This window comes from Antechinus flavipes, chromosome 2 (assembly GCF_016432865.1).
Source record: "Antechinus flavipes isolate AdamAnt ecotype Samford, QLD, Australia chromosome 2, AdamAnt_v2, whole genome shotgun sequence".
Taxonomy (NCBI): domain Eukaryota; kingdom Metazoa; phylum Chordata; class Mammalia; order Dasyuromorphia; family Dasyuridae; genus Antechinus; species Antechinus flavipes.
In genome coordinates this window covers 664,733,484-664,805,572 of record NC_067399.1, presented here as the reverse complement: position 1 = coordinate 664,805,572, position 72,089 = coordinate 664,733,484, and the positions used below count along the sequence as shown (strand labels likewise).

The 72,089-nt window shown below is 36.6% G+C and overlaps 1 pseudogene; it reads left to right on the top strand.

Moving 5' to 3' along the window:
- Nucleotides 1–30,080: 30,080 nt before the first annotated feature.
- Nucleotides 30,081–62,188, top strand: LOC127547000 (dTDP-D-glucose 4,6-dehydratase-like; annotated as a pseudogene).
- The last annotated feature ends 9,901 nt before the right edge of the window (nucleotides 62,189–72,089 follow it).

The following is a 72,089-nucleotide window of genomic DNA, read 5'->3' as shown; positions in this document are numbered from 1 at the left end:
ATATGTACACATATATACATATGATACATAAGAATAAGATATATACACACATATATTTACGGATATATAAAGCATAGACATGTGTATATATACAGTATGTTAATATATTAATAAATAAGATATGTATAAATATAAAATATATACATACATATGTACATATTTGTGTACATAAGCAGATATATAAGATATATAACTGTGTGGCTATAGATACATAATATATACACATGTGTATTACATGTATGTACATACAGATACATAAGATATTATCTTATATAAGATGTATGTATGTGGACAATAATCTACCTATGAGATCACTATATGTGTATGCATATATGCATACTTACATACAGACATGTATTTATATGTATATACACACACATATATAATGCACAGAATATATAATACACAATTAAGGACCAGAACACCATACTGATATAATTTTTTTTTCAGCTATCAGCAATCAAAACTGATAAGTCTAGGGATGGAAAATGTTTCAATAGTTTATATAAAAATTGAAGTGTTATTATTATTTTATAAAAGTTTATCTATTTATCCACACAAATAGATACAAACACATCAATATGTTTTCTCTCCAGCAACCTGTAAATAATTTGGAGCTTATATTTTATATATTCTTGTATTTCTTTATTTATTTATTTTTCATTAAGAAGGTTAAAATAGGCCATAGAGAGAAGATAACCCAATCCACAAGCTCTTCTTAAATACCTGTTTGGCTCAATAAATACAAAATAAAAACTAGTAAGCCCTTGCTCTCCAAGAGCTTATTTTCTACTGGGAGGAACAATAGGTGCACATACAAATATATCCCCATATGTTCATATATAGACATATAGATGTGCATATATACAAAAATGCACCTAAATACAGATATCCATATGCATGCATAAATTTATCAATTTATGCACAATACAGTGATATAAAATATTTCGAAATTAATGCATGGTCTTTTGCAGGTAGAAAATGCTAGCCTCTGTGAGGTAGGAAAAGTCACATATGGCATCCTGTAGTGTTGGAATACACGGGAGAGCTGCTGAAATACACAGGAGCCACCTGACAGTGGCTGCTGGAGATCCGACCCAGAATGGATCTCCTCTCGTGAGAGGATGATACAAGGAGACTGAGAGGCAATTGCTGTTCTCTGACCTCTCTGGCTGAGAGGCTGTTGTGTTGTCTGACCTTTCTCCTCTTCCCTCTGCCTCCAATTTATCTCATTCCTAGTCCTAAACACCTGGGTCAGCAAAAGCTGTAACACCTGTGTCAGCAAAAGCCACCTTGCAGCTTCTTCAGATGTCATGATCCACAGATGTGGAGGCTCTTGGGGAATTGACCTGTCCCTTAACACTGTAGGAAATGGTGAGTCAGCCACTCTGTAAAGGAAAGGAGCAATTCTAGGAGATGTGGGAGAAGAAGGAGAGCTTTTAAGACCCATGGTTGGGGTCTGGGACAGCCTTGGATCTAGAATCAGGACATCAAGTTTCAAATTCCAATTATGGTATGAACTAGGTGCATGACCACAAGGAAGTGGTCCCCAAATGGACCCTCCCTTTTCTCATGTGTAAAGTGGGGTGACTTTAACACTTTCATAACCTAGTTCACTTTGTTTTTATAAGAAAAGTGTTTTGTATACTTTGAAGCATTATAGAAATGGAAACAATTTTATGTCTTGTGAGGGATGTAGAAGACCCTTACCCAAAATGACTACTCAGAGATCACTTAGTAGAAGGCAGAAAAGTTGTTTATTGAAAACTTCCGGAGGATGAGCCATCCCATCGTGAGATAAGAAAGAGAAAGTTCCTGGTAGGAGGACTAAAGAAGTAGTAAAGATACATAGCTTTTATACAAGAAATTACATCACAAGTAAGAGAGCATTGAGAAGGGGAGGGGAAAGCATCTAATTGGTTGTTGCTATTTGGGGAGATTGGAATGGAAGGTTTCTGTTTCCCAGAAATCTCCTGATTTCTAGGAAATAGAAAGTCAGGCCTTCAGACTTAATCAAGCAGATAGTGGTCCTGCTAATAGACTAAATATCGATAAATGTCAAATACTAATAAATGTCATTAGCTCAGGTTAAGTAAATATGTTTCTAGCTGGCCAAGGCTCAAGTAGATATGAGCCTGCACTTATTATGCAGGTCATAGGGGAAACACACAATAATAAAATACAGAAAAAGAATTCATACATTCCTGTAAGTTCTTCACCTTATCTCTCTATTCCCCACAGTCTTATTTGAGAGGAAGAAAAAGGGAATAAACATTTATATAATACCTACTATGTTCCAGGCACTGTGCTGAGTACTTCACAAATATCTCATTTGATCCTCACAACAACCCTTTGTTATCACAAAGATGCTTTCATTATTGCCATTTGACAGTTAAAGAAACTGAGACCGAAAGAGTACATGTAGTAATAACTTGACCAGGATCACTAGAGCTGATCACAAATATTGTAGGCTGGATTTGAACTCAGATAGCAGGAAATAGCAACCCCATTTCAGTCTCCTTGCCAAGAAAATCCTAAATGGGTTTATCAAGAGTCAGACTTGGCTGACTGAACAGATGATTGAACAACAAGCCAAAACAAAAACCAACTCAATTCTCTATCCACCTAGTCCCCATTCTTGATCTTTATAATGCAAATCCATTTTAATGTGCCTGTCAATCTGATCAGCCCCATTGTGTAACTATTTCACCAGATCATTTTTTTTTAAAATCAAGGTAAGATGTAACATATAGAAAGAAAGAAGAGAAAAAAAAAAAACCTACTTCAGAAGAGAAAAAACCTTGGGGGAAAGAAGCTTTTTGCTATAAACAGAAAGCTGTTATCCTGTTTCCAATATTTCTAAAATGCCGGACATAGAACACTGTTTGTCACAACATGTTCCAGACTCCTCTTCACCTAGGGGATTTGTCATTTCAGTGGCTTACTCTCTTTCTTCCTTTTAGTGCTTTAATGAGGAATGAGTCATCTAGTGATTTCCCTTCTTTATTTCTAACTTCAATACCTAAGGCAAAAAAAAAAAAAAAACCAAGTTATTTCTCTTTCCCTTCCTTCTCCTTCTCCTCACATACTCCCTCATCCAAAAATGTTTCCTGTCACACAGGAGAAAACTGCAGTGAAAACTGACCAGCAGTTGACCCAGAGCCTCACAGTATGCCGATTTGTGTCCTTGCCAAAAAGCTAAAGGTCTGATGGAACCCAAGGGGCCAGCTTGGAATAGTAGTCAAGTTCACAGATGATTCAGTCATTCAATAAGTTATTTGTTTTGTTTTGTTTTTTTAATCATTCACTTACTCTGTACCCACTGTGCTAAGAAATGAGGATTAAGATTAAAAACAAGACAATCAATAAACAATTATTAAGCACATACTAGGTACAAAGCTAGGGGCTGGAAGAAACAAATGAAAAAAAAAAACAATCAATATACATTTATTAAGCACCTACTAGGTATAAGGTATTGTGTTAGAAGCAAGGGAACCTAAGATTAAAATCAAGACAATCAATCTATCTATACATACACACACACACACACACACACACACACTTTATTAAGCAGCTATTAAGTACTAGCCACTATGTTAAATGGTGAGGATACAAAAAGAGGCAAAATACAGTATCTACCCTCAAAGAGCTTACATTCTGTGGAGAAGAAAACTACACATACACAGATAAATACAAAATATACACAAATTAAATGCAGAGTCATCTCAGTGGGAAAGACTTTCACAACTGGGGTGGCCAGAAAAGGCTTCTTGTAGAACAGAGTACATCACCTTAGAGTCAAGGGAAATGGGCTCCAAGAGGCCAAGGTGGAAGAAATAACATTCCAGGGAAAAGTCTTAGAGGTGGGAAATGGAATGTCCTACAAGGGGAACAGCGAATAACAGGCCAGTTTGGCTGCAATGTAGAATGTACAAAGAAGAGGAATTCAAAATAAGCCTAGAAAAGTAAAGCAGCACTACACTGGGAAGGGCTTTAGACTCCAGGCAGTACATTTGCTAGAAAGGTTTTGTTTCTATTTAATTTATATGACTAGAGAAGTGCCAGATACCACATGTAAAATATTGATTCAATATTAAGATACTAAAGCATCAATTTATATCTTGTTTTCATTATTATATCAATAAACTGATGAGGTTTCCGATTCTCTTTCATCTTGAGAGTCCTGATATTGAAAATACATAATGTTGAGAAGTTACTATGGTAACCACCATACAGCTACACATTTTCCATGGCAACCAGGCCTCGGTGGAATACTAATGAGTACCCAGGGCAACAGGAAAGTTTAAGAGGTGATGACTAAAGACCAAAGATTTCCTACAGGGTTTGTAAGAAATGCTACAAATGCTTTTCTTTGTGAAATAAATATATTCTGTAATATAAAGTATGTTAGTTAGAAAAAGTAAAATGTCCATGGGAAGTCTACTGTGAGGATCTCAAAGGCCCATGATCTGAAGATCCCCTAATTATCCACTGAGGTGCAGGATTTTCCTCACAAAATTATGGGTTTGCTCATATTCATATCAGAGAGGCAGTAACTGGACTGCTAAACATTTAAATCCAGCCTCAGACACTTTCTAGCTATGTGACTCTGTGTATAACTCCTCTGGGTTTCATGCATAAGAGAGGGAAATGGACACCATGACCTCTAAGGTTCCTCCCAGCCTTAATTCTATGAGTATAGAATATTATGAAATTTCTTCCTTAGATAATCATGTTCCTATGTAAATTAGGAATGGTTGTTTTCTTGTCTGTGTATCCTCAGGATTTAGCATACAGTAGGCACTTAACATACGACGCTGATTGACTGACAGAAAGAATAATAGAAAGGGCAAAGTAGAGACATTGGAGAGTGATTAGGAAGATACAGACTTTAGTCTCAGTTAAGTGGTCACTGGAATTCCCCTCTGAACTCGTTTCCTCATCTGAAAATATTCCATTCTCTGCTGTCTAAACAGCCAGTAGTAAATGGATGCAAGATCTGTAATATGGTAGCCTTTCTGGGCAGTGTGCTGACCTTCCCTTGGCTTTCTGGACAAAGGGCCTTAGCTCTAATTAACAGAGGAACAACGATAATTTCATCTAGCAAGTGGGAGTGTTAAGATACACCTCTGACACATGTAGACTAGGTTAGCTTTGAACAAGGTGTTTTATCTCTCAAGGTCTGAGACAACTAAAGCACTTCACAGAAATCACTGATGTGACCATGTAATCCTGGATCAGTCATTTAATGACTCAAGACTCTCTATAATTTTCTGTGACTAGAAATTGTACAGGAAAGCTGAGTTGTATTGGAGGAGAAAGTTCCTTGCCAAAAGTTCACACACAGGTCCAATTTTTCTGTTTGTGTGTTATATGTGTATATCTATATATATTTGTACATAGGCATCTGTTTGTAATATGTATGTGTGGGATGCTTCTTATAACTTGATTGGGTGTGGGGAATGGTGGGAGAGGTGTTAGAATTCTAACTTAGGTTGCCCTGACTTCAAGACTAACTCTCAGTCCACTATTCCACACCCTCAAAGTTTTAAACAAAGGTTTAAAACAGCTCCAATTTCTGTAGCAATCTACATTTTACAAAGTACTTTCCTCTCCATAATCCTGTGATATAGATAGTGTAAATGTTACTCTCCCCATTTTACAGATGAAGATACTGATGCTCAGTTCTATCTCCCATCCATTGTTTCTAAACACACACACACACACATGTTCAGACTTTATCATCTCTTTTCTGTATTAATATAACCACCTCTGAATTCTTTTCCCTTCTTCCAGTCTCTTCCTGACTTAATGAATCATTCACACAGCTCCCAAAATGATCTTTTTAAAAGCCAAACAGACTCCATTCTTCTTTTCATTGGCTCCATGTTGAGATGTCTCCACACCATCCAGCTGGAAATGCCCAATAAGCAACTAGTGATGTGAGTCTAAAGCTCAAAGTAGAAACTAGGATCAGAAATAAATAGATATATAAATAGGTAAGTAAATGATAACTAGATAGATAGAAATGGATGGATAGATGGATAGGCAGATGGATAGACAGACATAGACAGAAAGATAGACACACAGAGAGACACATAGATAGATAGATAGGCAGGCAGATAGATAGGCAGATACTTAGATAAATTAGGTAGAGGAGGTAGTTAGGTAGGTAGACGAATAGATAAGTAAAAAGATACGTAATTAGATTAGATCAACAGATAAACACAGATTGTCATAGACAGGATATATATCTGTGACTCATCTGCAGAGATACTAATTAAATCCATGGAAGCTAATGAGATTACCAAGAAACCATGGAGGCAGTCAGTTGTTCAATCAATAAGCATTTATTAAGCATCTACTATGCTCTAGGGACTATGCTGGCAAAAAACAATTTCTGCCCTTCAGGAGCTTATAGACAACATGAGCAAGACAACATGAAACAAATGTCTACAAACACAATATATACAAGACAAACTGGCAGCGGTTGATAGAGGAAATGTTCTGGCAGTGAGAAGGAATAAGGAAGGGATTTTGGTAAAAGCGGGGTTTTAGCTGAGACTTGAAGAAAACCAGAGAAGTCAAGGGGCGAAGTTAAAGAGGGACAGAATTTGAGGTAGGACACAGCCTTTGAAATGCTGAATTTTATGTACACTAACTCTGATCATAAACATTGTATCATGATACTGCTAGCCTGCCCTTTAAATTATCTTGTATCTGTTTTGATTTGATTCAACTCAAATATTACTAGTTTTGTTGAGAATGTAACATTTCCTGGTCACTAAGTTGTTTAGGTAACTCAATGTCAATATAATTAGAGTAAGGGATTTCAGTATCGATGTCCTCAAAAGTACACAAAAGATGGAAAGTCTACTCATCTTCAAACTAAAAATGAGGAGGAAATGGTATTCTTCCAACACCTGTGTTTGCAGTGTCAAGGTTGGATTTAGGACTTTTTATCATAAATTCTAATAATATTTATCTTTTTCCATTTCTCTTCCCAACTCCAACTCTATAGTTATACTTTAAAGAAAAAAAATGTAAAGGCCCCAAAGTAAATTAGATCTATGTTTTCTCAGGAGTTAGCAAACATTAATATGTCAATGCCCAAGTAAATACAAAGTTCCATTTCCTCTGATAACATGAGGTAAAATTTGAATCTAGAGCCTTAGTAGCTTTCTGTGTTTTTCTGAGTTGGGAATGAATTTCTGTTTTCTTGCTGCAGTTTATTTTCTCACTTGACAAACTGTGAAATTTCTAACTTTTGTCCCTTTCTTGAGTGCAATTAACACATATGGAACCTTTTAAAATGACTTCTTAAGCTTTTCCCTCCTTTTTCATCTGAAAGATCTGAAGGCACTACAGGGTTCCCAGAAACTTCAGAGGATTTAAAACAATGGTTTTTCATTTTTTAAAATCATGTGAGCCTAAAGGTTTAAAAAAGGAATTGAGCACATTCTTCCAATATTTACTTCTTATAAATAAAATACATAAATATATGAAATATCAATTATTTTGCACATCTGTGGTGTCATACTCAAATAGGGATCATTAAACCGTACTTAAGGATATATGAGGTAGCATGTTGATTCTGAAAGCCACATTTTTTATACAAATAGCTTTTAATTTTTTAAAAAAATACATACAAAGATAGTTTTCAACATCCATCTTTGACAAAACTTGTGTTCCAAATTTTTCTCTCTCTCTCCCCCCTCTTTTCTCCAGAAAATAAGTAATCCAATATAGGTTAAACACATTCTACACACATTTCAACATTAAGCATGCTGCACAAGAAAAATTAACTCAAAAGGGCAAAAAAGTGAGAAAGAAAAAAATTAAGTAAACAAACAATGACATCAAAGGTGAGATACTGTGTTGCAATCCAAATTCAGTTTCTATAGTCCTCCTTCTGAATACAGATGGCGCTTTCCATCCCAAATCTATTGGAATTGCCTTGAATCACTTCATTGTTGAAAAGAGCCATGTCCATCACAGTTGATCATCCCATGATCTTGTGCTGCTGTGTACAATGTTCACTTGGCTCCACTCATTTCAGTTAGCATCAGTCCACATAAATTTTTCCAGGCTTTTCTGAAATCAGTCTGCTCATCATTTCTTATGGAACAATAATATTGAAAACCACGTATTAGCATAATCGATGTTTTAATGTATTTTTATGTATTTTGTTAAATGTTTCCCAGGTTTCTTGTCTGACATATTTGATGGGCATTGTAATGCTTAACACAAAATAGACATTTTTGAAAAAAGGAATGAATACAGATACAGATGAAATGATATTTGATTGCAGAATCCAGAGGAAATCATCTGTGTTTATTGAGTGTATGAGTGACATTGTCAGATATCAGCTTTAGGAAAATATCTCTTATAATTTAGTGGAAAGTGACTTAGAGAGAAGCAGAGACACCAATCAAGACTATGACAATAATAGGGTGACTGTTACAAGAATAATCCAAGCATTACAATACTGATGAAAGTTGGAATTAGATTCAGTAATGAGGAAACCAAATTATTACTCTTTGTAGATGACGTGATGGTATACTTAGAGAACCCTAGAGAATCAACTAAAAAGCTATTAGAAATAATCCACAACTTTAGCTAAGTTGCAGGACAAAATAAATCCACATAAATCATCAGCATTTTTATACATCACTAACAAAATCCAATAGCAAGAGATACAAAGAGAAATTCCATTTAAAATAAAACCATTGATAGTATAAAATATTTGGGAATCTATCTGCCAAGGGAAAGCCAGGAACTATAACTAAAACCCTTCCCACCTAAAGTCAGATTAAACAATTGGAAAAATATCAAATGCTCTTAGAGAGGTCGAGCGAATATAATAAAGATGACAATACTCTCTAGACTAATCTATTTATTCAGTGCTATCCCAAGCAACCTCCAAAGAAAAAATAAAAATTCATCTGGAAGAATAAAAGGTCAAGAATTTCAAGGAAACTAATGAAAAAAAAAATCAAATGAAGGTGGTCTAGCTGTACCTAATCTAAAACTGTATTATAAAGCAGCCATTTGGTACTGACTCAAAAATAGACTAGTTGATCAATGGAATAGGTTAAGTTCACAGGACAAAACAGTCAATAACTAGCAATCTAGTGTTTGACAAACCCAAATACCCCAGCTTTTGGGACAAGAATTCACTATTTGACAAAAATTGCAGGAAAAATTAGAAACTAGTATGGCAGAAATAGGCATTGACTCACACCTAACACCCTATACCAAGATAAGATCAAAATGGGTTCATGATCTAAGCATAAAGAATGACATTATAAATAAATTAGATGAACATAGGATAGTTTGCCTCTCAGACCTGTGGCTGAAGAAGGAATTTGTGACCAAAGAAGAACTAGAGATTATTATTGATCACAAAATAGATAATTTTGATTATATTAAATTAAAAAGGTTTTGTACAAACAAAACTAATGCAGACAAGATTAGAAGGAAAGCAATAAACTGGGAAAACATTTTTATATTCAAAGGTTCTGATAAAGGCCTCATTTCCAAAATATATAGAGAATTGATTCAAATTTATAAGACATCAAGCCATTCTCCAATTGAAAAATGGTCAAAGGATATGAACAGACAATTTTCAGATGAAGAAATTGAAACTATTTCTAGTCATATGAAAAAGTGCTTCAAATCACTATTGATTAGAGAAATGCAAATTAAGACAACTCTGAGATACCAATGCACACCTCTCAGATTGGCCAAGATGACAAGAAAAGATGACAAATGTTGGAAGGGATGTGGGAAAACTGGGACACTTGATGCATTGTTGGTGGAATTATGAATGGATCCACCCATTCTGGAGAACAGTTTGTAACTATGCCCCCAAAGTTATCAAACTGTGTATATCCTTTGACCCAACAGTGTTTCTACTGGACTTACATCCCAAAGAGATTTTAAAGGAGGGAAAGGGACTCATGTGCAAAAATGTTTGTGGCAGGCCTTTTTGTAGTGGCAAGGAATTTGAAACTGAGTGGATGCCATCAGTTGAGAATGACTGAATGAATTATGGTATATGAATGTTATGGAATATTATTATTTTGTAAGAAACGACCAACAGGATGATTTCAGAAAGGTCTGGAGAGACTTATATGAAGTGAAGCTAAGTGAAATGAGAAGAACCAGGAGATCATTATACATGACAACAAGAAGACTAAATGATGATCAATTCTGATGGATGTGGCTCTCTTCAACAATGAATTGATTCAGATCAGTTCCAATTGTTCAGTAATGAAGAGAGCCATCTACACCTAGAGAGAGGACTGTGGGAACTGAGTGTGAACCACAACATAGCATTTCCACTCTTTCTGTTATTGTTTGCTTGCATTTTTGTTTACCTTCTCAGGTTTTGTTTTGTTTTGTTTTCTTTCTAGATCCAATTTTTCTTGTGCAGCAAGATAACTGTATGGATATGTATACATATATTGTATTTAACATATATTGGAATACCTGCCATCTAGGGAAGGGAGTAGGGATAAAAAGGGGGAAATTTGGAACAGAAGGTTTTGCAATGTTGAAAAATTACCCATGCATATGTTTTGCAAATAAAAAGCTATTAAAAATACCAATGAAGGTCTAAATAAGGATAATCACCAAGTGGAGAAAAGAGTTTTGAAATGAGAGGTGCTGCAAAGATAGAAACAGCAAGGTGTGGGTGCTGTTTGGACACTGGTGGAAGGGGGATCAAGGGCAGCACCAAAGTCACAAACTCGGTTGACTGAAAGGATGACAATAGAACAATCATCTTGAAAGCAAGAGAGAACCTTCCAAGAGAAAAAGATGGGCTGATGTGATGAGATGTACAATCTGCTGCAACTTATACAATCTCCTTATTCTATATAATTCACTTTTCTATTCATTTCTATTCAATTCACAATTCTATCCACTTAGAATAAAAAGAAAGGAAGAAGGAATTTTTATTTAACCACACTCAAAACAGAACTTACGCTCTGAAGATAATCTCCTAAATTGAGGACAGGAGTGGTGATGCTGAGAGAGCTCTGGGAGGGTAGATTTTTCCAATCTATGTACATACTCCTTTTCCTGAGTTCAAATTCAGCCTCAGACACTTACTAGCTGTGTGATCCTGGGCAAGTCACTTCACCTTGTATGCCATAGTTTCCTCATCTGGAAAATTAGTTAGATAAGAAAAACCCTCAAGTAGGATCAGAAAGAAACAGACATGATGAAAAATAACTGAAATGGAAAAGAGGGATTATCCACATTTCTGTATAGATATTTCAGGACATTAGGCAAATCATGCTGTCCCATAATTCACAACCATATAGTGTCACTGGTAGAGTGTTAATTTCAGTATTAAAGAGATAGGCTTTTATACAACAAGCAATTTGGAATCACTGAGAGTGCCCAGAGATTTCTCAAAAGTAATCTAGCTAAGAGCTAGCCATCTATTATCAGAGGAGCAGCCCTGCTAGGTACAGAGAGCATGCTCACCAAAAAGCTTGTCATCAAATGATTGGAGGGAGGGGGGCACAGTCATCCATAGAACAGATCAAAACTAGTCACTGGGAGTAGCTGAAAGGTCCTCACATTTTTTTTTTCTGAAGACGTGCTTCAGAAATGGTTTGTGAAAATAATTCATCGCTTTTAAGAGCCTTAAAACATTTTAAATTGTTTGCTGGGGCTAGATTCTTCTTGAAAAAAATATTTTCCCATCAAGCTATGCATGGCCTCTTTCCTAAGATTAGATAATGGAAGGAGCAATATGCTTTATGGATGAATTAAAATTATGTGATGCCTTCAGTGCTCATTAAATATCAAGGGTAAAAAAAATCAATAAGAAAAAGGCATCCCACTAAGATGGCTAGAGAAAAAAAGAAAGAAAGAAAGAAAGAAAGAAAGAAAGAGAAGAAAGAAAGAAAGAAAGAAAGAAAGAAAGAAAGAAAGAAAGAAAGAAAGAAAGAAAGAAAGAAAGAAAGAAAGAAAGAAAGAAAGAAAGAAAGAAATAAAGAAAGAAAGAAAAAAAAAGAACTTCATCTAACAAAGTGACCTGGGAAAGAACTGATTCCACCTAATTGTGCTTCAATTTAGAAAAAAGAATCTTTGACTTTAAAACCAATAAGGAATCACCATGGCATAAAATATTCAAAGCTAAACAACACTGAAGGGTGTCTTGTATACACACTCAGTAAATACACATCAAAAACATTGAACCTATGGTCTAACTGCTTTTATAAATATTGAAAATACCTACTTTAAGAAAAAAAAGGATTTTGTTTGCTTGTTTATTTCTTTTGCTGAGGTAATTGGGGTCAAGTGACTCGCCCCAGATCACACAGCTAGGGAATATTAAGTGTCTGAGGTTAGATTTGAACTCAGGTCCTCCTGACTTCAGATATGATGCTCTATCCACTGCGCCACCTAGCTGCCCTTTTTTTTAAAAAAACATATGCTGGGCACTACTAAGCCCTCATAATTGGCTGCCCTAAAAGCTTGCAAGGCCCACTTTTAAGGCCCATCAACTTAAAATCATAGCTTGTAAATCTCAATTATGTCCAGAGAAAGACTGTGGATTCACTGGGCAGCTTTGTTGCCAATTATTGACCTTCAGGTCAGAGATTTGGAGGAGAGGACTGAAGAGGGTGCCTGTACTTATGTGGAGTTCCAGGGTAAGGTGTGGTCACAAGCCTTAGGTAGTATACAGAGAGAGAAATCAGCCCCAAAATAAACAGCAGTAGCAGCAGTCTAGAAGTTCAGAGCCTAGAAGCAGAACAAAGTTTTATCTCTAGCCTCTAATCTTCTGAAAAACAACCAGGACAGGACATCCAGGTCAGAGAAGAGCATGAAATCTGAATCAATAGAACTTCCTTTTCAGATGGATGATAAAAGCTGAGTTCAGGAGGAATCTACTATTCCTCAGACTCAGACCCAGGTCAGGAACTTGCAAAGTTCAAATTAAGGATGAAGGAGAGGGAAAGGAGGAAGAGAATGGAAAACAATCAAACTTTGCTTCACATCCATTCACTTTAGGAGAACAGAACACTTTCAGATACTAAGCCTGAGCTGTCTCTAAGATGTTGGAATAACAATATTCAGTATATCAAAAAAGGAGTCACAGAATCATTCCAGACTCTCCTTCCAGCAGAGTCCAGTCCTAACATCAAGTTCAAAGTCAGGAAGTGGCCTGAAAGGAGGGGAAGAATCCCACTACAAAAAGTTATTGTGATGACAGCGATGTTTAAGACATAAATCCAGAAGAGAATACTTCAAGATGTGAAAAACTTCAAAGAAAAATTCAACATGGGCACAGGTTCAACTAGAATTCCTAAAAGAGATGAAGTAAGAGTTTTTAAGTGAAATGAGAGTGGGGGAGGAGGGGGGAGAATGGAAAAGTAAAGAAAAAAAATTGGGAATGGAATTAACAACTTGGCACAAGAAGCACCAAATCTTGTCTAAACAAAGAATTCCCTGAAAGTTTGAGTAGATCATCTACAAGTCAATGATTCCAAGAGACAAGAAGAAATATTAAAAACAAAGTTAGAAAGATTACAAAAATAGAAGGAAATGTAAAGTGTTTCTTTGTTTGTTTGTTTTTGATAAAACAATTGGGGTTATGTGACTTGCCCAGAGTCACACAGCTAGGAAGTATTAAGTATCTGAAAAAAAAATTAAATTCAGGTCCTCCTGACTACAGGACCAGTGCTCTATCCACTGTACCACCTAGCTGTCACTGTAATGTGTTTCATAGCAAATAACTGATGTAGAAAACAGAGAACAAAGTATAAGAATTTTCCTCTTATTATTCCAAAACTTTCTTCCACACCTGAAATTATTCAGTATGTATTATGATTTTTTGTGTTTTGTGTTCCTCCATTAGAATGTAAGCTTCTTAAGGAGCTCCTCTTCTTTCTTTCTCTTTCCCTCCCTCCTTTTCTTCCTTCCTTTCTTTTCTCCCTCCTTAGCTCCCTCCTTTCCTCCTTCCTTCCCTTCTTCCTTCCTTCCTTCCTCTTTCCTTCTCTCCTCTCATCTTCCTTCCTTCCTTCTTTCTTTTCTTCCTTTCTTCCTTCCTCCCTCCCTCCTTCCTTCCCTTCTTTCTTTCTTCCCTTCCTTTTCTTCTTGTATTTGCATCCCTAGCACTTATCACAATGATTGACATATGTTATTATTGTTGAGTTATTTTTCACTTGTATCCAACTCTACATTATCTCATTTGTGATTTTCTTGACAAAGATACTGGAATAGTTTGCCATTCCCTTCTACAGATGAGAAAACTGAGGCAAATAAAGTTGTCACTTTCTCAGGATCACAGTTTGTGTCTGAAGCCTAACTTGAATTTGGGTTTTCTGAGTCCAGATCCAACACTTCAACCACTGAACTACCCAAAGGCCTCCTATCTGGGATGTGTTGACTGGTTGAGAGAAGTTAAGCTGACTTGTCCAAAGTCCCATATAACCAACAAGAATTGGAAACCAGGTTCAAACTTGGATCTTTCTGACATTATATCCAATATTCTATCCATCCCACTACCCAGCTACCTCATAAAATTTCATAGCAAAGTTTTCAAAGGTTAAAAAAGGTTAATAACAAGTCTTTTGATTTTGATCATCAAAAACTGTAAGGTCAAATACAATGAAGACTCCCTAATTCCTGAGCTCCAGAGCTTAACCTGGTGACATTTTGGAGACGATTTTAATCAAGAAAGATAGGGAAAGCAAATCAATTATGGAAATCTGGGTAAAGCACTTTGGCCTGCTGTTTTTAATGGCTGTATGACCAGGGGCTGAGCTATTGTTTCCTTGGCCCAGAAATGGCAACGTTGGACTAAGAGATCCCTGAGGTCCCTTTGCCAGCACCTTAACACTGTAATCATAGATGGTATTTCTCACCTATTATTTAAATGAAAAAGATTTCTAAAAATATAAGGAAAGAACTAAAAGTATGAGTAATTTAGCAACAGTCTAAGGATACCAACTGTGAAAATGGGCCATATTTATTTACATGTGGGAATTGGGAAAATGTTATTTCCATTATAAAACAAGGCTGCCCTCTACTGGTAAATTGTCCCAATTTCTCCATCCGGGTTTTTTTTTTTTCCCCCCCAGTAAAATACTGAGCAGATAACTGGAAAAGGTCTTTGAGATTATTGATTCCAACTCCCTCATTTGACAGATAGGGAAACTGAGACCCAGAGCTGTCCAAGGTCACACAGGTGATAAGTGAGAAATATGGACTTTGAACCCAGGCTATCTAATTTGAAAGCTTATGCTCTTCCTTTAATACCTCACTTTTGTTGTCATTATTTAGTTGCATAGTGTACAGTAGCACACTTTTTTTTTTTAAATTTTAATCCTGTAACTCAGACTAGAAAAACTAGATAGAGAAACTGAGACCCAGAGAGATTAAGTTGTCCAAGGTCACACAAGAGATAAGTGGGAAATATGGAATTTGAACCCAGGCTATCTAATTCGAGAGCTTACGCTCTTCCCTTAATACCTCACTTTTGCTGTCATTATTTTAGTTGCATAGTTCACAATAGTTCACAATTTTTTTTAATTTCAAGACTGTATCTCAGACTAGAAAAACTAAGGGTACTACATTCAAGAAAGATATCCCTGTGGTTCGACAATGTTATAACTCATCTAAAACTCAAAAGGATCACTGGATTCTAAATGGAAATTTCATCAGATCCAATGAGTCATGAGTCAAGCCATCATGGTTCCTCAAGATTTATATTTCTGTGTTAAAAGGTAAAAGAATGAATAGAGAGCACTCACTTGTTACTATCAGAAACACGGAATGAAAATTTTACCCTCTCCAAAAGGGAAAAAAAATTAAATACTGAAAAAATAAAAAAAATATATCATTTGTTACTCATAGCTACAAAGAAGTAATTTATTGAACTCATATTTGAACACTTTTTGATGTGTTAAGTACATTTTGGAAGTGTAGAAAAAGCAACTACACTAAAGGACTGGGCTACCAAATTGCATGGAAGAAAGAAAATTTCAATTATTATGTCCAAAAAAGGCATGGTTAATTTTTTTTCTTTCTTTTTTTTATTATAGTTTTTTTTTATTTACAAGATATATGCATAGGTAATTTTTTAGCATTGACAGTTGCAAATCCTTTTGTTCCAACTTTTTCCCTCCTTCCCCCAGATGGCAGGTTGACCAATACATATTAAATATGTTAAGGTAAAGGTTAAATGCAATATATGTATACATGTCCAAACAGTTATTTTGCTGTATAAAAAGAAACGGACTTTGAAATAGTGTACAATTAATCTATGAAGGAAATCAAAAATGCAGACAGACAAAAATAGAGGGATTGGGAGTTCTATGTAGTGGTTCATAGTCATCTCCCAGAGTTCTTTTGCGGTGTAGCTGGTTCAGTTCATTACTGCTCTATTGGAACTGATTTGGTTCATCTCATTGCTGAAGAGAGCCACATCCATCAGAATTGATCATCATATAGTATTGTTGTTGAAGTATATAATGATCTTCTGGTCCTGCTCATTTCATTCAGCATCAGTTCACATAAGTCTCTCCAGGCCTTTATGAAATCATCCTGCTGGTCATTTCTTACAGAGCAATAATACTGGTATAGTGAATTTTAGATTAGGAGTTCTCAATCTTCTTTTGGAATCCTGGACAACTTTTGTAGCCTGGAAAAACTATGTTTTTAAATAAACTATAAATTATAAGGAAAGTGTTTTTAAATGAATTAAATAAATAACAGTGTTTCAAAAGTACATTGTACAAAGAATTGCAAAATAAACCAATTATATTGAAAAACAGTTATCAAACTGTAGAGAAAAGTTCATGGATTTCAGATAAAGAATTTCTGTTTTAAAGAGAGAAGACAGAAAAACAGATAGACATATAGACAAGACTGAGGATGGCCTGTGAGACAGAGTAGCAGACTCATTTTTTAAAATCTCCATCTATAGACAAAGGAATTGAAGATCAGAGAACTGAAGCAATTAGTCCTAAATCACGGAGCTAATATAATAAGCAAAATTTGAACTCAAGCCTTCTGAATCTCAAACCAGATTTCATTCTTTCCTTCTTTCATTTACAATAAAGAAAAGCATATTTAAGCATATAAAGTTTAACTTAACTTTCTGTAACAATTAGTCCATAGTCTTATTCTCTAAAATAACCTGTGAACAAGAGATTGAGAACATACCTGGAAAGACTAGAATCACAAAGGAAGAATAAAGCAATCATTTCAATAGATTAAAAAATAAAACATTTTTTAATGTTTTCAGTGATACTCTTCGCTTGCCTCAGTTTCCTCCATATCTTCTATCCTAAAAGTCATCCTTTCTAATGAAGTTTTTTTTTTTTTGCTTTTCTTTTTAAAGAGAAGAAAAATCAAACCCAACTAACACAATGAAAAATATGATGTTACATATAATATTCTGAAGTCGCTGAAACATAGGATAGGGAGGTGTCATCTTATATTGCTCTGAGGGGTTCAAGTTGGTTTTTTATACTTCTTCAACATTCAGTTTCCCTTGTTTTGTGATGGTAATTGTTTCCATCAAAGTTATTGTCATGTATATGTTGTTTTCCTGGTTCTGCTTATTTCATTTTGCATCAGTTCAATCAGATCTTTCCAGGCTTCTCTGTGGTCATCGTATTTCCCACTTCCTCCACTATATTCATGTACCACAATTTGTTTATCTATCTCCCAGTCAATAGGTACCTAACTTTGCTCCTGTTTCTTGCTCACATAAAACAAGCTATAAGTATTTTCTTATATGTTTAGACTTTTTTTTTATCGTATATGTTTTATAGTCATTTCATTTTCAGTATCACAAATTGCTTTCTAGAATGACTGTACCAATTCACAGTTCCACCAACAATGTATTAGTGTGACTATTTTCCCAAAATCCTTCTTATAACAATTACTGGAAGAATATTTTCAAAGAATTGGAAATTGGAAAAGGAAAAGGAAAAAAAAAAGATTTGACTTGGAGATTAGAAAGAGTTAGGAAAATAAAGAGTGAATAGGTATACAAATAGAAAAAAAAAGCAGAGTTTTAAAACTAGGCTAATATTTATCAAACCCTGAAGCTTCTGAAATAATCTTTTTTATGTTTGTTTCTTTAAAAATCTAGCAATTATGCCTGCTGTAAGGACAAATCATTATTAGTCTTTTGCAAAATTCACCATGCAATTGCTACATGTGCATCATTTAAAAGACTTTAAAGGAAAAAAAAATGTCATCTATAATTTAGTCCTGTACAAACTTCACCTTTAGTTAAAGAAAAGCTAGAGGCAGGGTCAGGGTGGGGAAGGAGAAAGAGCAACAGAGAAAAGTCAGAGAGAGGGGAGAGAACGAAAGAAAACTGAGGTTGGAACAATAAACTTTAAAACTATTGGCAAGCAAAGGGGAGAAAGATGTGGGGTGATAAGGACTTTCTTGTTTGTAGGAGGTTTGCTAATTAAAAAAAAAGATAGACTGGATGGCATAGCTCATGAGACATGGACTCAAGAGAACTGAGTTCAAAATTGGCTTTCCTTTCTAGCTGTATGATCCTGGAAAAATCATTTACCCTTTCTCAGCCTCGGTTTCCTCAACTGCAAAATGGAGGTGATAACAGCAGTTCAGATAATAAATATAGAGTACTTTGCAAACCTCAAAGCATAAAATAAATCTGTGCTATTAGCATGATCAGATTTGCTTTTTGCGGGCTGCCACGCAATGAATGAATATATTCGTACTTGCTAAAGATCCAGTGATTCTAAATGATAGTGATTCTATAATTTCAAGGATCACTCACACACACATACATGCACATGCATGTGTACACACACACATAACAATAGCTAGTATTAACATAAAATAGCATAGAGGTTTTTATATATTATCTCATTTGACCCTCACTATCAATTCTGAGAGATAGGTGCTACTGCAATTCCATTTTACAGATGAAAAAAATAAACAACTGATGATGAAGTTAGGTGACTTTATTAAGTGATCTCAGCAAGTTTTGAACAGATGTACTTGATAATTCTGGCACCCTATTTGCTATTCCATCCAACTGCCATACAAATTCATATGTCTGATTTTTATCAATATATAGATTTCCTGTATCAGTTTAGATCACAGCCCCACCAGAACCTAAAAGATGTTTAAAAATTTTTATGGACAGAGAAAAAAAATCTATTCCCTTATCTTACCCTTAAGGACAATAGGATTCTGGGCTTCTCCAAATTCAAAGAAGAAACATACATTTGACCTCCGGGTCCAACTTCAGAACGTTTCTAGGTTGGTAGGTGTCTGAGCTTATACTGTTTTAGCCATATGCAGCGTATGTGACAGAGAAGCTCCTGTTCAGCCTTGCCACATTTCCAGCTGTATCACAGAACTGTTATATGATTTTGTAGACAAATATTCCCAATATATTTTTAGTCATTTAAATTTGTATATTTATATTTCCCCTCATGGAATATAAGCTCCCCGAGGTCAGGGACTATTTTATGTTTGTCTTTGTATCCCCAGAGACTTTAATATATATTGTCTGTGTGACCATGACCATGTCAATTCTAGAAGATGTATTGTAGAGAAGGTGCTGACCTTCACTGACAGAGGGAGTTTTCTCATTTAGGGATCCCTGTATCAAGAATGTCTGGGACCTATTAGGAATATAACACATGCTTCCCGATTAAGTGATTTCTAAGATAGCAACAATCCTCTTTTTTATGAATTTCCAGTGACGTCCACCAGTGGGCACCCATCTCTAGGAAAGGGAACTAGGAGGACTGATAGGATTATTTGATAAAATTGAGATGGGGTGACTTTGTGGCGGTAGCCACAGCTTTGATGAAACCTTTTGTTTAATGGATATTCTGTTTATGATATAGACCACAGACCCAACCCAAATCTGATATTCATCAATACCCCCAGACCACAATGATAATGCAAGGAGAAGATTCCAAAGTAAATGTCTTAGGCTGCTTAAGTATTAAGCATATTATAGCTTATACACACTATGTACTTTACTACATATATATTAATGTAATACACATATGTATATTACTATGTATACATACACGTTACTATATTATACACATATACATGGATAGATAGAGGTAGAGATATTATAGACTGTTCCAAAAGTCTTAAGAGTAGTTTTAAATTATAAAAAGTTATTACTGCACTAAGACTTTGGGATAACCAATTGCCCAGAATGCTCTAGGGCGAGCAGTGGGATAGATAGTTCTTGGAGTTGGACCATATATCTTAGAGAGAGGACAATGAACTGCATCTAATAATGGAGAAAAACAGACCTGAGTGACATGTGGGAAATCATTTCAATGAACCCCAGCTTTTTTTCCTGAAACAACAAGCTGTCTTCTATAAGCCAAAATTCTTCTGCTGATGCTGTATAGTGAGGACTCGGGGAATCTCACTGCCTCCATGTAAGGACGATTGCCGCTCACCTGGAAGGCAGCACCAAGAGGAATGGTGGACATAAGCAGTGGCAGGACGTCATCGCAAAGGAAATCACATGCAAAAGGCAGCATCAAAGGGATCATGAAAGAGCCAAAGACTCAGAAAAGAGAGCTGGCTGGTCACCGGCCAGAATGAGCAGCAGGTCATGTGTGATACTCCCAGCCTAGAAGATGTTCTCTGATAGGAGGGAGAGGTTGGCCAGTCATGGGCCATGAGAGATTAGATGGTCTAGATACAACCATAGGACCTGATATAATGTCAAAAGATAGAGAGGAAGTCCTTTTTCTTTTTTTCTTTAAGAAGAAAAAAATGTTCTTTGATATAAATGATTTCTTTCTGGGTAGATGGAGAGATGGGGGCATGGGGACAAACTTAGATGATTATTTTTAAAAAGATATCAATTTTTAAAAAAATGTTTTCAGTAAAACTAGAGGCAAACCCAGGATGCTGGGTGAGCACATCTGAAGATAAATGTGGACAAGAATTATTCAGGAGGAAGGAAAAATTCTCCCATTTCTGACATTTCAGATCCTCTCAAAATATTAATCTAATAAGCATTTTGGATCATTTGTTGATTCCGATGCATTATTTGGCTACATATTTCCTCATCACTACTTGAACATATAGTCTCTTTTTCTTATATCTCTTGGATAATAATCCCTTTATATCATATTTTCTGCCTAAGTATATATATATATATGTAAACAGATATATTTGGCATATATATGTATGTGTGTATACACATACACACACATATATATACACATGTGTATGTGTGTAAAGATGGTACTTCTTTCTAATCCTTTGGAATATGAATTAAATACAAGGGTACTCTGGGGATTTTCACAAGAATGAGTGATCCTTGGTTCATGGATAGGCAGCTAAATGGCCCAGTGGATAGAGCACTAGACCTGGGATCTGCCCTCAGACACTTAACAATCACTAACTGTATGCCCCTGAGCAAGCCACTTAATTCCAACTGCCTCCCACAAAAATAAAATAAATAATAAGATGGTCACTAATACCTGGATTAAACAGAGGCACGGGGAGCTTGACATAGGCCTCAGTCAGGTTAACCTATGTTCAAGTCTCACCTCCCTGACACTTCAACCTCCCCCCACACACACACACAAGTTGTGTGACCTCGGACAAGCCATGTAGCTTTTTGGTGGCCCCCCAAAACTCTTTCTTTTTCCAGAGGCAATTGGGGTTAAGTGACTTGCCCAGGGTCACATAGCCAGGAAGATGAAGTGTCTGAGGCCAGATTTGAACTCAGGTCCTCCTGACTTCAGAGCTGGTAGTCTATCCACTCTGCCACCTAGCTGCCCCCAGACAACTCTTTAAGGCTAGCAATGACAGAGAATTTGCTGGTCTTCATTAGTAGAGGCAATTTCCTTACCAAGAGTTCTCTATCTATATTAATGAAATCACAAGTCTCATTCAAAAGAACAGCAAAAATACTACCCATAAGAGAAGATGAATGATCTGTCAGAAGGAGATAACTTGTAAACAAAAATTAGAAGTTATAAAAGGGAAGATACCATATATTTACTAGGAACTAGAAACAATTTTCCTAGATGAATATAGAAGCCAGAAATGGAAGCCGTTGTGGTTTTCAAAAATGTCCTAATTTTTCTTTATTCTTAAATGTTTTTTAATAGCAGAATTTCCACTGACAAGAGATCTTCCTCTCAGAGATATGCAAAAGAGGTTTTATCCTTTATTTTACTTCATCTTTTTAAACTAAACCATGGCCTTTATGTATAATGAAAACAATCCCCACTCACACCTGTATTTGTCCTATAACTTAAAGGATCTGAGGACATGGGCCAGAAGGAGCCATGGAAATCGTGACTTTATTTTACAGAAGAGAAAAAGGGAGCTTAACAGGATGGAACCAAGGCAAATGAAACATCTTGGATTTGAACCCAGAATCTGTGACTCAAGATCTATTGACCTTTACAATGGACCATATTGTTTCTCCATTTCTCCTTGAATGACATCAGTCTCTTTCAGCCAACAAGACTGATTGCTGCTGCTTCCTCCCCTCCCACAGGTCTGCACAGAAGATAACAGCCTCCAAGGAGCAGCAATCAGCAGGACCCACACAAACAAAGCTTATCAATCTATTTATCAGGTAAAGTCTCTGAGGCAGGAATACACACCTTCAGACCCACTCCCAGTGTTTCAGGTGTCTGAATAATGGGACATAGAGGCAGTCAAGCAAGCAACAGAGTACTTACCAACCAGGAAGTCACTAGGAACAGCTTGGGCGCAACTGTCCCTCCCAAAAGGATGTAGATGCGGGGAGGGGGAGTGTGTGACCTCCAGGCAGGAATCAGTGAAATCATAGCTCTTGTGCCCATTTGCCTCCCACAAATAAAATAAAAAGCTTAAGACATGGCCCAGTGTGAAGCAGGCCTCCCAACATAACCAATCATGGATGAGCATTAACGCTTGCCAAGTTATGACGATGGAATCAGTAGCTATCCAGTGAGGGCTGACTGCAGCTGGAGGCAGTATATTCTGGAGGGAAAAACAATACTGGATTTGGCTTCACTGAGCTCAAATCCTGAATCTGCCGCCAATTTTATTTGTGTGATCTTGGGTTTAGAATTGGGGAACCCTTCTCCAAATATCATCTCTCTCAACCTCAATTCCTCACCTATAAAATGAAGGGATGGGACCAAATGGCCTCTAGAACTGGGATGTTGTGAATGCAGGCAAACTTGAATTATAATATTCTTGTATAGGAAAACAGTGGAGCAGGAGAACTTATCTGGACATCCACAGAAAGGCAATTCTAAAAAGAGAAGGTCAGGTGAGGTGAGATATACCTGGAGACCATCAGCTAGGCTGGTCAAAACGTCCTGTAGCTTCTAGCTACTGATGCCTTGCCGCTCTTGCAGCCTCCAGAAAAGTCTCTAATCTATAAACATCCCTCTTTAAATACTCATCTTTGGTCTTGTATGGAGGAGGTGCTAAAGAAGTACTTGTCAGCAGTGTCTCTTAGTGGGTCTGTATCCCAAAAAGATCAAAAAAGAGGGAAAAGAACCCATGGGGAAAAAAACGTTTGTGATGGCCCTTTTTGTAGTGGCAAGGAACTGGAAATTGAGTGGCTGCCCATCAATTGCAGAATGGCTAAATATGTTATTGTGAACTCATAAAGTTACAAAGTTTACTTTGTGAAACTCCCATACTTGTGAACTCCAATGAGTAAAGGTGTGAACACAAGCCTTTGTAAAGATTCCAACATGTTATGATATATGTTATGGAATATTATTGTTCTGTAAGAAATGGACACCAGGCTGAGTTCTGAAAAGCCTGGAAAAACTTACATAAACTGATGCTGAGTGAAGTGAGAAGAACCAAGAAAACATTGCACACAGTAACAATAAGATTATGTGATGATCAAACTGTGATAGACTTGGCTCTTCTCAACAATGAAGTGATTCAAGGTAATTGCAAGAGACTCCTGATGGAGAGAACCATCTGCAACCAGAGAGAGAACTATGGAGACTAAATGTGGATCAAAGCTTATTTATTTGTTTGTTTTCTCGTGTTTTTTTTTCTCCTTTGGCTTATTTTTCTTGTACAATATGACAAATATGTAAATATATTTAAAAGAATTACATATATTTAACTTATATCAGATTATTTGCTGTCTTGGAGAAAGGGGAGGTAAGAGAGAAAGCGGGAAAATTTGGAACACAATGTCTTGCAAAATAAATGTTGAAAACCATTTTTACATGTATTTGGAAAAATCAAATGCTACTAAAAATTAAAAAACATACTTGCAACATAAAACATATTTTGACATATTTCAGACAGTGGAGTGTTTCAATCAAGCTGTTCTGCTCCAATACACATGATGAACAGTCAGGGAAACCAGGGGATATGTAACTAGAGAAAGATGACGTTGGCTGTTGTTCCATTGTTTTCAGTCATGCCCAGCTCTTCATGTCCCCATTTGAGGTTTTCTCAGCAATGATCCTAGAGTGGTTTGTCATTTCCTCTCCAGATAATTTAACAGATGAGGAGACTGAAACAAACAGGTGAAGTGACTTGCCCAGAGTCGCATGGCTGGTAAGTGTTTGAGGTTGGATTTGAACTCAAGATAGATCTTCCTAATTCCAAGCCAAGTGCTCCAGCCACTTCAGCGCCACTTAATTACCCAAAGAAGAGATAGTTGTTTTCAAACACCTGAAGGCCTTGTCATGTGGAAGAGGGAATAGTTATTCTGTACTGCTCCCCAAATCACAGCTAACCTCCAATCTCATGAGCCTAGGAACTACTAGGAGCAAAGTGTGGAAATTGCTGTGACAGTGTTCTCAAGCTCAGGTGGAGGACTGCAACTACATGAATCAGGGCTGGCCAAGAATAGAATAAGATTCCATAAAATAAGATAAAAAGTGGTGGTTTGGACATCACTGCAGAAGAGAGCCATGTTCATGCAGAACTTGGGTGAACACTTGTTTCTTCTTCATCTTTAAATCCCAATTCCAAGAATATTATAGGCAGTTAATAGAAATTTGTCAATTAAGGGAAAAAAAGATGGAAAGGGCCCTATATGGGGAGAGGTTGCATGCAGTGTGAGCACACAACAGATACTTAACGAATGCTTATCGATTGGCCAGTGGTTATATGCACATCAAAATCAATGAGGAAGAACATTTAATGACAGCCTGGTGAACAATATTCTGAAAGAAACCAAGAAATGTTGAAAAGCAATCATCTAAATGATGTGTGGAATCAAACCTTACTGGTGATGCTGATTCACTAGAAATATTCAACCTTTGTAATTATTTCCACACCATTTGCTTTGAGTTATTCATAAAAAGAAATTGATTAAATTGACCATTTCTTCAATAGATTGTAATTAGGATCAACCCTATTATTAAAGGGCTCAATACTACTATTAAAGTGTATTATATATACTATAATAAAGCTCTTTTAAAGGTTTATGTAATTAAGTTAACTATGAAATTCTAATTCAGTCTAACATAATTAAGCTAGGCTGGCACCACACTGACAAAAAAAAAGTCTAATCCAAGATTATTTTAAGACTCTTCCAATTAGTTCATTATTGCCCATGGAATCGAGAGGCAGCATCATTCAGAGTACGAGAACGATGGACTTCCAGAAATCAACAATACCTGGGTACCAAACCTGTCCCAGTCACTGACAAGTTATGTGACCCAGGGGAAGTTATTTAACCTCTAGGTAGACATTTCCTCATCAATAAAATGAGAGGGTTGGTGATGGCCTCTGAAATCTAGCTCAAAAATCTATAATGGTATAATCTGAAGATTTTCTCTATGCTTTATTTAGTAGATATTTATTAAATAGCTATAATTTACACATCGCTGTGGAAGACACAAAAATAAATATTTGCAAGCACCTTGAGAAAAATCTATTAGGAAGATAAGACATGTGCTTGGTAATCATTAAATAGTACTTAAAAGTTTCAGTCAGTCTGTGGCCTTAATATGGCAATTCTTCAGCCACCCAGATTGCTGGGCAGCCACATCTCTTCCTCCTGCATACATCTTCTCCATGTCCTCACATAAATCCTTTGTAAAGGGACTACCCAACATGTCAGAGTGTTCCAGAGCTCTGGGCTAGACCTTGAGCTTCTTTAATATTTCTATCAGTGACTTAAGTCAAAGTGAGGTCAAAGTTAGGATTGCCTCACATTTTGAGCCAACACAAAGCTGGGAGAAATGCCAGATGATGGAGAGATCTTGACAAACTGGAATATTGAGCCAGATCTAGTAAAATGAAATTTAATAGGGTCTAAATATAAAGAATTAAATCTGTATTAAAAGAAATCAATTTTAGAAGCAGAAGATGAAGGAAGAGTGACCAAGAATCATTTCATCTGAAAAAATATCTGGGGGCCTTAATGGACTCTTAAGTTCAATACAAAAAAAAAAAAAAAAAGAACATGGTAGAGCAGCCTAGAAAACTGTTTTAATCTCAAGCTATGTTAAGAAAGGCCTATATGGGAAATGAATATAACTTGCATTTTTGTTTTTCTTCCTGGGTTATTTCTACCTTCTGAATTCAATTCTCCCTGTGCAACAAGAAAACTGTTCAGTTCTGCACACATATATTGTATCTAGGATATACTGTAACCCATTTAACATGTAAAGAACTGCTTACCATCTGGGGGAAGGGGTGGAGGGAGGGAGGGGAAAAATCACAACAGAAGTGAATGCAAGGGATAATGCTATAAAAAATTACCCTGGCATGCGTTCTATCAATAAAAAGTTATTTAAAAAAATAAATAAATAAATTTTAAAAAATAAATAAAGCTCACATGAAATAAATTTTAAAAAAAAAAGGCCTATATAACATCCCAGAATAAGAAAATGACCTACCCCTCCCCAATGTATTTTCTCTCATCACACTCCATCTAGAATATCATGCTTAATTCTAGGCACCATATTTTAGAGAAGACGCCCAGAGGAAGCCAATCAATATGACAAAAGGATTTAAGGTAGACAGGTTTGGGGGTGGAGAGCATGAGAGGTACCTTCAATTCTCTGAAGCTCTGTTCCCCTACAGACAGATTAGACTGATTCTCTGGGGTTTGAGAGATCAGTTTTGAGAGCAATGTTTAGAAGGAACAAGCAATGTCACACAGAGATTCAAATCCCACTTCTGCTGCTTACTACATTCTGTACTTTCAGACTCTATCCCTCATCTGTAAAATGAAAGGTCAGACTTAGGGCAGTGTGACTTTTAAGACATTTTCCAGTTCTGGATAAGGAGAACATCATGGATATGAATCTGACTTTAACAAAGCACTTGATGAAATATTTCATATTATTCTTGTAGAGAAGCTGGGGAGTTTGGATGAAACAACAATATAATCTGATGAATTCTAAAGTGGCCAGCTATCCAAATTATCTGTAAGTGATTTAATGTCAGTGTAGGAGGAGTTCTCCAGTTGAGTACCCTAAAGATTGTGGCCCTGGACAATTCCTCAATCTAGTCAATGATTGAATGGCATGTCATCAGATTGGCAGATGATACAAAGATGAGAAAGATAATTAGCACATTAGATAACAGAGTCAGGATCCTAAAGGATCCTGAGAGAAGAAGCGTTTGAGTTAAATCTAATAAGATGAAATTCCATTGAGACCTACGTAGACTCGCACTTGGTCACAAAACATCAATTTCACAAGTGTAAGGTGGCAGAAGTGTGGACAAATAGCAATTGTTTGGAAAAAATCTTTTTGAAAAAAGATCTTGGGGTTTAGTTGACTACAAGCTGGGTAACTTTGCAGCAATAGGAAGTGGCAACCAAAACTTATAATGTGATTTTGGAATGGGAAGGTGCCAGTCCCATTGGACTATGCCCTTGTGAGAGTTCACGTAGAGAACTGAATTCAGGTGTAGGCAATAAATTTGAAGGAGAACATTGATAAGCAGGAAGGTGATTAGAATAGAGGGTAACTAAAGGCTTTGAGCACATGTCATACGAGGAACAGTTTATGGAATGGAGCATGTTTATGCTAGAGAAAGGAAATTGCAGGGAGGACTTGGTTGTAAAGAGTTAGTAAAGAGCTCCCATGTGGAGGAAAGATTTTCTGTTTGAGCCCAGGGTCAGAAGCAGAAGCAATAAGTGAAAGTGGCAAGGAGGACAGCATGTGGGTCTGATGTCAGGAAAGCTTCCTAACGATGAGTCATCCAAGAGGCACTAGGTTCAGAGTCCTTGGAGACCTTCACAAACAGAGGTTGGACAGTTACCTGGGCACGTTAAACTGGGAATTCCCTTCAACAGATCTTAACATAGATGGACAGAGACATTCGTTCCATCCCTCAGATTCTAGGATCACGTACTAGAATGTGCAGCAGCTAGAATGGAAGCTTTCTGAGGGAAGGGACTAGGCTGTTTTTTCTTTGTACCTAACATCTCATACTACATCTTTCCCATAGTAGGCAATGATAGTTTGGTAAAGGGAATAGCATCACAATGGCACTGCGGAGACCTGGGTTTGTATTCCAGTGGTGTTTATTACCTCAGCTACCTAGAGCAAGAAATGATTTCTATGAGACTCATTTTCTGCATCCATGAAATGAGGGAATTGATTCACATCAAACATTACTGAAAAAGTCTGATATCAAAAGCAGAAGAAATAATAATGAACAGAAAACTCCAAAAGGTACTCCTCAATAACATGCAAATGGGGGAAAATCCATAGCAGCAAATAGCTGAAAGAAGCATTGATCTCCATCACTGGTTCTGCTCACTTCATTTTGCCTCAGTTTCCTCCTCTATCAGATAAGCTGGAGAAGGAAATGGTAAACTCCAAGACCTTTGCCAGGAAAACCCTAATTGGAGTCCCAAAGAATTGAACATGACTGAATAACAAAAAAAATAAAAAAGAGAAACTATAATCTCTAAGATCCTTTACGATTCTTAATTCTACGACTATTTAAAATGAAGTACCCTATCATCTCACTCACAACATCGGTTCAAATCTCATGTTACTCAGGAGACCAACAGAGACTTTTACATAGAAGGCACTCTGCTCATGGTTAAGGATGAGGAAGAGTCTGACCCTGGAAAGCTCCTCAGGGGCCACTGAGTCCAGTGGCCTCATTTTAAAGAGGGGGAAGCTCATCTCAATAATGTTCAGAGAAGTGCCCCAAAGTCACTGAGCTAGTAAGCTTCAGAAGCAGAATTTGAATCCAGGTCCTCTAAATCCAGGCTGACATTGACACAGCATTTTAGGTTGACAAAACTCTGTAAACCTTAATCAGTCAAAATAAACATTGATTTAGTATTTTGAGTAATTTTTCAGTCATGTCCAACTCTTCATGACCCAGTTGGGGTTTTCTTGGCAGAAATACGGGAATGGCTTGCCTTTTATTTCTACCCAGTATTCACATAGATAATAAGTCTGAGGGAAGAAATTAGAACTCAGATTTCTGCTGAATCCAAGTCCAAGATGGCCTAAGGGAGATGGAAATGAAGGCTGGGACAGGATAGGGATGAAATATTAACTGTGGGTGATGCCCTAGGTGAACTGTATCTAAGCTAGAATTTGTGCCTATCATAAGGAAAGCAGCAAAATAATAATAATAATAATAATAGTTACAATTATAGCAAACATTTATATGGTGCTTTAATGTACAAAGAATTTACAAAATCTATCTCATTTGATCTTCATAATTCTGGAAGTTAGTTGCTGTTATTACTACCCACTTTATAGCTGAAGAAACTGAAGTAGACAGAGGTCCAGTATCCCAGAACTGGTTGGTTGGTTGTTGTCTTTCACACTCAAAGAGAATCCAAATGACATCATTCCATAGGAATTAAGTTACAGTGCATTTGACTGTAGCTTATCAGACCAATGCAAGCTTGGAAGGCTCTACCACAGGTCAGGTACAAGTACGAACATTTGGAGTGGAGATGTCGAAATCTGCACGTCTAATGTCTTTGGTTTAGTTTGGGTTTTCTGAATGACTACAATTCTTCTACAGCCCAGCATCTTCCTGATGTGGGCTTACTAACCTGGGCCCCCCCCCCCACACACACACACACACTGGCACACTCTCACAATTCATTCCAAAATTCTTCAGAGAGACGTCGAATGTGTTCTTATATCTCCTCTTCTGACCGTCACATGAATACTCGCCTCCTGTGAGTTCTTTGTGAAATAATCTTTTAGGCAAACATACATTTGGCATTCAAACAGTGTGGCCAGTACTAATCCCATAGCTAGAAAGTGTGTGAGGCAAGATCTGAATGCAGATCTTTTTAACTCCAGACCCAGCTCCCTATCCACGGCACCACTCAGCCATTTCTAGTAATTTATCCTACAAGGTTCCCTGAAGAACAGTCCACATAATCAGAGAACAAATTACAAGTACTAAAAAAAAATAATGATGATTCTCCCCTGCTTTGTTGGGAGTTTTACAGGAAACTTACACGCCTTTAGGAATAAATAACCTTTTTAAGTTCTGGGTTTCATGTTCTTTTGTTTCTCTACCAAGCATGGACTCTTGTCTCTATAATAGTAGAACAAGAGATAAAAGCTGGTCTGACTCACCGGGTAACAGAAATACGGAACCAAAAAAGGGAACAAGAAATACAATCTATCATTTTGCTTCTTTCTCTGGTCATGAGGTAGCAGGGGAGGGTGAGAAGGAGTAGAGGAGGAAACTGTGATTTCATTGGTATATGGAACTCCCAGTAAGGAAACACTCTTTCCCATTCAGATTGCACACCTGCTTTGCAGCTCAAAATCAGAGCTGATTGGGTTACTGAGAGGTCAGCATGAGTCAGAGATGGGAACTGAAATCAGGTCTTCCAGATTTTAAGGCCCACTTTATTGATTTCATTACACAGCCTCTCCTCTCCCATTGTCGAGGACAGACACCTTAGACATCACAGTTTTATACCAATTCCCCTTAAGGACGTGCTCTGTGTCTTCTAAGAATGTCTAACCTAGACATATCGTTGGCATTAACAAAATGTCAAGAGTCAAATGTCAAATCTATTTGGTTAATAATTCTCTATTAAGGTCAAAGAAAAAACAGACTGTTCAATGAGGCACTTTTAAAAATTATACATGAGGTTATTTTTTCACATAGACTACAAAAAAGGGATGCTGGGATTAAATGAGCTGTCTTGAAGGAAGGCAAGTTGTATTTTTAAAAATCACAAGGCATGAGTAACTCTCAAGGAAATCCAATAGCCACTGTCCTGGAGGAGAAATGCTAAAATAAATATTCTCTGAATTCAACATTCAACCCAACATGCAAACACCAGGCATTTAATAAACCAAGTTTAGAATCAGCCCATCACCTGGATACACCAGATGGTTCTAGTGTAAGTTTATGTAAAATCAGGCATTTAAAGTTTCAAAGTGCTTAGAAATAGAAGAATAAATGAGCTGAAAAAAAAAAAACTGCCAGGGGCCAAAATAGTTCCCTGAGAGTACCCTTGAATTAAGACAGCCCAATAAATTAGAGGGAAGAAATGATCCCAGTGCCTATTTATGGCTACAAAACTTACCATGTCATCAAATGCACCCATTCCACAAGATAGCTTTTAAATTATTTTAGAAATGTCCTAAATAGTCACCTGATTCACTCTGTATTAATGTTCCCCTCCAATTTGATGTCAAAGCCCCCAAAGTATTAATTACTTCCAAAGGCATTAGGGAAAATTACAAGCCTGGTTATGCCCAAGGCTGATTAACAGAATCTCAGGTATAAGATGCAAAGTTTAATTTTTCATTTATTGCCCAATTCTGGAGAAGCTTTGAGATTCAACCCTTCTTTCATCCTTGAGAGAAATGAGAAATTATTATCATTTTACCTAGAAAAAAGGAGGTGATAACTTTACTGAATGAGAAGAAAAAGTCTTTTTTTCACAAGTGGGTAAAGAAAAAGAGTAGCCACAGACTTTTGGAAATTTTTAATTCCACTTAATTCAATTCAGCATTCACTGAGAAGTGCAGCACTGAGCTGGGAATGAAGATAGAAGGAATAGGGATCCCGAAGAAAGTAAGACCTGATTCCAGCTCTAAAGGAGCTTCTGGTGTCATCGGGGAAACAAAGCCCATGGATTTATGTTGCATTAGATAGTGCCTTCAGTCTTTGCCAGGGAATGTGGGCAAGCTTGGTGTTTTTCAAATATTCTAAATGTACCTTTAGAGCCAGATGGTAAATATCTGGTACAGAGAAGGCTCTGAGCTGGTTTCCCCACTACAACCCCTTCTCAAACCTTCCCTGGGACAAAGTTAATGGTCAGATTTCATGGCACTTCCTAACAGAGGCAAAGAGAGATTCCAGATCGGCAGTAATTAGGCGGGCACTGCTATATTCTGGGTGAGTTTGGCATGAAAGGTTTATGAGATCCTTAAGAAGTCTAAGATTCTATGACTTAATCAAAGTCCTCTAAATTCTAGACATCAGTAATGTAATATATTGTAATATATGTAATAGGTGAACATCATCAGCCAAGAGCAACATATGGAGAACTAGCTTTGGAATTAGGAAGACCTGAGTTTATTCTGATACAAATTGTTGTGTGCTCCTGGACAAGTCATTTGCCCTCTTTCTCTACCCAGGTCACTCTCTAAGACCAAAGTTTTACAGCAGATGTTCATATGCCTTGGTAGGGGAAGATTCCATACTAGGCACCACTTATATCAGCCTAATAACTAACAATAATTCATTTATAAGTTGGATTAGTATGATGTAGAGCTGACTTGGAGTAGGGAAGACCTTAGCAAGACATTTACTAAACTGATCAGCCAAGTACTCAGCCTCAGTGTTCATATCTGAAAAATGGTGATGGTAATAATAGCACTTATCTCCCAGGGTTGTTGAGAAGACTAAATACAATAATCATATGTAAAAGACCTCACAAAGTTTATATACATTATTATGCAGATGCTAGCTGGCATTGTAGCTATTTTGTTGGCATTGTTCAATCATGTCCTCCCTCTTTATCGCTCCATTTGGGGGTTTTCTTGGCAAAGATACTGAAGTCATTGACCATTACCTTCTCCTCTCATTTTACAGATGAGGAAACGAAGGCAAATGAGGTGATGTAACTTGGCTAGGATCACACAGCAAGTTAAGTATTCGAGGCTACATTTGAACTCAGGAAGATGACCTAGCATTCTATCCACTGCATCACTTACAACATGTGGCTAAGTGATTTACAAATATTATCTCATTTGATCTTCATAATGTTAGGTGTGATTATTTTACAGATGAGTAAACTGAGGCAAACAGAAGTGAAAATCTGTTTATTATCATCACCATCATCATTATCATCACTTGTTAAATTTTCCTACAGCCTTTTCTAAAATTTTAATCGTAATTGAAAAATTATTATGAATAGTAGTTTAGCTAATTTTCTGATACTACATATGAATAGTAAACAATTTCCAAAGCATTTTTCTCACAACCTTGAGAGATGGTTAAGAGTTCTAAGATTCTGTGACTTAATCAAATACCTACACCTCAATAATATATATGTAATAGGTGAACATCATCAGATTATTCCCATTTTATAGATACAGATCGTGAAATTCTGATGGGCCAGTTGATATCTGAAGCTGTCTTTGAGTCTGATCCCCTAGTTTTTAGCCCAATTTTATACCACATCATTTCTTATATAGACAGAAATGCTGTATATTTAAAGGAAGCAGCTCAGTGACTGGTTTTCCATAACCAGTCATCCCAATCTGTTCCCTACAGGTCTAGCGTGACTTGTTTTCACAAAGAGAAGGGTCTCTACCCTTTAGATGAATAATAAAAAAAAGACAAACTTGAGAGATAGTTAGAAGATAACAACTCAGAAAGGATCCTTTTCCAAGAGTCCCACTGTGCATCATTTAAGGCATTTAGATGTTCAAAAAGTCTTTAGTTTCATTTTAGTTATAACATTCCATTTATAAACTGGAATTTATCATTTTAAAAATACATATATTGTCATAGAAGCTGATGGCTTTGAAGGGGTTTGGGAAGGGGAAGAGAACCTATTGCAATAATTTAGAGAAAAGGTGATGTGAATCTGAAGGAAGATGGTGGCTGTGTGAGTGGAAAGAAGGAGGGAGATGTGAGAAATAATATGGGTGCATGGAAACATCAAATTTTTTTAAATGAGTTTGTCAATGAAGAAAGAGTAAGTAGCTGAAGGGGGAGTAAATAATAAGCTCAAGATGTCTCCAGGATACCCACTTGGAAAGGTCCAATGGATATTTATGGACCAGAAAGTTTAGGGAGGAAACAGGGTCTAGATAGAGAGATGTCTGAGTCACTGGGAGAGTTGCTCATTGAATCCACGGAGGATGATGAGATCCACAAGAGGGAGAGAAAAGAAAGAGGAGAGAATCCAGAGTTGAGAACCTTGAGGAATACCCAGTTAGGGGTGGTGAGTTGATGAGTAGCCAGCAAAGGAGACAGAGAAGGAGTGGGCAGACAGGTGGGAGGCCTGAAATGTGCTAAGCAAACCACAAAAAAGCTACTGTAAGCCAGCAAAGTTCTGTGATTGCACTGGGGAGGGCACTCCCACCAGACACAAATCACAGCCCCTCTGGCGTCTGGAGAGTAAGTGGTCTCGGAGAATTGCTGTGTACAAAAAACTCCTCATCCAACACTCAACCTGGTACTTAGCTTCCCGAAAATATCAGCTGGCCCTTGAATCCACCCAGACATACAATCTGGCATCAGGGCCACTTGCAAACCTCCTCCCAGCTTGGATAGAGGGTGGAGCCTTTGAGATCATGGTAGTTCTGACACACCATATTGAGGTACCACAGAAGAGTTTAATCAAGTATCTCAATCACAAGGATAATGCATGAAAGGTGATGATGAAGAACCAAGGAAATACATTCAGCAGCTGGTGCTGGATATCTATCAACCACTGAGCCAAAGACAAATTGAAATTAGAGGTCATTTGGTGGAAGATGAATAAAGGTCTGGGTAGAGGTTTGGGTTGACTGTCTACTGCACCAAGAGTGCTGAACTTGCTATCAGGAAAATCTGAATTCAAATCTGACTTCAGACATTTATTGGCTAGGTGATCCTGGACAAATCACTTGACTCTTTCTGCCTCAGTTTCCTCAGATGTAAAATGGGAATAATAACAGTATCTACCTCCCAGGATTGTTGTAAGGACCAAATGAGCTAATAATTAGTACCTAACAGATACTTAAATAAAAGCTTAGTCTCTTCCCCTTCTCTACCAAACTAAAATGGCCATTACTGTGACTCAACAATACAATTTATTAAAATGTTATAGGATCACAGGCTCATAGAACTAAAGAATAAAGGGACCTTTAAGGCCTCTCAATTTACAAATGAGTAAACTGAATAACTTCCCCAGATAGAAAGCATCAAAGTGGAATTCAAATCTAGTTCCTCTGAATCCAGAAGTAGTATGCTTTTCATTATATCACAATACCTGACTAACATCAGTTTGAAAATAAGCATATGTACAAAAACAAAGACAGAACATGAAATGAAATTTTTTCTTTATAAAAACCTCCACAAATTTCAATTCAACATCTATCAAATTCCTAGTAAACACTATTCTAGATGAAAAATGAAAAATGTCATATTCCCTACCCTCAAGGATCTTCTCTTCTCATAGAAAATATATAATAATATGGGTGTCTGTGTGTGCCTGAAAGTTATAATTCTGGACTGTTATGTTTGCATTTATCTAACCTTGGAACAAATATTGCCGAATCCCTAAGTAAGATGGAGGGGGGGGGCACTGTTAGAGCATACCCAGGTTACCTAACATGGAGACACCCTGTTTCTCTACATTTCCTTACCACATGAATGAGCATGACTTCCTTCTATTGGCTGCATAGCCAGAGTAGATTATGGACCGGGACAATTTCACTCTTTCCTTCTGGACAGAGGGTGCTGATCACAGTTCACCCACAGTGATGGCACTATGAACTAGTAAGGGGATAAAAAAAAGACTTCCTTTCCCTGATCTCTTTTTTATGAAAAGGCTCCAAGAAAAAGATCCAGAGTCTCTCTTTGCTCTGTGTCATTTGTCCCTCTCATTTTAGATTGAGGTAGCATATTCCATTATATTTAGGTATTTGAGCCATGAACCTCAAAGCCAAGATTCCAGCTGGGATGCAGGATCAGCCAAGCAGGGAAGCCCCGAGAAGCCAAGGTGACTGGGACCTGAGTCCAAGGAGGAGTTTGGACTTGTAACTGGAACTATGTTTATAAAAACTGAGCTAAACTATGAAGCTAACTAATCTCCTTCCACTCTTCAAGGATTGCAGTGGTATTGGGGGTAGAGCTGGAATTAAGATCCAAGTGTTAAGGGAACAAGTTTATATATTTGTTATTGAAATTTTGAAGTAAATATTCCCTTGTGAAATCTAATCTGATTGTCACTGGCTAATTGTAACTGTGGTGCAGGGGACCCTTACACATACATACATACATACACACACACACAGGGAAACATCATTAATGAGGGCTAGAATCATTGGATTTAGATACTATCTCCCTCTTAAGGGAGCCAGAGAACCCTGGAGAAGGGGTGAAATGTAACACACCTGGCCTTCCAGGTGATAGTGTTACTATAGTATAAATTCATGACTCAATAAGAAATATGTTTTGGAGTCTTTATATACCACACTTTTTTCTGTAGAATAAAAATTATAGTCTTTATAATTTCTAATAAAGAATGTAGCCCTGAAAGTGACACTTGAGGAATTATTACTTTTTTTTTTTAATGCTACATGTTTTTCAAAGAATTTGTATCTAGTCAGAAAAACCTGGAAAGCCTTACATGAACTGATGAAAGTAAAATAAACAGAACCAGTACAACACTGTACATAGTAATGGCAATATTATATGACAAATTGTAAATGACTTAGCTATTCTCAGTAATAAAATGATGCAAGACAGTCTCAGAGGATTCGTGATTAAAAATCTATCCATCCCCAGAAAAAGGATTGATTATTGTCAGAATTCAAACTGAAACATTCTCTTTCTCCCTGTATCTCTCTGCCTTTCTGCTTCTCTCTGTTTCTCTGTCTTTCTCTTCTTTCTTCCCTTTTCAAGTCTTCTTGCTTAAAATGATTAATATAGAAATGTTTTATGTGATTGTACATTTATAACCTATGTCAGATTTCTTACTGTTTCAGTATGGGGTGCAGGGAGGGACAGAATTAAAAAAGAATGTTAAAAATTGTTTTTATATGTAATTGGGGGAAAATGAAATATCATTTTAAAAAAGAATATGTATCCAGAGAGGACAAGTCTAGGAAGGGATGGAGGGAGGGAAGGGGCAATCAGGATTAAAGTGACTTGCTCAAGTCCAGGAAGCTAGTAAGTATTAAGTGTCTGAGGTGGATTTGGACTTGGATCCTCCTGACTACAGGCTTGCTGCTCTATCCATTACTTTAAAAGAAGTAGAGAATTATTCAGACAGTATAACATTACAACAACAATATTTTCTCACAAATAATTATTACATGATATTCTTCTTATGAAGCTTGGTGCAGTAGACAGATAGTCAACCTCAAACCTCTATTCAAAACTTGAATAGATAAACCATTGGTTAATTTTATTTAAGAAAGGAAAAGAGAAAATCAAATTAACATTATCAAAAATGAAAGGCATGTATTTACCACCAATAAAGAGGAAATTAAGACGATTGCTTAATTATATGCCGATAAATTAGCCAATCTAAATGAAATGGATAAATATCAACAAAAATGTAAATTACCAAGATTAACAGAAGAAGAAATAAAATACTTAATTAAACCAGTCTTGGAAAAGGAAAATGAATAAGCCATCAATGAACTTCCTATAGAAAATATTCTCATGAATAGATAAGATTCACAAGTTAATTCTACCCCATTTAAAGAAAAATCAATACCCACACTATATAAACTATTTGAAAAAATAAGTGAAGGAATCCTCTCAAATTCCTTGTACAACAAAAATATGGTCCTGATACCTAAACGGGAAGAGCCAAAACAGAGAAAGAAAATTATGGACCAATTTCCCTAATGAATACTGATGCAAAATTTTAAAATCAAACATCACTAAAGAGATTACAGCAATATCGCTCAAGAATCATATAGTGAGAGCAGGGGAGATTTATACCAAGAATGCAGTACTGATTCAATAATAGGAAAACTATAAAAATAATTGACTATATGAAGAACAAAATCAATAGAAATCATATGATTATCTCAATAGATGCAGAAAAAGCCTTTGATAAAATACAGCAACCGTTCCTATCAAAACAACAAAAGAACATAATAAATGGAGCTTTTCATGGAAAGTTATAAGAAATATTTATCTAAAACCATCAACAAGTATCGTTTTTAATGCAGATAAAGCTAAAAGTATTCTCAATACAATTGGGGTGAAGCAAGGATGTCTATCATCACCTTAATTATTTATTATTGTATTAGAAATGTTAGCTGTAGCAATGAGAAGAAAAGAATTAAAGGAATTAGAAACAAAACCATCACTCTTTGCAGATGACATGATAACATACTTAGAAAATTCTAGAATCTCAACTAAAACATTACTAGAAATTGTGAACAATTTTAGCAAAGTTACAGAATACAAAAAACACATATAAATTACCAGCTTGCCTATACATTACTAACAAAGTCCAGCAGCAAGAAGTAGAAAAAGAAATTCCATTTAAAGTAACTGTAGGTAATACGATATACTTGGGCATCTACCTGCCAAAGCAAACTCAGGAATTATATAAAGATGTCTATAAAACATTTTTCGCACAAATGAATTCATATTAAAATAATTGAAAAAATATTAATTGCTCATGGGTATGTTGAGCCAATATAATAAAAATGACACTTCTACCTAATGCCATACCAAACTATTAAAATTTATTTTATAGAGCTAGGAAAAATAATGACAAAATTCACCTAGAATAATGAAAGCTCAAGGATATCAAAGGAATCATTTTTTTTAATGCAAAAGAAATTAGTCTATCAGTACCAGATCTCAAACTGTATTATATGTTTGTGGCAGCCCTTTTTGTAATGGCAAGAAACTAGAATCTTAATGGATGCCCATCAATTGGAGAATGGATGAATAAATTATAGTACATGAATGTTATGGAATATTATTGTTCTGTAAGAAATGACCCTCAAGATGATTTCAGAGAGGCCTGGAGAGACTTACATTTATTGATGCTAAATGAAATGAGCAGAACCAGGAGATCATTATTCACGGCAACAAGAAGACTATATAATGATCAATTCTGAGGGGCATGGCTCTCTTCAACAATTCAAACCAATTCCAATTGTTCAGTGATGAAGAGAGCTATCTACACCCAAAGAGAGGACCATGGGAGCTTAGTGTTGCAGGAATAGCATTCTCACTCTTTCTGTTGTTGTTTGCTTACATTTTGTTTTCTTTCCCAGTTTTTTCCTTCTTGAGCCAGTTTTTCTTGTGCAGCAAGATAACTGTATAAATATGTATACATATTGTATTTAACATATATTTTAACATACTTAACATGTGTTGGACTACTTGCCCTCTAGAGGAAGGGATGGGGGAAGGAGAAGATAATTTGGAATAGAAGGCTTTGCAAGGGTCAGTGTTGAAAAATTACCCAGACATTTTGTAAATAAAAAGCTTTAATAAAAAAATAAAAATGCTATTATTTAAATTAATATAATAAATAATAAAATATTCTCAATGCTAGAAAAATTGTATTACAAAGCAATAATTAATTAAAATAATCTGATACTAGATAAGAAATAGAAGGGGGGAATCAATGGAACAGATTAGGTACAAACTGTACTACAGTAAATAAGATAGTAATCTAGCGTATGATAAAACCCTCAAATCCAACAAACAAAAATCTCATTATTTGATAAAACAACTGGAAAAACTGAAAAGTAGGCAGAAACTAGGTACAGACCAACATCTTGTACCATATACCAAGACAGGTTCAAAATAGGTAAATGATTTATACATAAAAGGAAATTTCATAAGCATATTTAGGAAGCATAGAATAGCTTATTTGTCAGATTTGTGGGTTGGAAGAATAAGATATAAAGAGCATTACAAAATGTAAAATAGATAATTTTGATTAGACAAAATTAAAAAGGTTTTGCATAAACAAACCAATGCAACAACAACTATAAGCTAAGCAGAAAACTGACATTTTTTTCATTAAATATCTCTAATAAAGGCATCATTTCTCAGATATATAAAGAACTGAATCAAATGTATAAAAATACTAATCAATCCACAATTGACAAATGGCCAAAAAATAGGAACAGACAGTTTTCAAAGAAATCAAAACTATCTAAAATGACACAAAAAATGTTCTAAATCACTATTGGTTAGATAAATGCAAATTAAAACAATTCTGAGGTGCAACCTCATATCTATCAGATGAGCTAATAAAACAAACAAAAGAAAAAGAAAATGTTGATTGTCAGAAGGGATGTGAGAAGACTGGAACATTCATACGTTGTTGATGGAATTATAAACTAATCCAACCATTCGAGAAATCAATTTAGAACTCACCCTAAAATGCTATAAAACTATGGATACTTTTTGATCCAGCAATACCATACCTATGTCCCAAAAACATAAAAAAAGAAAAGGGGCCTATTTGTTAAAAACAATTATAATAGCTCTTTTTGTGGTGGTTAAGAATTAGAAAATTGAAGGGATCTCCATCAATTAGGGAATGGCTAAACAAGCTATGTTGGTAATGGAATATGATTGTGCTTTAAGAAGTGATGAGCAGATGGATTTTAGAAAAACTTGGAAAGATTTACATGAACTGATATATAGTAAAGTAAATAATTAGGAGAATACTATGCACAATAATAGCAATACTGTTTGCTGAAGCATTGTGAATGATTCAGCAATGCAATGATCCAAGCCAAAGAACTAATGATGAGGCATATTATTCCCACTTTCAGAGCAAGAAGTAATATTCTTTGAATATAGACTGAAGCATGCTATTTTCACTTTTTTTTCTTTTATCCTGGTTTTCTTGTACAAAATGACTAATGTGGAAATATATTACATAATTGCATATTGCTTACCTGATTACTCAGTATCTCAGAGAAGGTGGAGGGAAGGATAGGATTTGGAATTCAAAACTTTAAATAAAAATATTTTTTAAAAGCAAAGTAATAACAAAAAAACATTTTTAAAAATTTTTATTTGGCATTTAAAAGTCATTCATTATCTTTCCAGGCTTTTCTTTTTTTTTTTTTTGCATTACTTCTCCTCATGCACATTTTACTTCAGGCAATTTGGTTTATTGGCTGACATTCCATCTCCCATTTATGTGCTTTTGCCTTCCCTCTCCCCATTCCTAAAATGCTCTTTCACCTCATGCCAGCCTTTTGGTACCCCTACCTATAGGTCCCTCTTCCACATGAGGTCTTTCCTGTTGCCTTCCAGCACGAAACACCTGGAACTCAGGAGGAACTTAATAAATGCTTTTAGGCTGAAATAATTTCAGAAATATAAGATTTCAATTAGTATGGTAAATATTTGCTGGAAAAACAACCACCAAAACATTTTGAGTGCTAAAGCCAAACTAGCTCACCTAGTCAAGGATGGCAAGAATGCCTTCTTTTCTTTTCTTCTTTTCCTCTCCTCTTCTTTTCTTTTTAAAAACAGCTTTCCTATAGACTTCCATTTTTCAACTCTAACACGTAGCTCACAAGCTTCTATCCAGGTCACTTCAGGCTTCAAAGAAACAAGGGTATTCAAAACACCTGAAAACTTTAGCCTTGAAAGAGGTTATGGAGGATTGAAAATTATGCACAAAAGAACACTAACTTTTTCAATGAAGCATTAAGGCTGACTCTCCCGAGACTCTCAGGTTCCAAGCAGCTTCCCACACCTTACTCCAATGACTGTGTCCCTTCTCAACTACAAACATACAAAGGGGAAAAGGAGCCTTCTCAGCTTTATCTTCATTGATGAAGGGCATGCTTCTGTCTCTAAATGCCAAACCCAACCAACCTTCTAACTATCTATTGTCAAAAAAGTCTCTCACTCAACTGCCAGGTTCTCCTATTTAGAGATGGTCCTCCTAAAATACACCTGAGAATGTCAAAAATTGAAATTTAGTCACAAGTTATCTCACTGATCATGTTATCTTCCTACATTCAAAAGCTCCCTATTGCCTGACAAATAAATTTCCATCTCCATTCTCTGAGAAGCATGTTGTTGTTTTAGTTGTTTTCAGTAGTTTCCAACTCTTCATGACCCCATTTGGGGTTTTCTTAGCAAAGATACTGGAGGAGTTTGCTATTTCCTTCTCTAGCTCATTTTACAGTTGAGAAAACTGAGGCAACCTGAGTTAAGTGACTTGTCCAGGTTCACACAGCAGAATTAAACTCAGAAAGATCAGTCTTTCTGATTTCAAGTCCTATGTTCAATGTACTATCATGTCACCTGGCCACTCTTCCCCAATCAAAAGCCAAGTCACTTTCCACAAGATCAAATTACTCTCTTTGAAGACCTTGAAGTTATGGCCTAATAATGATGACAGAATTCAAAATGTGGAGCTGGAAGGGACCTTAAAGTAGTTGAGTCCAACTCCTGAATTTTACCAATCAAGAAACTGAAGGAGAAGAATGATTTGCCAGAGGTCCATTAGCAAGTGTCTAAATTGGGATTTGAACCCATCTTCCTTGCTCCAGATGTAGAATTTTATTCATGCTAACACTGCATAACACATAACATAGCATACATACTACTTGACTGAGGATATCCAGTGCTACATTGCAAAAATAATTACTCACTGTGAACTCCTTACAGCATGACATAGTGGCAGTTCATTGAACTTGGAAATAGGAAGCCTTAGGTGCAAGTACCACCAAGGTACCAACTCCAGCACTGAGCAGTGTTCAGCATTTGGTAGGCATTTAATAAATATTTATTGATGGGCTGATTAATTTGCACATAATAATTTGAAATGTATTTATATGTATATTATCATCTTATGAAATTCTTAATAATAATCTGATAGGGTCTTATTTCCTACTGTTTTTAGCTCCACAATAAAAGAAAATGCCTTGTCTTAACATTGGATCTCCTCTAAGATCTTCATTGTGCTTTGCAACCTACTTATTAAGTACTTAATAAATGGCATTAATTAAAATGATTAATTAAATTAAATAAAAAATAAACTAAATAAACAGATGAGAAGAACAAATTCACCTCTCTATCAAGGAAAGTATTGTCTGTGATATGGTGCGGAAATCACTTTCTGTAACTGGGTTTCCCTGTGATATCAAGTAACACAGAAAACCCAGGTTCTCTTGCATGTTTGGGGAGATTATCTGGAGCTGCTGGTCACTGGAGAGTTTTGCAATTAACTATTATTCTGGAACTTTTTAATCTAAACTCTACTTTTCATTTTTTCTAAAATTTGACCTTGGTTTTCTTCACTTTATATAAATCATTCCTTATTGTTAGTTTCTGTTGTTTTTACATCATGTCAAAAATTCCAATCAATGTTTCTACCTATTGCTGTTAGCTCTTATTTAGGGATAAACACATATATCCACAAACGACATGTTTTTATTTTAGACTATGATTTTCTTTGTGTAAGGAAATCCCAGGGAGAAACTTAGCCACAGAGAGTCATCTGGTGCTTTGAGAGGCTAGGAGATACAGTCAATACGTAGCAGGTGGGGCTGAGTTCTGTTCCCTCATTTAGTACCTTATGCTCGCATTTGGCCACATGCTATGGAGAAGGGGCTAATACTTAAAGAGAGTAAGAACAAAAAAAAAATCTTCTAATTTGGATTTTTCTTCGAGGCCTTCCAATGACATCACAAGCCAGTCTTCCATTAAAAAAAAAATCTGAGCAATCTCCACATCATAAAAACATAAAATGTCTAAAAGTACAGGCAGATTAGAACACTTCTTAAAATTTCCAATAGTATTTTATTTTCCCAAATACATTTAAAATTAGTTTTCAACATCTCTTTTTGTAAACTTTCCATTTTTTTCTCTTTCCCTCCCTTACCTCTCCCTCCTCGAGAGAGCAAGCAATACAATATAGGTTAAATATGTATAATAATAAATTAGTTTTTGAAAAAAACTAAATGACCATATTTACATCAATTTATGCCACTTTTAAAAAAGCGTGAGATTTAATTCAATCTATGACTCAGAATAGTGATATCTACTCATTATTTTGACCAAATCGGTAATATTATTAGGATAGGGAGTCAGCTACTCCTTGTACTAATATAGATATTCTCCTTTTCTACACTTAACAGGCTTATATAGTCATATGATGCAGGTTACACAGCCAATATTTGTCAAAGTCATGGCTCACAATCCAGGTCTTCTGACTGAGAGATCAGCACTTTAACCACAGTCCACACTGCCTCTCAGTAGTTGATAAAACTCACGTGCAATTTCACTTTGTAAAATGTAAATGGCATAAGGCTCTCTCATCAAAGGCTCACCTCTGCCTTCCAACTTCATGTCTAATACACTTGAACTGGACAAATAACAGTCTTTATAATTCATGAGCTTATTGCCATTTCCTAACAACTCCCAGGAACCATTTCAAGCTATAAATGTTTAATCGTCTTCTTTTATTCCACGTCAATCAGCCCAACTGGTATTTAATGGGTCATTATGTAATTAGATTTTTTTTTGGTTGTTTTTCAAGCCCAGGGTGAAAATAGAAAAGAAAGTTTTCAAAATATATTTTAAAGACAAGGTCAGAAGCCTTAGACTGAAGCCACTGAGCAGTGAAGCAACATGCAAAAGGACAGTTGCAATTGTTAATGGAAAGCACAATAAAGGGGAACAATGTGAAAAAAGTAGGATGGAGAGAAAAGAGAGTGAGAAAGAGAAGGGAAGAGAAAGTAGGGGGAAAGAGAAAAGGGAGGAAGAGGGAGGGAGAAAGACATACACATACTCAGTAGGAGGGAGAGAAGAGGAAAAAGGAAGAGAGAGGGAAAGGAAGAGAAGGAAGAAGACCCAAAGAAGGAGGGGGAAGAAGAGGAGAGGAGAGGGAAAGGAAAGAAAGAGGCAGTGGGAAAAGAAAATGGAGAAGGAGAAGAGAAGAGGAGAGGAGAGGAGAGGGAAAAGAGAGGAAGAGAGAGGATGGGATGGAGGGAGGAATGGAGGAAGACAGAGATAGAAAGAAAAAGATAGACAAAGGAGAAAAAGATGGAGTGGAAGGGAAAGCAGAAAAGGAGAGAAAAGAAGAGAGAGGGAGGGAGAGAGGAAAAGAGACAGAGAGAGAGCTATAGAGAAAAAGAGAGAGAATATGAGAGAAGGAGAAGAAGGACAAAGAAGGAGGAGGAAAAGGAGGGAGGGAAAAGGAGGAAGAGGGGGACAGAAGGAGGAAGGGGAGAGGGAGAAAAACAGAGAGACAGAGATAGAAAGAAAAGGGAATGGAGAGATGGGGAAGGCAGGGGAAGAAAGAAGAAGAAAGAAAGAGGGAGGGGGAGAGAGAAAGGGAAAAAGAGTGGGAAAGGGAAGAGAAGGATAAGCAGAGACTTTGTGGTTTGACATGCTACATACCTTTTCCTAGTTGACTGATAACAAGCTCCTCTTTTGTTCTCATAATAAGAGGAAACAAGATGTTTGGGTGATGGTCAAAGGACCAGCTTTGGACTCACTCTGTGACTACCTATGAAACTTTAAGCAATCATTTCTCCATTCTGGCTCTATTTTCCCCAACAGTATCAAGAAGGGTTGGGGGTACCCTGCGTGACCCTAAGGTCCCTTCAGATGTTAAATCCCATTTTCCCCAAACGATTGTCTCTAGGGCAAACTGTTGCCAGAAGAAAACCCTCAAGTAGAATGAAATCATAGTGTTCATTACAAGGAAACAATTTTTCTTGGTGACTCACACCCCTTAATCCCTCGTTATTAGGAAGTACTTGTTCAAAACGGGCTTTAAATAAAGTCCCAAGCCCTATGAGCCTTCTTGGCAGCCCTGATCAAAGCCGCACAGCTGCACGTAGGGCCCTCGGAGGAGCTGCAGCTGCCGTAGAGGAAGGACAAAAGCAGTTATATAATCTTGTGTAATAGTTAAACAAATAATACTTATAATTTAATTGTTTGCATTCTGCCTTCTCTGCCCCTGAATTTGGAGATGGTTATTTTTTAAGGAAAAAGTCTAATCTACTTATTATACTTTATTGCAAACAACTTTTCAAAACCAGTAAGAAGCCAGAATGGATAATAAAATTATAGGTGTCCCAAAGCATTCTTATTTTTCCTGATAAGAAGCCTCCTGAATTGTATTAATTTCCAGTTCCGATGTGGTATAAATAAGTAGCGCAACTCTCAATTATCGCACTAAGTCTCTAATGTAATTGTACAATCATATGATACCCACTTTTCCCTCTGTGTTTTGGCAAAGGCTGACCCTCATGCCACCTTCTCCAGCCCCCCTCAGTTTCTTTTAAGACTTAAATGCTATTTTCCACACGAAGACTTTCCTAATCTTCGCAACTTTGAGGGCCCTCCCTACAAAACCCACCTCATGTCTGTTTTGCAAATATTGAGTAGATCGTTCTATGTGTCCATGGACTTCCCAGTAAGAGGTAAAGTTTCAACATCTGAGAGGTCCATACAACAATGAAACTTCAGGTCTATTTCCTATTGCTATGTATGGCTCATCCTTAAAATATTTCTATTCTGGGACATCAAATTAATTTTTAAAATAAAAATTCTTCTAAGTTTACTGCAAATATCTAGAATGGAGTTTTGCATATGTTCTCCAACCTATAACAGACAAATTCTTTTAAAAATATTATTTTTTTCCAAGAGACCAGTGAATGGAAGTTTCTATAAAAGAAGCTTCCAGGTGTTATGGGCCAGAACTCTTGTACTTGAAACAAGGATTCTTTTTTTTTTTTATATATATAGCTTTTTATTTACAAGATATATGCATGGGTAATTTTTCAGCATTGACAATTGCAAATCCTTTTGTTCCAATTGTTCCCCTCCTTCCCCCCATCCCTTCCCCCAGATGGCAGGTTGACCAATACATGTTAACTATGTTAAAGTATAAATTAAATACAATATATGTATACATGTCCAAACACTTATTTTGCTGTACAAAAAGAATCAGACTTTGAAGTAGTGTACAATTAGCCTGTGAAGGAGATCAAAAGAAACAAGGATTGTTACAAGCTGCTAACTCAGTGGAATTGATAAGACAATGGTTATCTAGTTTAGCATGGTGCTTAATAGTTTTCTAATTCAGTACATGTACTTGGTACTTAATATAGTTCCACAAGATTCACAACTATGACAATGTAATTAGAATAGAGTGTATAAAATTGGGACAAACTCAATCAGATTCATTCCATCGTCTACCTTTGTGGTGGCTGGAGGCTGAAGCACAAGCCCTGGGACTCAAGAGAGATTCATTCCATCTTCATCAACCTCATGGTGGCTGGCCTGTCCTCCTGCTCCCCCCACTGAGACCAAGGCCTGGCTGATGGACCTCTAAGAAAGCTAGCCAAAGCCCCAAGCAAGGAGACAAGATTTTGAAGGAGAAAATAAAGAATTTGGACTTTAACCCTTGCCTATTCTTGTGGTGATTACGCAACTGAAATGAAGGTTGGTCCAGAGACCTTCAGAAAACCAACAGGAACACTACATCCAGGTCCAGTTGTTCAATCAGCTGCAATATAACTACAACATGAGGAAATTTTCCAGACCCATGTAATGACACAAGGGGCATAGATTTACCTTTTTACATTATTATATGGATTCACGGATTATTCCTTAACACAGAAGGACGTGGTAAGGAAATGGAAGAATAGTTATCTTTTCTATAAACTTTATGGATTAAAATGCTTCTTATGTACATTATCTCATTGGATTTTTTGCAGTAACTGTTAATGATTATGATGAGGAAACTGGGCTTAGAAAGTTTATATAGCTTGTTCAAGATCACAATTACTAGGACTCAATCCAGGAGAGGTAACAATCCAGGAAAGGTAACACTGTTCCAGCACTTTAGGAGAGCTGCCAAAGTTCCACTATCAGTAGCCAGAATGGCAGAACTTCTTGATTCCCATTATCTACTGGAACTCTCTGTCTCTGTTTCTCTCTGTCTCTCTATCTCCGTATGAGTGTACCTCTCATCTCTCTGCTTCTTATCCTTCTGTCTCTCATCTCTCTGCTTCTTATCTTTCTGTCTCTCATCTTTCTCTCTGTCTCTGTGTCTCTGTTTCTCTCTTCTCTTTCTCCCTCCTCTCTTCTTCCTTTTTCTCTCTCTTCTATTCCTCACTCCTCTCTTCACTCCTCTCTCCCCTTTTCTTTCCCCTTCCTCCTTCCCTCCCTCTTTTTTCTCCCCACCCCCAGATTGGATGCTATGATTCTCTCCCCCAAAACCAAAATCAAGTCTGAACTCCTTCAACTAAGCTCTGCTGAGTTCTGAACTCATGATAGTATTAGTTCCTCTCAGAATAGGAAGAAAACAACATTGTCTTTTTGAGATTACAACTCCCCAGAAACGTACACAGTGAGGCTTAATAGAGATTTCTCTTCACATACTGTTAGATCCACTATATAATTATCTATCAGAAATGAAAAATGGAAAAATTAAACACTTTATTATCTACAATAAGACTGCCTCCTTTACTTAAGTCAAATAAAATGACTTGTAGAGAGTTAGACAAAGGACATCAGAAAAATGCTGGAGACTTATTATCATCCTATGAAGTGGCTTTAATTGGTTTTGAGGAATACACTTTATCAGGGTAATGTTCAGTCTATTGATTGGGAAGCTTTAGCAGCACCAAAAAATGGGAGTAGGAGAGAACTAGAGATAGAGGGAAAATTTCTGAGGAAGGAAAAGTACATCCTATAACTAATTCACTAGAAGATGTTGTTGTTGAAACTTTTTTTTTTCAGTCATGAGTTTTCCTGGCAGAGATAATAATTTTATAGATGAGGAAGCTGAGGCAAACAGAGTGAAGTGACTTGCCCAAAGTCACACAATTGTAAGTATCTGAATCCACATTTGAACGCTGAAAGAAAAGTCTTTCTGACTCCAGGAACAATGTTCTATCCAATGGACCACTTAGCTAATCAGAAGGTATTATTAAGTATACAATATATAATTTTAGTATAATCAGATGGAAATCTAAGTGTCTCTCTTCCCCTAAACCAAAATCAAATCTGAAGTATTCTAAATGGAATGACAAGAAATATATTTTCTATTTTTAAAAATATGTATATATTTGCATATATTTTTTAAAAAAATATTTTGGTTTTGCATATATTTGTCCCCTAACCAAAGAAATATGTTCAGTAATAAAGAATTTAAAAGAGAAGGGGGTGGGAAAGAGAACACTCTTTAACTTGAGTTTAACAGTATATGCAAAATTTCCCACCCACAGTCTCTTCTTGCAATAAAGAATATGAGACACAGTTTCTGTTTTCTTCTTTGAAGCTTATGATCATACTTGTACAGTATTGAGTCAGTTTGCTATTCTCTTCTATTCACCTTGTAGTGGTCATTGTGGATGTTGTTTTCATTTTCAGCTTATTCTACTTTGCATCAATTTATGTGTCTTTTCATGCATCTTGGAATTCCTCATATTCATCATGTCTTAGGATACAATGATATTCTATCAAGTTCGTGTACCACAATTTGTTTAGCCATTTTTCAATGTCTGTCTACTTTGTTTCCAGTTACTTAGCCTTCCAAAAAGTGATGTTGTGGTTATTTTGATATAAAAGGGGCTTTTCTTTGAATTTTTTACTTTCTTGGGGTATATACCTAGCAGTAGATTCTCTGAGAAGACAAACATTTATTTTTGATTCATAATTCCAAATTCCTTTCAGAATTGTTAAACCAATTCACAGCTCTATCAAATATTCCTGTCTTTAACCACTCCCATATTTGGTCATTTCCACCAATTTGGGGACATGAGGGGAAATAAATTTCAGAGTTATTCTGGTGTGCATTTTTCTTTTTATTAGTGACTTGGAGCAATGTTTCATGTCAGTCATAAAGTCAACAAGCACTTAATAAGTACTTACTATGTGCTAGGCATTGTACTATGTAAAAGCAAAAGCCACAGTCTTTGCCTCAAAGAATTCATATTTTAATGAGGAAGACAATATGTAAACAACTATGGAGATACATGATATATACAATGCAAATGGGAAGTAATCTGAGAAAGACAATACAGTAGAAAGAGACTTACTTGTAGAAGATGGGATTAAAGCTACATTCGGAAGGAAGTCAAGAGATGGAAATGAGTCCAGGAAGAGGCAGATTCAAGAGATGGAGTATGATGTGGAAGGAACAATAAGTTATCCAGTGTCACGGATTGTAAATTCTATGGAGCAAAGAAAAATGGGGGAAGACTAGAAAGGTAAGAAGGAACCAGTAAATAGGGAGAGTATCAGCAAAGTAGATGATGGATGGAAATAAAGAAAATCCTGGGGTAAGGAGATCAATAAGAATGCAATAGGATAGGCACAGAGTAGTTGCTTTAAAAAGTGAAAAAGGGGATATATAGGAAAGATGCTGTTCAGGCAGAAATGAAAAGACTTGGCAAAAGTCTTGGGTACCAAGTGAGGATTTTAAAATGACACCAAAGTTTCAACCTGGATGAGTGGAAGAACGATGGTACCCTCAGTCTCAAAGGGAAAGCTGGGAAAAAGGGAAGAGTTGGGGGTGATGATGAATTCTATGTTGGAAATATGATTTAAAATTTTAAGTCTTTTAAAAGATATGTTTCTTCACATTTTTACCACTCCCCATTGCAGAAATATATACTTTCTATTAGTTCCAAACACACACATACACCATCACAGCCCCTTATCAGAAATAATTTGATACATTCTTTCCCAATCAGCAATTTTTCTTTTTATTCGAATTGCATTGATTTTGTTTGTAAAAAAAAAAAAAATGTTCAATTCAATATAATCAAAATTGCCTATTTTATCTTTGCCACAGTCTCTTTCACTTGTTGTGGTTAAGAATTCTTTCCCTAGCTAGTTATAAAAAATACCTGATATTCTATGCATTTTTAAATGATCATAAAATATGATGATATAAAATACAGATGACCTGTATTGATAGGATTCTTCTTTCAGAAGAGTTCTCTCTACCAATGAACTCATAAGACCAGAAAAAAATTCCAGCTCCTAGCATACTCTTGACCCAAACAAGGCACTTAAAAATCCTTTTTGATTGATCTTAAAATAATTGTTAATTTTGTACTCACATCTTACTCTCATAGTGTTTTTTCCACTAAGCCAGGCAAGCAGTGTTACTGGGTAATAGAAACAGATATCCTCTGGTTGAAAGAACATTCAAAATCAATAAAATGAGCTGTAAAAATTCCTCAAAGGTCAGGAATCATTGTCATAAACATATTCCAAGTACAGTATTTTAAACAAAAGCTCATCACTTTACATCAAAGTCAACACTTTCTTGTTTTGCATGCCAGTACAAGGAAATGATAATTAAATTTCAGCCATCCTGTGTATCACTCCATTCTAATTCAATATGGATACCAATAATAAATGTCTATGAAATGGCAGTGGTAGTAAGCTTTTGCCTGAATTTTCAAAGAATTTCAGTGAAGATACAAAAATATCATTATTCAAATGTTTTTATAGTATGTATTTTAGCAAAGCTATATATAATTAGGAGAGAGTTTAAAAGAATACCAAATATATGTATACTAACAGGAAAGTATATAGATGATGATAGGGATGAAAATATACAGCTTTAAGAATTCTAACAACCTTGCCCTACTGACCTTTCCCGAAAGCAGATCACAAAGAAGCTTTGGAAAGAGCAAACCAAAGGTCGCTCAAGGAAGTCAGGATTAATAAAGAGAATGAATACAGAAGAATGGACATTGTTGTTATACTTTCCAGATTCTAAATCCATTTGAATCCCATGACAGACTTTGCCAATCTTCCATTTTTTAAAAAAAACTTCACAATATAATGCTATCATTGTGAGTAATTACAATGTGAGAATAAAAGAAAAATAATAATCTAAGGCTAAGTCTTGTGTCATTCTCTAAAACACATGACTTCCAAAGATTGCTCCAAATCACAAAATACAAATCAAAGCAACTAGTTACCAGAAAATTGTCAGGGATGACAAAAGATGGAAGAGTCATAAGATTAGAGATTTAAAGGGATCTTAAAAGTCATCTAGTCAAATTATTTATTTTACATATGTGGAAATTGAGGACCAGTGAAGTTAACTGATTTACTCAATTTCAACAGAATCAGAATTTGAACACACACCCTCTGTTTACAAAATCTGTGACCTTCAGGGAAGAAAAGCACACAAATAAATCATCAGTTGAGTTGAGAATAGGTCAAGCCATTCTGGAAAGCAATTTGGACTTATATGAATTGATACAGAAAGTAGGCAAAATGAAAAAAAATATATATATATATATATATATACATAATCATTGTGCACAATAAATGGAAAGAACAAAAAGATGAAATGCACAAAGATTTTTAAAAAATGAGAAATTGTTCAACAAAACTAAACTATCTGTTGTACCTGTCAACAAATGAAATGTTGCATATCCATAATATCCCATCTCTGCAATGAAGGGAAGAAGATATATTTCTCAATTCTTCTCCAACTCAAATATTAGAAACTGAGTTTCAAGGAATATTAATATATTCAGAAATGAATGTGTTATTTTTAAAAGGCATCAAGAAAAAATTAAAATAATTGTTAAAAATACAATCAATTGAACTTTTTGAGCTAATAAAATCTGAGCATTAACATGTAAACTATAACATTTGAAAACTCAGGGGTTCATCTTTATTGTTGTTACAAAAATTAAAGAATCCATTCAGGAAAAGGGAATGTACTATCCTCTGATCTCTTCTCCTGATCTCAAAGAAAACCTTCTACTGCTCTTAAAAATCTAGTGGAAAAAAAAACAAATCTAGGATAGACTCCCCCAAATTTGATAATTGTCATTAAATGTTCATAGAGAGAAAAACATTAAAGCCTGATGATTCCTTGTGTATGTGGTGGTGGTGGTGTTGCTGCTGCACCTGTTATTGATGAGGAGGATGAAGAAGCTTTTCATCTATGACTTTATGATTATCAGTTCAGAAAGTGACTCAGTCAAAAAAGAACACTTAATCAAGGCAATAATTCAATGTATATATGATTTCATCCAATGGAATAGATCTTTTAGATAGTAATCCATATCTCTATCTTTATCATGGAGGATTGGATTGCACACTGAGGCTACAATCAGTGAGATCTGAATTCAAATCCAGCCTCAGAACTTACTGTGTGACCCAGAGAAGGCATTTAACCTTTGTTTCCCCATTTGTAAATAGCACCTATCCTTCAGAGTTGCTGTGAAGATCAAATGAGACAATATTTGTAAACACTTTGCAAAGCACTATGTAAATATTAGTCATTGTCATCGTTGTTGTTTTTCAAGACTTTCTATAAACCCTCCCCGGTCTTTCTTTCCCCCAAGCCAATGCTTCCCTCCTGATATTACCTTGCTTTTACTTGTGCATGTTTTGTTTTCTAGATGGCCTAAGTTCCTCGAAGGCAAGAACTCTTTCTATTTTGGCACCACTAGCCCATGTCTCAGTTCCTGGCACACTGTAGGACCTTAATAAATACTCCTGGATCGTATATACCATCAGATCTGTAGGTAATGTTTTGCTGACCTGCCTTCCACTCCTCCCCATGCCTTTCTTTTTTATTCATTGTTAGACGGGACAGTATGAGGTAATGTAAAACCACATGTGATCAATAATAAATCATTAAAATTGAATAAAGAATTGCCCACTGATTGATGGCAGCATAGGCTTTGGGCCTTTTCTTAGTTATTAACTACTCTTGCTTTATACACATCCAAATCTGAGCCCTGTGCACAGTCTTTGAAGCCTTACTGAAAAATTCATCGTGTTATAGTTCAAGTCAGACTAGAAATCAGACTAGAAAGAAATGTGCCCAATCAGAGGTGACATGATGAAATATTATCATCTTACAATAAAACTAATGTATGTTAGGCTTGTGAAATTAGAAAAAAAAATCTGAGACAGAATGAAGCTCAATCTTCCAGTCAGCCCTTAGTACAAGCATAAATGAGGCGTCATTCAAAGTCATTGGCTGTCGACGTTACTAAATGGTTCCCAGTGAAAATTTCAATCTTAAAAATCCATCAATGTGAATCAGAAAGATGACTCCAAAACCATGTAATCATGAGGGGAAAGGACATGTAAGAGTAAACTGGTTTGTACGTGGGGATCAACTCAAATGATTAATGTACTAATGTGTTAGGCAGAAAACCCCAATTTGCTTTAAATGCAAGGACTGGAGAATGAACAAATAAAACAATAATTTGTGAAGCACCCAGTGCATACTAGTGCCTACATTAAGCAGTAAGAAAGAATGACCATTGTGTTGGGGGCTGAAAATTGGATAGCTCAAGGTAAGTAGGTTCTGGAAATACACAAACATAAATGGAAAACTCCTTGCCTTCAGGGAGCTTACATTCTCTTGGGGACAGAGTATTTACACAGATAATTATGCACAAAATTAATCAAAGATGATTTGGCTGAGGAAGGCCCTAGGAGTAAGGGCAGCAGAAAGACTCGTGCAGGAGACACAACCTGAGCTGAACTTTGAAGGAAACTGCAACTGTACGAGGAGAGAGTGTGCCTTTCAGGCATAAGGGGACAGACTGCCATGGGGACAGGAGATAAAGATTGTGTATGAGGAACAACATAAGACCACTTAAATTGCATTATATCAGTTCATGAAGAGCAACGCATAATAAAGCGACAGAAAAATGCCGAATAAAGGTATTTGGGTTTTATCCTAAAGATAATAAGAAATCACTTCAGTTTCTAGGGCAGGGGACTGTCACACATTTTAGATCTGTGTTTTAGAAATAACACAAGCAGCTGAACAGGAAATGGATTGGAAAGGGAAGAATCTTGAGGCAGAGAAGTCAAATAGGAGGCTACTTCAATAGCCCAATAACTTGGACTATAATGACAAATGGCTTTGCAGAAAGAGGGAAAGGGGATGGACACAAGGGAATCAAAAAAACTTGGTAATGGACTAAATATGGAAGGTAAGAAAAGTCGAGAGTCTAGGGTGACCGTAATATTGGCAATCAGGGTGAATGAGGAGATGGAGGTTCCCTTGAAAGAAATACAGCAGTGACCAGAAATAAGTTGTGTTTTGGACATGTTGAATTCAAGATGCCAATATGACAGCCAGTCAGCAAGATGGGAGTCCAGGAGACAGTTTGGGGCTGGATCTATATCTATATGTCTAAGTCTAGCTCTAACTTTATTGCTATCTTTATCTCAATATGTAGATAAAGACAGATAGAAAGAGAGAATACAGAAAGAGAAAGAGGTACAGAGGGAAGTAAAGATGACACAACATAAACATATATATATATATATATACACATATATATATGTATATGTATATGTATGTATATATATATATGCATTCATTCCCTCACATGCATTTACTTATAAATGTGGATATGTTCATGAAATCAGAATCAAGATGTTGAAGTCCTAAGAATCAATGAGATCAGCTAGAGAGACAGATCATACCAAAAGATGACAAGAAGATTCAGAATAGAGTTTAAGGGGAATACCCAGAACGACAGGGTGGACCAAGAAAGGAAACTGATTAAAAAACGGTCACACAAGTACAAGAATCAAGAGGGCCCAATCACGAAGACCTTAAGATAAAAAATGTGAGAGGAGAATGGTCCATGTCAAATGCAACAAAAAGATTGAGATGGGTGATCACGGAGGAAGAGTCATTGATTCAGCAATTAAGAAATCATTTGGCAATTTTGGAGGGGAGAAATGTTGGAATCTTTACAAACTGTTAAGTCATTAGAGTTGATAGAGACAATAATTATCTAATTTAGCATAGTTCAGTATCCTTGATCTGATCTTACAAGGAGATGTGTTGGGCCAGAAACTGAAACAATGTACTAAGTAGAACTAATTGATACAGTACTTGTGTTCACACCTTTACTCATTGGAGTTCACATGTTTGAGAGATTTCAGGGTTTAATATGAGATATCCGAATTTACACCTCCCTTGAAGCTCTCGGGGCCAGAGAGCACGCTGGAAGATATCCCACAATCCCACTCTCTCATATATAAGAAACAGACAGAGGCTCTTGGAGAGAGTTTAGCTGAATTAGACTGGAGAGGAGCATGCTGGGACAGACACAGAGCATTCTGGGAAATTGAGAGCCAGAAGCCCTCTCTCAGAGGCAAAAGAGATTCATTCCATTTTCCATCTGGCTGGCTGAGGCTGAAGGACAAACCTTTGGATTTGAAGACATTCGGAGGGAGCTCTTGGAACCAAGAAGAGAGATAGGCCTCAACTAACCAGGATATTGTGGAAGGAGAAAATAAACGTTTGCATTTTTACAAGCTGGCTGCATTTTGGGTGATTATTACTTTCAACTGAAACTAAGGCTGCCTCCAGAAAACCTCCCTGAGAAACCTTCTCCCAGAGAGAACCATTATATTATTTTAAAGAAAAAGAGCACCACAGAGAAACATTTCAGTTCAGTGACAAGGTGCAAAGCCAGACTGAAAAAGAGTAAGAGATGACACAGAGGAATGGAAAGACATTAAAAGGAGTCATCATAATCAGTAACTAACAATTTAGCTGAAAACAACCCTGAAGAGGAAAGTTATCCAACCCAGAGTGTGCACTTAACTGTTATAAATCTGTTTTTACAGTGGCTGCTTTTAAAAGTCAAAAGCAAATTTACTACAGGCCTTTCAGCTAAATCAAAGTGATGTCTCAACAGTCATGTAATAATAACAATATTTTATAATTATTCTTACATACTGTTTTAAACAAACATTTGGGCATATACTAATATTATTTTAAGAGTAATATATGGGAAATTCTGGCAGGTATTTCAGCACCTTCAAAGAGTATATTGTGCTTGATTTCACGTAGTTCACAGCAGATAAACCTGAGGATCACCTTCACCTTGAAAGGTAGGTGCCCCCTGAGTTCTGCAACTCCAGATTCAAGGAACTCTATCTAGTCACACTCTAAAAGCTGATGTTCATAAGCCCTCACCAAAGTAGCTACCATTCAATAGTTAGCCCAGAAACAGAGGGATTCAAACTAAAGCATTAATAAAAATGTCATAGTAAGAAAAAAGGGCAATAAAAAATAAAATTGCTACTGTGCAGAATTCTAAATTAGATCTATAATCAATTCAAAAAATCAGGCTATACAGGAAAAAATAATAGATCAAGAATACTTATTATCCAATGAGATGAACATAAAGGTTACCCAGAAGCATATATCTTTTGAATAGAAATAGGATAGGAACAGTATGAGTCTGATATAAAAAATGGACTAGAGGAGGAAAGCAGGTTAAGTGCCTACAGACTACCTATAATGACCTGCAAACTTCTTTATATACAGAGTTTCATTTTTCATCCTTAATAAATAGTCAATCTTTTCACATTATGTGCAAGGAGCTCTGTAGGTGCTAGGGATAAATGAAACAAACCCATTCTCAAAGTGCTTGTAATATGTGTGTGAGTAAATATGAGGCAATAATAAGTCAAATCCAGTCTCAGAAATTTACTACTTGTGGCATGTCACATAATGTCTCTCTGCCTCAGTTTCCTCACCTGTAAAATGAGGATAATAATAGCATCTGCCTTTCAGGGTTTTTTGTGAAGATCAAATGAGATCATTCATCTTTTGATATACCTGAGCGCACAGCAACCAAGGTAGCCACTATTATCATCTCCATTTTGCAGAGGAGAAAATCTAGGCATAGAAAGGTCAAGAATTAGAACAAAATCACACAAATTGATTGAGGTATAAGAGAGAACCTCATAAAGTTGCCTAAGAAAAGGAGGAGAAAGAGAATGGGAGGCAAGGGGATCAGGGCGTTTCATTGAATTAAAGTCTTTGCTCTGGAAACAACTTGGCCAGGGAAGGTAGAGAGCTGTGGAGCTGCAGTCAGGAAGAAGGGTTCAAATCCCATCTTTGACAGTTAACCCAGCTGTGTAACTGAGCAAGAGCTTAGTCCCCTTTAATAAAATGAATAAATTAACATGTAAATTATCTTCATCACAGAGCTGCTGGGACCGAATGAGAGAACACAGAGGAAGTGCTCTGAGAACTTGGAAATTTCCAGCTAATCTGTCAATGTTAACTATTGCCATCAGGAGACTCCTCAGACTTACTTGTGCCCTTCATAACCTACCACTTACTACTTTTTCTAGTCTCATATGTCTGTATCTCTGTCTCTGTCTCTCTATCCCTGTCTCTCTCTCTCTCTCTCTCTCTCTCTCTCTCTCTCTCTCTCTCTCTCTCTCTCTCTCTCTCTCTCTGTCTGTCTCTCTTGTTCTCTCTCTCTCACACACACACAGTGGTTCAGCCACACTGGCCCCCATGCTATTGATCATAACCACCAGTTAATCTCCCTTTGCCCTGCCTGTGCCTCATACCTGGAAAGTCCCTCATTTCTTCAACTCAGTAGCCCTCCTTTCCTTAAAAAAAAAAATCTACTGAGCTCTATTATCCTACTGATGGGACAAAGAAATAAGTCTGACATCAGAGCCATTTAAAGAAGTCTTTAGTGAAGAAATCCTTAGGGGCCTCATTCACATACTTGGAGATGTCCCTAAATCCACAAAGGCAATGCCAGCAGAAGTGCTGCTTCTGGAAGGTCAGGCCAGAAAGACTTTGAGAGCAGGCTTTTGGGAAGACCAATGAGAGTTAAGTTTGGCAAGGATCATCAAGAAAAGCTCCACGCCTAAGCAAAGAAACTTTATCATCTACCACCCACCACAATCACTAAAGCTAACAATCTCCCAGCACCTGTTTCTTTCCCTTTACCTGTATTACGAGTCAACACCCACAGAAGAAAACTCCATCCTCAAACCCCACTTCTTACTTTTATACGCCCAACCTGTTCCACCTTATCCTGCTTCTGTTATATTCCACCCCTCCCACCGTGCCCTCTAGAATTCCTATTTCATATTGTGATACAAGCTTCCTTTCATTCTGGATCATCTTTGTCTCCATACTCCTTCTATTTGTTAGCCTTCCCTGAAACTTACGCCCTTGCTGAGGATGCCATATTCCTGGCTTCCCTCTCCAGGCTGTACCTTTACCCACACCCCTAATATATTAGTCTTAGAGGGGAGATCAGAATATTCATTGCTTCCTACTGCTCCATCTAGACTTATAATCATCAATCAACAATCTTCCCACCTTTGAAATTCCCAGTATCAAAAATCTCCACCCACCCCTCCCAGTCCAGATAATGATGGTAGTTAGCTGCCAAACCATTCTCTCTCTTTCTTTTTCCTCAAGGAGTTAAGCACCTAGAGCTTAACCATCATTTTCCTCTTCCCTGACTCCTGTCCTTATTCTAATACACTATAGCATCCATGCTGAAGTTCACTCCTGATTCTTGTTACCTTAAATCTCATAATTGATTTTTTTAACTATATCTCAGACATACATAAAGATGTTCATGCTAACCCTAATGAAAACTTCTGATATTCCTCTTTCTGACAATAACTCTATAGCTTCCTATTACTCCTTAGCCTTCATTCCTCACAAATTCATTCTTCTCTCTCACCAAAAGTTCCCATCCTTTTCCTCAGGACTTTTTCAGGTAATTATCCCTTACCTTGCCATTTCAATTCATTTTCTCCAATCCTGACTTCAAAATAGCCATCTCAACTCTTTACTACCTTCTACTCTTGAATCTCTTGTCCCCTTGTCCTGTTGTCCTTTACCTACCAAATCTCAGCCCAGGATTATGCTTCTAAACTATCTCCTCTGCTCCTGAACTCATGTTGCTGAAGAGAATTGGAGGTCACCTAAGCCTATTGAATTATAATTTTTTTATTCTTATATATTATAAATTTATTATTATAAATCCTTATAAATTATATTTTCTTGTATAAATTTTATATTATAACATAATCCTTATTTTCTAATTTCAACTAAACCTTCACTGAAGCAAGATTTTTTTTTATTCCTCCTTAACTGATTCCATTTCATTCCTCACAAAGTCTTTCCCAATCTATTCTTCTCTCCACAAATCTCTTCCATTTCCCTCTTCTCCATCATATCTTAACTGATATTCTTTTTTTTTTTTTTTGATGAGTTTTCATGATAGACAGTATGGCTATCCATTAAGCTACAATACCTCTTACTGAGAGAAAATTAATATTAAAAACAATAACAACAGCAGCAAGAACAAAATGGGCTCTGGTGGTAAGGAACAGCTTGGCTGAGTTTGGCAGCCCATTCAGGCAAGAGCTGAAAAATGTTCTGAGAAACGAGGCTTAATAACAGAAGCCCTGCTGTAACTTGAGCCCCTGAGTGTTTCAGGGATAACAAAGACATTTTTTTAAAAAGTAGTTTGTTACCCAGACATTGATTTATAAGAGTGCTCAAAACCAGCCCCCCTGCCTTGCCCCTGCAATTCTCTGAGTAACTAGGACTTCACATTTTAAACTATTAAAATGAAATGGAGATGCAGGAGATAAAGGAAAAGAGGTCAGCATTTGTTTAAGGCTGCTCAATCCCGTGACTCATCCACCTTCCATTCCTAGTGATTAAGGCTATTTAAGCAATCACATGTATGTGGGGGGAGCTTATGTGTGTGTACGTATGTTTTAAACAAGATGGAACAATGAAGTACATACTATTCTCATACCTCACAGAGAATGATGAAGAGGAGTGAATTTCTAAAGCACTTTCATATTTTGCAGGCAGCAGGAATAGCAAAGCATTTCTAGCATCATCTTATACCAGCCACTACGCTCTCCTTCATGTAGAAGCTATAAAGGACTATCAAGACTACTTAAAATCACCTTCCTTTCTCTCCCCTTCTATCCCTCCCATCCTTTTACAAAAAAAAAATCAATCCTAGACCTGTCCAAGGTACAGAACAAGAATTCAGTTCCTATCCTCAGATTCTAAAGCTAGTGCTCTGTCCATTATTCTTGGACAACATCTCCCAATTCAATTAAAACACTAAAGGCTACATTTCATCAATAAATATCTACATATAGTAATCAAAATGCTAAATCTATATTGAGAAGCTTCTGAAGCTTAGTCTTGAAGACTAAGTTCCATAAATCTATACTGGCAATTAGAAAACAGCCCTAGAGTCAGAGATGATGGTGGCCACTGGCAGGGGGCGGGGAGGACTCTCAGGACACCGAGTGAATCTGATCACAGACAGTACTGGCTTCCTGTAGTATACCACATGTAATAATCTCTCTAATAGAAAGTTATCCAGACTATATAATCATAAATCTTAATGGTGAAGTCTGAAGAACCTTGAAACCATTTCTAATAAATGAAACTGAAAGTTTATAAAGGGTGATATCTGTAAATCTCACTTCATAAAACTCCCTTTCCCTCTCTAAAATCAATACAGTAGATACAGTATTATATCTTGTGGTACAAACACACATAGATCTTTCATTTGTCCATGGACCAGAGTTTATGTCAACATTTCTGGCACACATGTTTTGTTGGGTGCTGCCTTTATATAATCACTAGTGAAGTCTATGGAGGGGGGCTTGTTGAGGAATTTGATGAGTTTTCACCAAATAACTTACAAACCTTTTTGTATCATCTAAAGCAACTATAGAATGTTTGCTCCAGTCTTATTGGGAACAGTATATGTTTCTAGTTATTATCACAAGGGGCAATAATTATTATGGATTACCTCAATATCCAGAAAAAAATCCTTACAAAATTTCTATTTTTATTGCAACACAATCATATTCTTGGTTCAGGACTTCGAATAAGAAATTCCCTTTATGCTGTTGATGTGTTCTCACTGTCCTAAAGAAAGGGAAATCTAAAGAAGGTAAAATTTATAATAAAAAAAATAAGTTTTAAGATGTCAGTTCCACAACTTGTCAAATAATTAATACAACTTATCAAAGAGATCAATTCAGGGTCTGAAATAGATAAACCATCCAATGATATGAGATAACCTATGAAATCAGAAAAAAAATGCATGGTTTAGGATGGAAACCTAAAGTTCCCTAGGAAAAAAAAATAAAGAAAACAATTGAATGACAAACTGAATTATACAAAGAGAATTTTCACAACTGTGAATCTGGGAATGATCATTTTTACAACAAGAAACATTTATTGGAGAAAAGAGAATAATATTGTTCTATCTCACAGACAGATGATATGAAATCACGTTACCAGACACAATCTTTTTTTTTCCCTTTGTGGACAAATTTCTCACTTAGTTTTCTATGAGCTTCATTAGCTACTGATTCAGAAGGAAGAAAACCAGATCCTATCTAAAGATCAAATGAAATGATCCAGGGCATTTTTTTTGGCTTTTGTTTAAACAAACAAAACCTCAGAAACAACCATGAATCTAAAGCAGAGTCCTACCTTTTTGTGACAAAAGAAGGGAAGGAAGAAAAGAATTGTCAGACACAGTACTTAGATGTTTATTTGAGAAATCCATGCTCGGTGGCAACTAAATAAGAATAGAAAACAGGGTGAGTCCTTTGATACTAAGGTCATCAAAAGTCGAGATAATATTTTTTCATTCTCATTTACACTAAAAACAAATATCCTGAATGCAAGACAAAGTCACTGCACACTGAAAAATTACAGAATTGTCAAAAATACAAAACTTCCCCAAAGTTCAAAATAGCCTAGACACCGAGGATATAATTATTCTATATAGGGTATAATTATTCTATATTCCCTCCCCTCCTGAAGCCAGATTATTGGCAAATTTTCAAAATCTTAACTTAAATATGCATTCAAAGTAACCTAACCACTAACTGGTACTACATATCACAACCACCTTTTGATGACATTGGAGTGTCCTGGAAACTACCACACTGGCAAACATTCAGCAAATTTTATCTGAAATTTGTCCACCCTAAAAACCAAGCACAATGCTCTCTGTGAACACAGTAAGTACTTAATAAAGAAATGACTGATGAATGAATGTCATGGCCTAACACACGCCTTGCCAGAATGCATAAGCTTTTGGTTCCTATGTATAAGATCCAGGTCAATTTTCCAGCCATAACCAAAGGTTTGGATCAGCTCAGTAGGAAGCTTTGCAAGATCAAATTCAGAGGTTTAGATCCAATTCAATGTCCTCTGAAGTTAAGCCAGAATTGTTTAGTCCTCTCAGTAAGAAATGGAAGGGAATCCAGGACTGTGCAGGACCTCCCTTAGGATATCACACCTAATGATAACCGCCCCCCCCAAATAAATTGGAGTATGCCTCTTAGATACAGTTGAGTATAACTACAAAACCACTTCATCAAAATCATTTTAATATAATCAGTGATCTATGTATAACATTGAAACTGAAATCATAAAATATTTTGTCAAATTCTGTGAGTAGCAGCTAGTGTAGACACAAAGGCAAATGAGTAGCGTAGCTGTTATTGCATTACTGAATACCAAGATTTCAGTGTCAAGTCACTTAAATGCTGTTTGCCTCAGTTTCCTCAACTGTAAAGTGAGAATAATAATAAGTGTCTACCCTGGAGGGCTGTTGTGAGGATCAAATGAGATTTTAAAAAAAGACACTTAGCACAGCATCTGACACATGATGGGTACTATACAAATATCTCCTCCTTCCTTCTCCTTTTCAGCTCATTTTTATGCATTATCTTGCCCCACTGAGTGTCCCTGAGGGCAAGGATTAGCTTTCTTTTATGTTTGTATCTCTAGTGCTTAACACAGTGCCTGACATATAGTGCTTGTTGCCTGCCTACCTGCAAAAGAAAAGAACCTATTATCTCTTCAGGTAGGCCATTCCACTTAGAGATAGTTCTAAAAATTAGAAAGATGTTTCTCCCAGCTATCAAAACTAAATTTGCCCACCCAGAGCTCCCAGTATTCTCCAATGGGACTGAATAGAACATGTCTAATCCCTCTCTTCCACATGCCAGATCTCTAATGTTCCTTCCAGCTCTAAATCTCTGAGCCAGAAGACTTTCAAGTGCCTAATTTTAGATCTCATGTTCCTCCATCTGTTCTCTTCTCCAGCATTCCAGAGATTGTCAATATTACTGATTTTGAACAGATAAGGGGTTAACAAGAAATTATTATCCTCCTACCTTCCTTCTCCATTCAGTTCAAGGGAGAGAAAGGAAGAACATGTGTACATGCATTTATGTATAAACGTTGGCTAATCTGGCAGACGTTCAGACAACAAGCTCATCTGGCAAAGCTTTTCCATAAATCTATAGTAAAATTATAATTGGCATTCCCATTAAAGACCCTGAAGCAATGCAAGCATCAAAATCATCACAGAAGGATTAAAGTCTAGGCAACATTCTTTGAATGTGAAATATATTTCATTTTATTCCAATTCCTTGAAAACTAGTGATTGTTTTTATAGTTCACATGTGTCAATTAACAAAATTTTTCATTGAATCACAGAATCTCAGAATTGAAAGAACACTTTGGTTTATCTAATTCAACCCTAATATGAATTAAAATCCCTTTTGAAATATTCCTAAAATGTCAACAGCCGGTCTTTAATTAAAGAACTTCTTCAAAGGGAACCGCTTTTCCAGAGGCAGCCCATTCCACTGATGGATAGCTTGAATTTTAGGAAGTCTTATCCATGCCTATGTTTGTCCTTTTGTAATTTCCATTGGCTGTTCCTGGTTCTATCTTGGAACCAAGCAGAAAAATCTCTTCTTCCATATGTACTTCATCAGTTTCATAAAGACAATATCAAGTACCCCCTACTGTTATGCCACAGTTCTCTTTAACTGTCCTGACTCAGTTTCCTTGTACAAGTTTCCCTTGTCCCAGTCTCCCTAATTACTCCCCTAAGCTGTAAATCTTCTTCTGGTCCATGAAGGCTGAGGACCAATTAGTCTAAGGTTATAAATTGTTAGCCCAAGCAAGATAAACAAGAGAGTAGACCTCCTGATTATCTTCTGTCCTTGAGAATTTACAACATCCCTCTAAAATATTCCAAGATAGTTCACTAACATCTTTATCTCTGGGTATTCAGACATCCTGTCTCTGGGTTCCTTTTTGATTCATAGGCTTTTCCAACTGGGCTTCCCGCTCTTTCCTACTCTTTCCCTCTTCTTTGTCTCACAAAAGGTATATAAAGGTTAGAGATTCTCCATTCATTGCTGGAGAATGGCGGCTGGCTGTGGATGCTGGACGCTGGATTCTTTGAGATGATAGTCTCCTCCAGACCTGGGACCAACATGAATTCCTTGGTCCCAGTATATCTTTATCTCTGTCTGACTGGATAATTTGAGACGAGAGTCCTGTCCAGTCAATCTTACTCTCCCATTAATAAAATATTAAAAATTCTCTAATCTCTCTCCTGCCTCAGTTTCTCTGGCATTACACTACCTTTGCCCTCCTTCAGTCTAAACATTCTAAGTTCATAAAACAATCTCAAAGTCCTTCATTTTCTTGCTTTTCCTCCTCTGGATATTCTACTTGTCAGGGTCCTTCATATTCCCATCTGCTTCCCCTTCTTCTGTTGCCTCAAATGCACCTGGCAAAGGCAATGGAGGTCATCCCAGCCTGCCATCTGGTAGTTTTCTATTGTAACTAATTACTCAGCTAACTAGGTTCTAAGCTCTCTTATTTCTGCACAGAAGCAGTACTGAAAGTGCCCTAAGCCTTCCTTTAGTTCAGTACCCTGAGGCAAAGCCTTAGTTATCCTGCCCATTATAGTCCCATACCTCACTCCCTAACCAAACCAATAATCACTCAGTCAGCCAATAAGCATTTTTTTGGGAGGGACTAAACTGTGCCAGACACTGTGCTAAATGTTGGGGATTCAAAATAAGGCAAAAGTTAGTCCCTGGTCTCAAGGAGCTCCAAGTCTAAAGAGGGAGACAATGTCTAAACTATTTACAAACAAAACATACATGATAAATTAAGAGATAATTGAAAGAAGGAAGTATCACTAAAGGGGATGGGAAAATTTATATATAACATGGCATTTTTGCTGGGATGTGAAGGAAAGCCAAGAAGTCAAATAGAAGCATTCACTAAACCTTTTAAAAAGCATGACCTTTCTAAAAGTGTGTCTTATGTTCACTTCCACTTAGACATTTATAAACGAATTCAAAATGAATTCTGGATTCAAAATCTGTTCAAGACAATGAGTGTATCTAAGATTTCATAATCTTCTTGGAGGACTAAAGTTAGACATTCACCAAAGGTAAAGCTAAGATTGATCTCACTTGATTTACCCCAGGCATAAGGATTCTTCCTCCTCAAATTACCTTATGGTTATAGGAGGAATTACCCTCAAGAGTTGCCCATCAGGTAGGTTAGATTAGGTGAATAATTTTCCTTAAGAAAAAGGATAGAAACTAGATAGTGATTTCATGGATAAAGGAAACTTGTTTGAGAAAAAAATCCCTTTATCAATACAAACTGATACTTTCTCTCCCACTCAAATAAAAATGGATCCTTTTGTCTGCATATTGATTTAGAAGACCACAAATTAGTATTATCTATATTGCATTGTATTTTTGTGCATTTTGCTAAACATCCTCCAATTACATTTTAATCTAGTTCTAGCAGTCCTGGGAATTTGACACCATAGCAACATTTTGAGGACCTAAAACTTTGGCTCAAGGTCACACTACCAGTAAGGATACTCCCCAAAATTCAAGCTATCCTTCAGTGGAATGGGCTGCCTCTGGAAAAACAGGTTCCCTATGAAGAAGTTCTTTAATTAAAGACTGGATGTTGACATTTCAGGAATATTTTAAAAGGGATTCTAGTTCATATTTGGGTTGAATTAGATGAACCAAAGTGTCCTTTCAATTCTGAGATTCTGTGATTCAATGAAAAATTTTGCCAAAAGGCATATTTGAACCCAGGGCTTTCCTGACTTCAAGATCAGCTCCCTACCACTGGACCACAGCTGCCTCTTCTTTTTCTTCAAAGAAGAAGCCATATAGACCATCAAGGAGGCTTCCTGGTTCCTAAATACAAAATAATCTGGATACAGAGAACTTGAGCAGTCCCTTCAGATTTGTGACTGACTCACTACTACCTGCAACCCAGAAGCAGGAAAAGTTTTATTCAACTGACTCAAGGCTATCTCCCCTACAATTATATTTTTTCTGCTGTTGCTAAATTAATGTCCTTTCTATTACTAAATATTGTTTCATTCTAATCTTGAACTTCAGATACCAAGTCCTGGATCAAGTCTGGCCAGCTAAATTTCACTTGTTGGATCAATCCAGTGGAACACCGCAACAAAGTGGATTGAAGAAAAGTGGATTGTCCATACTCAATAGTCAAATGGATCTGTGAACTTGTTAATAGATGATTCATAAACGTTTGTTGAATCCTATTTTAAAAAATTAACTTTGTGTTTTGTTGTCTGGATTAGGGTTCAGGTACATCTTCTTGGTTTTCTGCACTTTCCTGGTCAGAATGGGAACAAATTTGTTTTTGGTAAGTGCCCCAAAGAGTGGTAATATGGAATAATAAGAAACAGAGAAGACTTGAGTTCAAGTTCTGACTCTGTCATGAATTGGCTGTGTAATCCTAAACAAATCATTCAATCTCTCAGTGACATAGGCCTTCAAAGTACTTCTCTGGGTCAACCATTTCAGAATAGTTGTCAATCTACATTGATAAAAAAAGAAGTTTCCTCACTTAGGAGTTCCCCTAAAATAATGAAACCAAGAGTCCAGCCCCACACTGGACTGAATAACCACCATTGTCTTGGTACAAAGATAAATACAAGGGTATTTATCCCTGAATAAACTCCATTAGCTTGGTACAAAGACATTGTATGTTTCTTAAAGGGAGGGAAGAGTGTATAATTTCTCACTGCAACTTCCTTAACTCAGTACATCATATACTGAATAAAATGTTTGATAAATGATTTTAAAATTTTGTTGTTGTTGTTGTTGTGTATATGTGTTTTAGCAAGTCTACTTGTCAAAGCAAACGAATAATCAAGGAGGATGAAGAGGAGGAAAAAGTAAAGGAATATGAAACAGAGTATACAAAAGTCCTTTCTGGGTGATTGGCTTGAAGGAGAATAGAGCTCAAGGTCAATTTCACCTCTACAGAATTAACAAACAGTGCTGTTTATGTAGCGTGGCCATAATGTGTCTACATGGGCTATAAATTATGGACACATCTATTCAATCCCACAAAGAATTGCTTTCCAAAGTCACAAACTTGTTAAATCCTGTCTCACGCCCCTAGCTCTGTTCCCTTCTCACATTAGACTATATTTCAAGTCAAATGAAAAGCAAATCCTAGAGTGAGACAAATGCCAAAGGGTGAATTCCCCTGTGAGTTTTTCTTTACTCTTGGATCCCAGGAGACTGGTCTTATACTAGTCACTCCCTAGAGATGTGAGCCAGCATTGAAGTAAAGCTCCATTAAACACCTCAAGCTGAGCGTGCAACATGCAACACTATGCTAGTGGTGATTGGGGGTTGGGGGTGGAAAAATCATACTCATTTCAGGGAATGGCTGAAGGTCTGATTCAATGTAAGAACGGAAGCCCTCCTTGGCAATGACTTTGCAGACCTACCTGTTCTCCCAGAGAGTCACCCTAGATTGAAGGGGCACCCCATGGTCAAAAGAAGCCCTAAGCCTTTATAAGCTTTCCTCATTTCTTCTCAGCTGAAATGGAGTCTGATGGGATTGCTTAGATCTTCCACAATCTGAGGATTTATCTTTTAAAAATAAAAACTTATAGATTCTTTTAATCATAGCATAATGGAAGCACTGAATATCAGATCCAAGAGATCTCAAAGATCTTCCACTCCAGCCCCTTCACTTTACAGCCAACGAAATTGAATCCCAAAGACTCAAGGTCACATAAGCAATAAAAGACAGAATTAGGACTCCACCCCAGGGCTTTTTATGTCAAAGTCCAACATCTTTCCCCCCTCTAGCAGGAAAATTCCCCTATTTGATAACTTAAAAGACAAAATCCTAACACCAGTCTGGCTTTCCAAGTTTCTGCAAATCAATCCCCACTCTTCTTTCTAGCTTTATACCATCCTCACTTCCCAAAGCAAGCCTTCAGCTCCAGCTAAAATAGGACTCCTCACAATTTCACCAATCTACCATGAGCTTCCATGACACCCAACTTTTGTCCACACCATTCTCCTGCCGGCTCTTGCCCACTCATCTAAATCCTTTTCTTTATTCAAGAGGCAATGCTTTAGGTACACATCCCCTAGAGTACTTCCCCTAATAGAACCAAAGAACAACCACAGCCTTCTCCTCTGAATTCCAAAACAAATGAAAGGAACAAATAAATGAATGATGAGCATTTATTAGGCATTTCTTAATGTTCTAAGCACTGTGTTGATGCCAGCTGGGGATACAAACAGAAAACTCAGACTCCCCTGCTCCTTGGGAAGAGTACATTAAAATGGGGGAAACAACATATATGAGAGATCAGATGCAAAAGTCCCATGGTTTCAGGGCAAAGCAAATGTTATTACTTACTTTTTATTTCTATTTCCACTAATAAAATCATAAAACAAAAAAAAAATTAAAACACTTAGGTTATGTTTATATTATCACATTTGGTCCTTGCCCATTGCTGCTTCCTTGAGTTAGTGATCTTTCCATGTTTACAAGTCAGACCTCTCTGCTTGAAGACCGAGACAGGCTCACACTCATCTTTTTAACCTCCAGGGATGACATCTAATCCAGGCCTTTGTATATAAAAAGCACCCAAATAAACATATCGGTGATTGGTTGTTATGGTAGCTTTAGCTAAATGGGAATTGTTCGGGGACAGCCAACAAAATGACACAATACTTTAAGAGGCAGAAAGAACTCCAACAATTATTCTATTGTTTCCTTTTGCACAAAATAATCACTAGATTACTTCAAAGCCTAGAGACTTTATAAATCCCAAATTCATAGAGTCAGGAGAGATCTTTGAGAGCTGATCCAACTCCTTCATCTTACAAATAGAGAAACTGAGGTCTAGGGGGCAAATTGAGTCACCCAAGTCCATGTAGCTCTGAAGGAACACAGTCTGGATTCCAATCCAAGTCTTCTGATTTTTGGCACTGTATTCATCACACCTTAATGGCACTTCAAGGAAAACAACACACCATGATAGCAATGTTCACTTAGATTTGATGACTGATGACCATATCCTCTAGAGTCTGGATGATGAAATACATTCCCTCCTTTTGGTCAGAGGTGGCCACAACAGGGGAGGCAGTGTGGTACAATGGAAAGTGGAAGCACAAGGACTTGGATTCCCATCACAGTCCTATTGCTCACTACTTGTATATCCTTAAAAAAGTCACTTAGCTCTAGTTTGCTCACCCTAAATTAGAAAAGTTGAGCCAGATGGTCTCCGAGGTGCATTCAATAAAAAGTTGGGTACAGAATAATGTCTGTGCTGTCAGGCATAATTTTGTCAGGGCATAAATTTGTTTTAACTGATTGTTATAGCACTTTAAAGTTGGTAGGATCAAAGATTTGGAGCCAAAAGGGACAGAACTATAGTATCCAAAAGTTGGAAAGAACCCAGCAACTGCAAAAAGAATGCCCATTAAATGAGTATAAACTGTTTGCATTTTTGTTTTTCTTCACAGATTATTTTTACCTTCTGAATCCTATTCTCCCTGTGCAACAAGCGGTTCTGCACACATATACTGTATCTAGGATATACTGTGACATATTTAACATGTATAAGACTGTTTGTCATCTAGGGGAGAGGGTGGAGGGAGGTAGGGGAAAAGTCAGAACAGAAGTGAGTGCAAGGAATAATGTTGTAAAAAATTACCCAGGCATATGTTCTGTCAAAAAAAAGTTATAATAATAATAATAAAAAAAGAATGCCCATTATACCTGAGAAGTAGTCATCCTTTGAGGTCATCTCAGTCCAACACTTTCATTTCAAAGTCAAGAGAAGAAAAGCCAAAGGAAGATAATTTTCCCAAGGTCACACAGATAAGAAGTTGGCTCAGTTAGACATCCGATTCTATTATATATTCACTTATAAATAAATGGGCTCTTCTGAATTCAATTCTCCCTGTGCAACAGGAGAACTGTTCAGTTCTGCAAATATGTATTGTATCTAGGATATACTGCAACATATCTAACATATATAGGACTGCTTGCCATCTTGGGGAGGGGGTGGAGGGAGGGAGGGGAAAAATCGAAACATAAGTGAGTGCAAGGGATAATGTTGTAAAAAATTACCCTGGCATGGATTCTGTCAATATAAAGTTATTATTAAATAAAATAAAATTTAAAATAAATAAATAAATGGGCTATTCACTTCAAACTCCAAACTGTCTAGGGTGAGATGGGAGATATTTGGGAATAATAGCAATTTTTTCAAAAAAAAAACTTTTAGAGCATTATTTAAAACTTGTTACTAAGAAAAATTTGAGAACAGAACAATTTCAAAGTCATGGAAAAAGGAAGTATCACTAGAATTGAATTTTGAACTAAAAGGAAGATATTTAAGAAGGGGAAATACATTTAAGCAACTAGGGGGTAAGGACTGGACAAAGTCATAGAAGGGGAAAAAAGCAGGATGAGATCAGAGGAGAGAAAAGGAAAAAGATACTTATTCTCCAGCCTTCTCCTCTGAGTATTCCAGCTTTGGCTACACTCAGGGGTAGAGTACATTATCTGCCAAGTGTCCAGGCTGAACGTCTGAAGGACTTCACTGTGGTAAGCCAGGATTCAGACAGATGTCTGCCAGACAGAAATGGTTACTCATGAAATAGTTCCTTTGTGTTCCAAACACTTTGAGGAAAAGCTCTTTCCAAGCTCAGAAACATATGGTGCTAGATCTCCTTATTAGACAACAGCATTTCAAAAAACTTGGGTTCTTCCCTTATCCTCAAACATACACACTGGTAAACACATCTGCCCAGGGGATACAGACTCCAAGAAAATTCTGTTTTTTCAACTTTTAGTGTTATCACCAAACCAGGCTAAGCCAATAAAAATTCATTAGGCACTTATTATGTTCCTGTTCTCAAGAATCTTCTATTCTACAGAAATCAATGAAATATCATAGTTTCATTTTTACAGATGAAAAAATTGACTGATAAGT